Genomic DNA, 65,342 nt, shown 5'->3' on the forward strand with positions numbered 1-65,342 from the left:
TCATTTTTGAAGAACCAATCTTACCAGCTATAAAAGAAAAGGCCTATATGCCATTAAGTAAACACTATTAGTTACTGCTTACACTTGCTCCACCGGGTTAAGGCGACTTATTCGTAATAGTGCAATGTTTCAAGGACAGACTAAATTAAAAAGTTGTATTCCCCAGAAACATACCAATTGCCTTGTTTTTCTATTCTCTAAAAAGTGTGTCTGCAGTTACCAGTGTCCCAAATGGGCAATACAATACCATCATCAGGCTATATTATATATACACAGCTGCAGAATGAAACTCCACTCAAACGCTCTGATAAGATAGTTGAAACCTACTGAAACAAAGAGACGTTATGTCGGACCAAATTATATCCATTGATCCTGACAAATTTAAAACTGCTTGGCAACAAAACAAGGGCTTGTGCTTCTTTTTCTAACAGAGGAAAATCACATGTTGGCTAATATTAACTGAAAAGATTAGTAGATCAGTATAACTAGTTATTACACAGACAATTCATCTGAAACTATTTTTGATTCATCTATTTGATTAATTGTCAAAGTCAATACATGGCTTCTTAAATGTGAGGAATTGCTACTTTTGCTCCTATAATTGCAAATGAAATGCCAATACATCACCAAAAGCAATGGCCATTTTGCAATGTTTTGAGATTGTAATGAAGAAATCGTCAGATTAATACAACAAATAATAAGTAGTTGCAGTTTCGGCTGATATAACACCTTGCAGAAGTGTAAACCGCCTATTTAAAAACATAAGCATCACTATGAGATTATTAATCCTTCTAATTTACTGCAAGAGTGCTGAACATTACGTCTGAAAGCAACACATCTAATTCTGTTTATAGTCATTTTAGCTAACGTTAACTGTCTCTACAGCACTTTTTCTAACTGTTACAACACTTTCTCAGACTAATTGTTCACGGCTGCTGTAACATGTCAGGTTATCTGTTATAAGTGTTATGAAAGGTAGCCTGTGTGTGTGCGCGTGCGTGCGTGCGTGTGTGTGTGTGTGTGTGTGTGTGTGTGTGTGTGCGTGCGTGCGTGCGTGCGTGCGTGCGTGCGTGTGTGTGTTTTTATGACATTAGCTACAACAAAGGAGATTAGAAAGAGAAGCACTGAATGTTGTCGGAAGCTAAACATTACCTGAAGTTGCACTTTGTCAAGGCTCCATCGGTCGACGTGTCTGACACGCGCTCTATCATGTGGAAATAGTTCGGTATAAATCAAGCTGAACCGTTTTTAACCAAGGACAGGCCGATAATTAAGGTAGCGGCTCCCAAATTCAATCCCCACAGCCTTCTCCGAACTTTGCAACGTCTTCGCTCACCTGTCAGGGAAGCAGGTAATTGACAAACCCCGCCCACTACCAGGCACTCATAATGATACCGGAAGAAGAAACGCTCCTTTCCCTCCTTCTCTCAGTGAATGTTAATGTTTGTAGTATTAATTTACTAGAATACTATGCGGGAATTGGTCATTTAATTTAGAACATCTATTTAAAAATATGCACCATAAAAGTATGTTTTTTTTTAACATAACGGTATTCAAGCTTTGAGTAATGCAGTGACCCACCATCGTATCAGTTTATATTTTTGCTTAATAAGGTCAACCAATTAATTATTAAGCAATACAAACCAAATGCAACACAACAAACCTGGGGGTTCAGGGATGCAGAGTTTTGCATTAATGACAATAACATTTTTTTATATTTAAGTTTCTTTATAATTTAAGTTGAGTGCTGAAATATGACAGCTACAGTATTTGAGAGAGACTTTCTTTTTCCTTGATTTGCACTTCAAAGATGGAGATCATAGGATCAATAATTGTTAATTGATCCCAAATATTAGACAATTGCGTTAAAGACAGATTTTTAGGCAAATGTATTTAGACTATCATGTCCCAACCAACTACATAATTTAATTAGTATATTTAAAGAGACCAATGCATATTACAATGGCATTAAGTACAAATAACAATTATGAAATTAATTAATTTTCTATATTTAAAAGTCCATAGACCAGCTCATAAATTGCCATTGTCTTCTTAACAGAACTGTCTGTCTAAGACCTAACATAAGATTGATGTGGTTTAACTAGCAGCTCTATACTGTGTGTATGAATATGAAGTAGTAAATTAAAATCCTAACTAATGTTTAAAATAGCCCTCATATGATTCAGTTCAAGTGCAGTCATCTTACAGCTCATATATTTCTTGGAAAAATAAAACCAATTCAATTCGGGTGAATTTTTTAGTACTATTATTTTAACCTTAAGTGGGATGACCAGAGCCCTAATGTCCTTACAGTACATTTGGTCACAGATTTAAGACTGGAGTCAAAAAGACACCACACTATGGGTATGAAACCTAAAAGCCACTTTAGTGTTTTCAATTCAACTTATGATCGTAATTAGTGTAATTGATCTAATTATTAGTTAAAGTGCACATATTTAACATTTGTAAAAAATTTTAAAAGTGGATGATGAAGAGTACTCCAGGACACCTACATAAAACATGGGAGGCAAAGAGAGACTACAATGGAGCGTGTCCAATTAATCAAATAAGTGTAGCAATTAACTAAGTGAGTGTTTAAGGGCTGCAGAGAGGACAATTGATTTTATCTGAAAGTACTTACGGTCTCTCATTTCATTAGAACTAAAGAGTGAAGGTGGTTAAGAGTCTGAATTCAGATATACAGTGTACAATAAAAGTGCCTGCAGATTAATTAATAGCAAAGAGTAACTGTGGACAGAGAATAATGTTAAATATGATCAAAGGCATAGGAATAATACAAAACTAATTACAACTTGTAGACTTGGACTTGTTTGTGTCCAACATCAATTTATTTAGCAAAGAACAATGTCTTGAGTTGATGTGGCAGGGGGTTCAAATACAAGAAACACATCCAATCAGGACAGCCTTGGAAGCGGCTCTCCCTGCCTAGATTAGTTTTATTGAACAGATGGCGTTTCAATTTTGAACTTTTGCACTGGTGCAAAAAAAAGCTTGGAGAGTCAGGCTGTTTTCTCACATCACTGACAGAAGCTGCGCATCAGATGAAGGGGATGTGTGAAATAGCATTCCCAAGCATTTCTATCTCCATGCTCAGGACACAAACACTCAGATACAGAAACGGTGCGGAGGCTGGACCATGCTGCTCCATCAGATGTTAAAACAAACAAATATGAAAGGGTAGGAAATCAGCATGAGCTCACTGTTGAATGTACAGCTATTTTATGGTGATGAGTTGTATTATATACTGCATAATGATGTTGGTTTGTGTGTGGTTGCATGTGTGTGTGTGTGTGTGTGTGTGTGTGTGTGTGTGTAATTAAATAAACAAAGAGAGGCGAATCATGGGGGTCCTGTCATATCAGAAATAGAGTACCAGTCGGTTATTTAATGTCTCTCTGCCACCATCCACTCCTATTGCCCCACATTAGCAGCATCATGTTCTCAATTTCCCCCCAGTAGCATTGCTAGTGCTGGCAGCCAGCTCGCCCACGCCGGCATGAGTCGAGAGGACAACTGGAGAAAGATCACAGTTCAGGCTCAGTCAGACGGAAAATATGGAAATCAGGCGGTGAACGGACGGACCGCTGTGTGTTCCCCCTGTTTCAGCAAGCTGCCACAGTTTGACTGACAAACTGACTTTTTGAGGGGCCTGTGCCCATTCCAGTCAGAGTTTATTGAAGGTGATTTTGATCTCCTCCATGAGGCCACAGCAGTGGTGCTGCCATCTGTCACCTTGATTGCATGGCGGCCTCTCTAGGGGGAGCGCCATGGCTCCTGATCGTTTACAGATTGTGCTGCTTTCGCCTCCATAAGGGCCACATGCACAGGGCCAGATGGTGAGCATACACGCTTATTATGAGTCTTTATCTCTGTGCAGGAAGGAGTGGAACCATTAGGCCTCCCTCAGGATCTCCACTCCTCTCTGCAGCCATGCTGTTCCTCCACAAATACAGTCCTCTACTTCAGCTGTCACTGGCCTACGACAACACACACACACACACACACACACACATGCACACACACACACACACACACACACACACACACACACACACACACACACACACACACACACACACACACTTGTCAAAAAAACAAACACAGATCTACTCAGGGCATGTGATGGTTGTGTTAATGCATCTGCATACACACACAGACACACACTACCACCTGTTTCTAATCCTAAATAATGGGAAAATATGGCATGTGGCAAAACGTTAGGTGAGGATAGGGTTTGGTGAACACGCTGTCATGTTCTAGACATTGTGCTTTAATGTATGACATCTAGGATTATTGACATATGTCACACGTCACACCTTGACATCATATACTGACAGAATCCTGCAGGAGAATGGCAAAGGCCACCACATGGGCCTATTGATCAACACTAATAACTGCTTTTAAACTGGAATTGTCATAATAAAATAATCAGAGAATTATGCTGTGCAACAGAGTCTGTCTGCACAAATGTCCATTCATGCATGAGTCTGATTCTAACAGATTCAGCCTGGTATGAGACGTTGGCGGGAGGCTTTTGTCCCGAACACTGACATATGTACTGTATGACCAGGAGGGTGAAAAGTATGTTCAGGATTAAAAACTGACATGTGTAACGTCACCACAAATTGGTCATGCTCCTTTAGAGTCCTAAAGTTCATTCACTTTAAAGCCGCTCACTGTTTGGTAAACTGTGTGATTTTATAGGGAGGCAAAATGGAATTCATAATTATTCAGGCGTTTACGGTGTAATGCCTTAATGAGCATTTACTAAGCTCTTCATGAGAGGTAATATCCCACTTGATCAGAGATTAACAAAGAGCATTTCTGTGCACGCTTTAATGCAAAGCCTTAACTGCTTGAAGCATGGCTTCATTTCTCTCAATTACATCTAATCTAATGTTTGGATTCCCTCAGCAAAGATGCACTATTGATGCGCATAGCTGACCTAATGAGTGAAGAAACACTCGGTTGCATAAATAATCTCTCATAATCTCCACCGTAGCATATCCATTGAAAAATAAATTAACATAATTCCGTTTTGTGAGAATTATAAACAATCTAAATCGCTGCCTGTTTGTTGGCAGAGTGATTTGATACCGCATGCACTCGATTGTCCTTTGCTGTCCCTGATTTGTTGTCCTGCGGCGATACGGCAATGTGCTGCACTTTTAGGACAACAGCCGGTTACTGCGAGGGTGAGCCCCCTCCGAGTCTCCAGCACGGTGCACAAACTGACATACTCTACACTAGCCTGTGGTCACGTTTCAGCTCAGGGCAAAGAGAAAACGCTTCACGGCCGCATCACTCTGCTGCATCACTCTGCTGCATCACTCTTGGCAAATCGAGGGAAGGCAACCTGAAAAAACTATTGTAAATACATTAGAATATCCAATAATTTAGAAAGAAAATGTCATGTTCAACTAAAATATCTCTCACTTGTCTATAAAACCACATTAATACTCCTCAATCTACTTACATGTTGTAACACATATGGTTGCCTACCATTCCTACCACAAGTCCATCACACAGATCTAGTCAGAGTGTCTGACTAGATGACCACGCGGCACAGTAATGTCACCACACTTGACATGAAAATAATCGCTCATGAAAGAAGGTCAACGGGGCCTTGGGGGCAGGGGGGGGGGGGGGGGGGGGGGGGGATGTACTGGTCTGCACCTGAACTGGACCCAAGCACAGATCGGTGGGGTATCATGGAAAGTGCCACTAGCACCCAGCACTCGCAGACTGAAGGTGTCATCCAGACAACAGCAGTTGAATTAACCTCGGTGGGATCCAACCAAACATAGCCTGCAGCATGCCAGCACAGTCCAACCGAGCCCTTTTCATTCTCTGCCCGGTCCACTGAAATTGACGAAATTAGGGGAGACTGAAGTAAGTATGATACAATATCAATCAGGAAATATCTGAATTGATCACAATGAGGCCCGTCCTGCGGCCAAATGCATTTAAAAAAAGGGCTGTATAGAACTGATTAGCATTTGATCTTCTGTTTTCATATTAAGCACAGTTTATATCCCTATATAAGCGGCACATATTGGAGCACAAGTCGGTACTGTATTGTATTGCTCAATAGAATATACACAGGCTGCTGCAGGTCACCTTCCAATGGTGGTGCAGCCTTTCCAACCTCCAGGCCCTGAAGAGGTGTACATTCTGACAAAAAGAAAATCCAATAACAGCCAAAGTCAAATGAATGAAAATGATCAAATTGACATTCCTCACAATGCATCAACTATCTATTTTCGATGGGATTTGGTGACCAAACTTCCATATAATTGAAGAGGCTATGCCAGAGCCCACTGGAGACGTACCATAGGAGCACACCAGAGCTGAGTTACTTAGAGGAAGCTTCCTCTTGTTTGCCTTGGAATTAGCTCTGAGAGCACATACACACATACACACCCATTACAGCACACACATACACTCACTCAGCCTTTTTCACCCTTCTGCATCAATCTGTTCCCAAGCTGTTCCCACATTTTGGTGAATTTCCCAGGCTTATTCCTTGGCACAAGTGGATACTGGGGCTGATTACTTTAGCGTGAACCCATCAAGTCTGTCCAGTGCCTGTGAAGCGTGCACACTCAAAAACCGACTACCTTCCCCTTCTTGCAGGGAGTGAATCTAAATGTTGTGAGTGCAAGGCTGCAAGATACAATATTAACATTTGTTGAGTGAACATTTACATAAACTGCACACACACATAAGCGATAACGGTCTCTTCCCAGATGCACCAAGACACCACAGCATCGATCTTTGAGAAGAAACAACCAGCCGCAACAAATCCAAACCTCATTAAAGAATATAAATTCTAACTCTAGTCTGGCACTCAATCCAGTGCAGATTTGCTCCTTCTTTCTGTCTCATAAATTACAGTTCTGGTGCACTGTGCAAATATTACCAAGCTGTAAGACAGCTGTGCCCCATTAAAATGTGTTATGGTTGCTGATTTCCTACAGCACATGGTCATCTTGCCAAATCTATAGCTAGTAATTAGCGGAGATGAAATGTTTAATTGTGCCTTAATTTTGATAAAATTTATCTGTCACCCATCGTATAATCAGGCATTATGCTCACAAATCAACATCAGCAGATCTTAGGCAGGGAGACATCCACTAACCTGACAGATATGTTGAGATGCCACCGCCCTGCTCTGCCTGCATAGAGGCCCAGCAAACAGGACGATATGTTAACACTGATGAGAGCACTGAGAGGGGAAGACACAGGGCTTGATAGTACTGCACAGAATAGACATAATAGTCTGATTATGCATGTGTATGTGTGTGCAAATGTGTGACAGAGTGGTGATTTTCATTTCACTACTCGTGTAGCCAACACTGCCCGTGTGTGCAGTTTGTCTCCCTGTGAACGGGCAACAAGACGGGAGCATGTGGGTGATCTTGTCAGAATCACAGGACAACAGGAAGAAAGTGTTCTCCGGCAGATGGATGACAGGAGCGCAGGAGTGGGAGAAGGTCAATATGGGAGAGACACAAAGCCTTCCACCCTGACTGGGAACGAGTGTGCGATTTCTCAGGGTGCTCAACCATGTAGTCCTGCCAAAGCACGGCCCAGGCAAGCTGAGCGGGGCTGCTTGTGGCTCTCCTTGGGGATACCGAGACTTGAGATGAGGCAATGGAGAGGGCCACTTATTGGGTGTGACAGCAAGAGGACGACTGAGGCTGAGAGCACACACACATATCCACGCCCATTACAGCACGCACACGCACTTGGTAATGGTGATATTACTAATGGATTATTGGGTAAATGTTAAACTGTTCAACCAAGTAAACATTCTTATTTGCTTGAACATTGTTAAGTCTGTGCATCCTTGTGTGCAACGCTATGATTTCCAGTAATGCGAAATGTGTTACACTAAGTCTCATTTGGTGTCAATTAATCAACTTCTATGAATGACTATCTTTTCACATTATGTATTTTTTAACTATACAGTCTGAGCAACCTTGAACTGAAACAAAGCGTGTTGGTGAAATAGCATGCAGTTAGGACAGCAGCCGTTTTGCATATTTATGACTAATGTTGCCCTGAGAGAGGCCGCCCCCTCCCTGGGGGCATTATGGGTGATTATTGTCATCTCAGTGCAGCCAGTTATTCACCAACATGCACCGCATAAAACACATGATTGCAAAGGGCCTCGACAGGAAATGAGACTTGGGGCAGGGCTCCAGGAGCAGCCCTTTCTAATCACAATGGCCAACTGTCACGCTCTGCATCCGCTCGTCTGCCACAGCTTTAAGCAGTGTGGAAGGATTTCACTGCAAACTTTCAAGTGGATCTGCAGTGGTAGGACATCCTGCATAACATGTGGCACCCATGATAATTACGGCAGAATTAACACAGGCGGGTTTATGGCCCTTCTGCCGCCAGAAGATGGCTGCCAGATAGACACAGGCCTCGTGTTTGAGCAGCATACTTGGGCCCAGACGCCCACCCGTCTCCAACACTTCTCACTACAACAACTGTTCTGGAGGAGAGGACCACTTTCAGCAGAGCTGCCTGTCACAATCCCTCTCATTCTCACAGCAGAGTCTGAATAAATTGAGGACAGTTCTAGGGAACTGGCAAATTATAAACACAGAGTGGCCAAATGAGTATTGTTAGTGCTAGACTTATAGTCTACATTTCAACTCGATATTGAACAATTTCTGTGTTTTGTCACAGCGCCAAAGTGTAGAAAGAGACACGATTTAAAAGAAACAAAAAATTATCATACTTGATTTACAGATTTAATTTTGGACAAATTTGATGTAGAGATTAGACAGATGACTTTAGATTCTCTGTACAATGAACAGAGGGGTTTCTGATCCTTGTGTGTGTATATATGGTGACTGAACTTGATAACCCAGGCCATCAAAGCTTTTATGTTCCCCCATACAGAAACTCCATCTATGAAGCGCCACTACAAGGGAGGGGACATCAATAAAGGAAAGCCAGCCACCCTCGTGTCCTTGATTTCTTGGGTTTTTGTTCTTGGATTAAAGAACAACATTTGTGATTTGCATTTTAAAACATCATGATCAAAAACAATTACCTCCTCCTTCTGTATTTTTCTCACAGCAAATGAATCAGATTACAGGCCTTGGTGAGCACCGGCTTCTTATAGCCTTGTTGCTCTGACAATATTTGAAGTTTCCTGCAGTAACTTCATTAGGCATATTTTGTCCAGAATTAGTGGAGCGTGCTGAAAATTGCTAATGACAGATGTTTCTCCACACTGTCACACTCCTTGTATCATTTGATTTGGAAAGCAACATACGGTGTTCTGCTCCATCAGTATGTCACAGACTGTCTGCAAACAGCTGGTCATAACTCAGTTCAGTGAAAACCATTACTTTCCAATGAAGTGCTGGACACGATCCAAATTGGGTTTTGGCATGGCCTCAGCTGCACCCATGATGCAGTGCAGCTCAGTGTTGCAGGTACACATGGAGAGGAGGAGGAGGGGTGAGAGGAGCAGGTGAAGAGGTTGTCTATGAGCCCTCTGTCTCTCGCTCTCTAGCTGGGCAGAGCACTCTAATAGCATGATGATTAGTGGGAGAGCGGATACAAAGCATGAACAAAGAGTGGACTAAAGCCTAATTATAAGCTTAATGCTGTGAGGTTATGATATCATGTGCCTTCTTCTTCTCAAACAGCAATTGGTAAAACTCTTGCTGGCTAAATGAACATATGTGTGATTCAAATTAAAACAAATCCAAATAACTTGTGTCAGCGTAGCATAACGATTCGAAATAGGTTGAAACAGCTAGCTTGGCTCTGTCAAAAGATTATAAATAACTCCACCTACCAGCCCCTCTAAAGCTCACCAATTAACTCAATCCGTAGAAAAAAACTACGTTTAACAACCAATGTTGGTGGTTATGTGACGAACAATGTCTCCCATTCCTTATGAGCTGTATTTCAAAAAAAAAAGAGAGCAAAAAAGAATGAACAATTCAACCATCGTGTACAGAACTTTGATGCTAAAATCCAAATAATTTAGTTAGATATGATAAAACAAACATCCAGTCAGAACTGATAAAAAATGTATCACATGTAGACGATATGAGCATTGAATATTCCAGTAATTAAAAGGTAAAGATTTGGCTACAAAGCTCTGGCCAGGAAGGCTGTGCTGTGTGCCAGGACATCTCACAGCTCAGCTGCTGCCTGCATGCAGCAGAAGTGTCATTGACACCTCGCTTCATCGCTAAAGATAAGGCAGTAATGATGTTCTGTATTCCCGGGCCTGTCGAGTCTGAGTGTTAGTCACTATTTGGACCGAATGGTAAAGATCTCAACAGCAAAATAGCATGCTAACAACATATGCTAAATTAATCTAAACTCATTGCATTCAGACTCATCTTTCTGTCTATAAAATAAGACACAATTTGAAGGTCAAAATAGTCATGTTATGTCAAAGAAATACATAAACGTTGGTAACGCTTTGTGTTCCAAATTAATTCCTTCAGCGATCAATCAATTTGTGATTCATTACATTAAATGTCACTATCATCCCACTCTTAGTGTTAAAAGGGTCAAAAGCACCAGCGCCCGAGGGACCTTCTCAAAGAACAAGATGGCCAACCACATGAAGCACTCCTATTTACTGTATCCATTCTGTGACCTCTGGCAATATCTGGTGCTTTTATCTCTCCACTGACTGTATAACTGTGTAAGTGTTTGGTAGCAAAGCTGACAAAACAGAACAGAATTGGATTAACGAAGACAAATGTGTGAACTCGGTTGTATGAATGTGGCCTTTCCAGTCCCGTTGGATGGTGTTTTGTGCTCCAAAGGCCTGTTCTCTCAATCATTGCAATGAGGCTGATTCCAGTCAGAGCTTTGACAGCTCGGAGGCGTGGCGGCCCTCGTTCACGGTGCTCGGAGGAGACACAATGGACTGGACTAACAAACACATACGAATGAACCGCTAACTATACAAGCAGTTGTGTCTATTTAATTGAATCTCAGGTACAATGGAAACTCAAGAGACAACCACGAGCAGCAGCATCGATATTTTATTTGTGTTTGCATTACCTAGACGATGTGTTATGTCGGTGCATTGTGACGACTAGTGTGAACGTGTATTTCTGTATTGTCACCATGTAAACTGTGTGGACCCCAGAAAGAATAACTGCTGCGATGTAAAAGCTAATTTCATGAATCTGAATCTACTGATGAGGATCAAAATTGTGGGATTTTGTGCCTTGATGTATAAACGTTTAAATATTTTTGGGGGATAAAAAGTTAAACTAAATAAAGAAGAAAGACAGTTGTACTAGTGATGTGATAGAGAACATGTGTGTATTGTTGTCCTTCAGAATCACACATTGTTCATATAGTTTCAGGGATAAGAAGCGGCCCTGATGTACTCAGCAGTGTGATCTCATTATCTCCACTCACATTGTTATCAGACTGCAAGCAGTACAGTGGAAGTACACACAGAGCATATTTAAGGAATATTGTCTCATTAAGCTGCTCGGATATCTCCCACGAGGATAAAAACCTTTTATTTCTTGTATTAACATTGGCTTCTGCGGAGTGCAGTAATGTGTTGTTGTTTAGCCGCCGAAGAAGTGAAAAATGAATTCATGGTTGCATGAGCATTGAACACACTATCCACAGAGCATGTTACATCCCTGCTTTTAATGGGATGTTGTTTATTTGAATTGTAAGGAGACATGTCTAATTGAGCTTTACCTCACATTACACTGTGTGGTGCAGAGCTACAGTAGTTTCATTGTTTCATAGGTCCGATGTTAATTCAAAATTGACAGCATTAACATAACTAATTACCTTTAATAAACGGGATATTTTACCGTTTTAGTGTGCCGGTCCTCATCGCCTACTCTCTGACCCAAAACTGACAATTGTGTTAATTGGATCTGATGAGGTTAGTTGACACAAATTTACATTTAACTGCATTAAAGTGAGGAAGAAGACATTGCCCTCAGAGTCATCAACTCAATCAACGCTAATGACTCTAATGCTTCTTTGAATTTAATACTCATCACACACTTAATTGAGGCTCAGAGAAGGAAAGGTGAAGAAGCAGGCCTGGATGGGCATGTTTTATTCTGCCGTTTTTGTGTTGTTTTACATTTTTTTATTACAGTTTAAGAATAAAGTAGAGAAATATAAATAATGTAAGTAGTAAGTAAGCAATGGAGAAAGAAAATAGTGAGTTCATTATGAGTTTAGTAGAAAATGTCACCTTTCATTTCTTTTCTCTGCCTGTTTATCTCTTGACCTTCACATTGTCGCTGCTGTTGTCTCTCTTTTAGTGATCAGATTTCCATGTATAGTATCTCTCCAGTCAATCCAGCACGCTCTGAGGTTTTCCTCTGATTTCACCACAAGGATCCTCCGCAAAACAAAAAGTCACATTTATCTCTGTAATTGGCCCCCGTGTTTAAGTGGATAATGTGGTTATTACTGCATTCTTTGTTTCATTTCTTCCCCTCCACCGCTCCTTCCTTTCTTCCCCCATATTCTCTCTTATTTTTTCCTCTGATTTTTTATGAAACTGTTGAGCTGGTAAGTTCAATGCAGAGGCACGTATGCACTCTGGAAAGGTAATCTAGAAGCCAGTTGAGCCATGACAAATAGGGACAGCTGGCCTAATTGAATCATTTGAGCTAAGACAGCTCAACTTGGTTATCCCCTCTGCAGCCCGCACTGATATTAGTGCGGGAATCATTAGCCATGAAATCATGTCTGCTCTCTCTGACTGCATCCTTTATGACATGACAGCCAGCCCAGCCTGTCTCTTTCACTCTCACACCAAAAAGAGCCCTTCATCATAAACAGACAGAGGTGGAGGCAACCAGGACTGAGTGCATGTCTTTTACTGGATGCTTGTTCTTCATCAAATACCATGTACACAGTGGTGTGGTTACATGAAGGTGTTACTGTACTGCTAAATCACAAACATGTACAGTAGTTTCATCTTTTTCTGCTCCAGCAGATTTTTTATGCTGGTGCTCAAAATGGAGTTGTCACGTCTTTGTCTTTATATGTTCCCGTGGCTCAAGAATCGTTTGCTTTTGAAGATGTTTTTCTGTCCTTTTTTTGCTAAAAAACATTTAACAAAAAATTTCAGGCACGTCCTGTCACACTTCATAGCCCTTAATGAGACACAATTACATTCATTCCTGAAGACCATTTGCAAATGATGCAATCAGGTGGTCATGATGGGCTCCATCGGAGGATTACGGGGCGTCTTGGTGGAGGAAGAGCGGGGTGCCACATGTTGTGAGACCCCTTCTGCCTCGCAGCCTGTTTTCTGTGGTTCTTCTCCGCAGGACACCCCGACATGCCAGAAGGTGCCATGGGCATCGAAAAAGCCGAGAGACACTGAGACACTGATCAAGATATTGGTTTAGTATGGGAGGAAAAGATATTTAAGAATTGGTGCATGACTTTTCCAAAACATTTTATTTGCACAATGATTTGTGTTGTATTCGGTGTAAATGTGCGAAAGAAAAAACACGCCATGCATGGACCATAGACTCCTTATTCTCTTCTCTCGCTCCAGTGTATTGATGTTAGACATGAAGCGCAGTAACTACGAGCTAAATGGATGGTCTTTGTGCTCTGCGTAATAATGGACATCCATCCCAGAGTGAGGATGCCTAGCTTAATGGAGCTCAGACCGGGGATACTGTGCAATGTTCAGGCCCATTTCCTTTTGACTCACATTCCACTGGGGTGGCATGACCCCAATGAGACGCCTGCTTTCCCCAGGTGGCAGTGAGCGATGCTCCTCCACAGTGTCGGGGCAGGGGAGCGAGGAGACCCTTCTTTGCCCAATGGGCTGAGCTGAGAAAACAGACGCCCACACAGACTCTTACACATCTCTTACGCACACATACACTCAGTTGCACCCTACAAACCCTGAGGGTCCCCGGCCCCACTCTCAAGGAAATTTTGACATGAGCAATTATTGAGGGTTAGGGAGTGACAGGTCTATTCCAGGTTTCAACAGGCGCACATCAGAGAAGCGGACTGACAATTGTCTGGAATTACAGCTCGGGTTGAGGCGGTGTGCTGGACTAAGTGAGCTGCATGTCTGCCTGCCTCTCCTCTCTCCCCTCGGGGCTTTTCAGACAAGCGCTCTGCCTATCCCTGGATGTTTACACATCATTAAGGTTCCCCTGTCTCATCTCTGCTCTGTCCTTTCGAGAAAAGGGCTGCATTGGTCTGAGGTGGAAGAAAAGACAGTGTCTGTTCAAGCGTGAGAGGAAGAAAGCAGTGCTGCAAAGGAGGCAGCAGAATCCTACGGACAGTGAGAAAACACTTCAGTTCATGTCAAGAGGAGCTGTTTGTGGAGTTTTTACGAGAAACTCCATGCTCAAAACTTTCAAACAAACTTATTTTTGAGAATTTTTTTTTTTTTTGTGTGTGCAATACTATTATACAATCGGAACTTTAGTTTGGGCATCATTGTATCATACTGAATATATTTCTGGAGCATAAAATGAATCATACACTTTGCAGATTTGTCAAATGTGCATGTTAGACAGAATCAGACAGATATTATTGAAATGAAAATAATTACTGATTGTTTGCATCATCAGCGGGGCTTTTAAAAGGAACTTTAGAAAACTGACTTGTGAGAGAAAAAAGCAGGAGCAGGAAAGTCTGGTGTGTGGCAGACACGTTAGACAACACTGGTAATGAAGCATTGGCAGAAAGTGATAATTATTTTAATTAATGATAATGGTTTTAATGATTCAACATTTTGGCTAATTGATTATGATTGATTGCACATTACTAAACAAGGAAAGTGAATCAGGGAGGTAATCAGGGAGATGACAGCACAGGTCAACACTACAGCGTGACGGAACATACACTACACATGCTAATCAGACCCATAGAGACGGAGAGAGGGAGAGGCAGAGGGAGAGAGACGGCAGATGGAGTAAAAACTAGTGAACGTGGTCTCTAGTAAAGAAATGCAGGAGGAGAGAATAAAGAGAAGGAATATATTGTGCAGACAAAACTGGCACCAAAAAAAAGAGTCAGGCGTTGTCGAGACAGAACTGGAAAAGCGCAAAAAGAGGGGAAGGCGTGTTTGTAAAAAGTCTAAATATGCAAATTCAAGATGACTTTCAGCAAATAGCATGCATCTTATCCAGACAACTGTTTTGTTTGATGTGAATACGGGATGATATCTTAACAAGGCAATCATACTGACTGTCGTTGCAGAAGATTTCGCGTCCCAATAACAAGTTGGGTTTTTTTTATACACAGATTATGTTGTATCCTAAAATGTTTTGTATTTTAATCATATTTTTGTATTAGTTATAGAAACAGGCAGGTTTTATGGTCTCCCTGAAGAGAAAATATCTTGTTGGTTACGTTATTTCAAGTCCACTTCCTGTTGTATTGTTCATCATATGAAGATTTAAGGACTACATATTTTTTGTAAAATGTCTAACATTTATGATTAAAAAAATTTATGTTTTAGGAAAGGATATTTTCTCTGTGGCAGATTTTACTTTCGCTTTCAGAAACAATGCTTTTTGTGTCTTATAAATCCATGTGGGCTACATAGGCCTTTTATGACACAATAAATGATATAACTAGCTATGTCGTTTCTAGTTGCCTTTGTTCTCCTGGATTTTATCATATTAGTAAAATCTACAACCTATCTGCAGAGGCTGAGAAATTATATCAAATGTGGCCTATGGGGCTGCATTCTAGCCATGAACAAGCACACGTTTCCTTATCCAAGAGGTATCAATAACACTCTAGTTTCTCCTCAAAGCCACTTGAAGTGTGTTTGTGTATTGCACTTCCTGCATCCTCCTCACACCCTACAGTACCACCTGTGACTCTGCCAGTGATCCACAGTTAAGTCTTGCTTTCCTCCATCATGCAGACACTTGTCAGAAGGATTCCTCACTCCACCCCCGTCATCAGTTATTTTCTGAGCCTCGAGACATAGCCCCGCCCCATGCCCATGACATGCAAATCCATCCCCTTGATTTCACTTTGGAGAGACGGTGAGTGGAGTGGTGAAGTGTCCTGCCCTCTGCCACCCCCCACCCCCCTCCCCCCTTCCTTCATCCTAGTCCTCCTCGCTCTCCTGCTCTTATCACAGTGGATGGACTGGGTTCCAGTTTAATTAATGAAATGTATGATAATGTGATTTCTTTAATAGAATGACATAGTCTAATGGTGTTGTGTGATTATGATTAATATAGTACTTTGGTGGGAGAGAGCATCAGCCAAAGGCTAAATGAGGACCTTCTCTCCAGTTGCAGTCTGGGACACATTTCAGCTCTGCCTTGGACCTCTGTGTCTGTCTCTTAGCTTCGAGAGTCAGCATTCAATTCACTAAACAACATGGGTTTGACATTTAGAGAAATACGCTATATGTGCTATGTTGCAGAGAGTTGGATGATAATATCATACCACTCTTACTGGATGTATGAAGTTGCAGGTGGTAACAGTGAAAAGAAAAACATGTGTAAACAGCTCCCATTGTTATGTCCAAAGGCTACAGAATCTGCCTAGTGACCGACACGGTTTTGGGCCTCTTAGGGACAGCATAAATTGACATATTATCACCACAAACAGGTGTTTATTTACGCATTCAGCCGTTATGGAGCAACATTAGTATTCATTTGGAGTCATGTTTCTGGCCACTGAGCTAACATAAGTCCAATAGTAACTCCCATTGTATGTGTTGTTTGGACCATTTCTTGATAGAATGATGAGTTGATGAAGCTGATGGATCCGTGGAGACTGGGCGGAGATGGGGAGGTGGAGGGGTGTGTAACAGCAGCATAAAAGAACTGAAGGTAGAGAGACAGTCATGTTTAAATGAGACAGCAGCAGATGATTGGCTAGCCGTGTCATTGTTTCCGTGTGCTTATTGGATAGAGGGGATTAGCTGATCTGCGCAGCTGGTGTCATGATTGACGGTGCAGGACGATGACAGCAAGTAAACAATGCGTGAGCATGCGTGAGGAATGATTGGCAGGAATGTGAGGAATAGATGGCGGGCTGAGAAGTACGGTCTTCCTGTCTGAACTTGCGCTAGAGCTCCATTTGGTGCGAAGCAAATCTCCTTGTGAAAAACTCTTTCCCGTGTTCAGCTGCTGGCATCATCTAACTCTCAGCAAGATTACACACATTTGAAAGTATTCCTTTAAGTTATGAAGATGTAGCTCCTTCAACTTGATGAATCAACCTCCAAAAGCTGCTCCTATTTTATGATTTATTTGTGAACTCTAATGTCGACCTCTCACACTGATCACTCATGGTTCTATATCTTATCTTTGTAATGATCCCATGGGTCAAAGGTCGCTATTTCCTCTTTCAGATGTTGACTGAAGTGGCAGTCAAGCGTGAATCATATTATCCTGGAAGAGATTAATGTAGCTGACTGAATGAAGAGGGTAATGATGTGGATAAAGGCCACTTACTTTCCCTCCATAATGGGAGTAACTACTTTGATTTCTGTGAGGTGTTTTCTTCATTTTCCCAATGTTCGGCCTAATTTTACCATATGGCAAGAAAACTTTCCATTAGCCCTTGTTCTGTGTGGAAGCATGAAATGTCAAAACCCATCACATTATGGATTTGAGCTTCAGAAGTGAACATTTTTGGCAACCAGTGGAAGGTGATGAATCAAGGTGGATGCTTCTCCTTCAAAAACAAAGCCTTCCATCATATCCACCTGTCTGAAGGTTGCTTGAAGGACAGAAGTGAAACCATCGTCTGGAGAAACAGGAGGTTTGAGGGAAGTGCTTCTCCACAACCGTTTGTCACTCTGATATCTAGTAAATGTGATAATTAATACTGTAATTTAACTAAACCCACTCTGCAAGGTCTGTAATTAAAACTGATGTACCTACTTAGCACACCAAGCATCACAGGTGGGCCCAAATTAATCTGCAAATAGAGCTAAATTGCCTGTGCTTAGCGTTTTCGTCAACGTCACTCACTTTGGGGGGAAATATCTGTAATTAATTCTGATATAACAAAGTCATAAATTTGAGGTTAAACGCAGCCTTGACAACAGACGCGATGACAGCAAGAGACCTCATCTAGTCGTCCCAGATGGGATCCAAGACTCTGCTTTCTCCCGAGAACTTGGCTTAGACTTCCTCTGACAACAGTTTGCTGCCACAAAGACAAGAGGAGATATTCAGAGATAGACTCATCTTTTCATGCATATCCTCTGAGTCTTTTTCAAGTCTGAGTGAATAGAAATGAACTGGAGTGAGGCTGACTTCCATGCTACAGAACAGAAAATGAAGTGATTAGTTCTGGATGGAAGCCAAATGAATTAATGCATATTTGATTTTGAAGCTGGAGCCGCGCTACGATTTACAAGCTTGTATAGTCTGAGTTTTTGCTCTTCCCTATCATTTATCTGCTACTGGAGAGCCATAAAATAACAGTTTAGTATACGTTTTATATATTCAGCATGCTCTTTTAGCAGGTTAAATGAGCAGCTGCTGCTCATACAGTTTGGTAAATAGCAGCTTTTTCTTTCAAGAAAGATCTGTCAGCAGGGAATGTATTCCCAGATGTAGAGCATTTAAATGACCAGTATATTTAATTCACACCAGAATTGATTGTGAACTTTTTGTATTTTACACAATCAATGCATGAAAGATCATTCAGTTCACAATAAAACATCAACAAAAAAAAAAAACATCAAGACCTGTTGAAAGGGTTTCAAATCATCGAGAACCACAAAAGACGAGATTAATATATGGATAATGTAAAATAGAGGTGTATTGTATCGAAGAATCAGAAAATTAAAGGCCCTACTATGAATGCACAATATTGTTCATTGTCTCTCCTGGGTTTTTGTTTTGGTTGGTACACAGAGCACAAGCTGGCACGCCGCTATTGTTGAGCAAAAATAGTAAATTAAACTGAACGACATTCAAATCAAAGAAATTATCACATGTTTATGAATATTTAATATGGTCATGGCAAATAAGGCAAGTAATTAGGAGTTTCCATAAATTAGCAAATTGTTATTTTATGTTAATGAGAGATCTTCAGCTTTCTATCATGAATAATTTATGAATCAACAAAAAAAAAGTTTAGCAGGGAAGAAATGAGTGAAGTCAGACCGCCGTGTTGATCAGACACGTGCACATGTGCCGAGACGCACAAACACACAGCTTTCCTATTGTTTTGTTCAATTTGTGCCTCGATATTTATCAGGCTGGAGTTTTTTTTATCAGATGAATGTACAATGCAGCCGGGTGGGGAGTTGTTTTGGAAGGAGAGGTGATACTGGCATGGCAAGCTTACACACCACAAACACCAGTCCACTTTATTCACAAAACACTACAGTAGCTTCTGTCCCAGAGGTACAGAACAAAGGGATCTTGCAAAGGGGGGGGGGGGGTTGTAAGGGGGATATCAGCTGTTAGCAAAATGTAAAGGTTTTAAAAATCACAAGACAGAGGAGTTGTAGGCAGTACGGTGAAGACGCAGCACACTGCTGAGCAGAGAGGGCTCTCACTAAAGGGGTTGACGTGGAGGCGGAGGAGAGGAGTTGGTGGGGCAGGAAGGGCAGCGAGTCAGAAAACAAGAGCAAAACAAATCTGTGATCTGGAACTCAGAGAGCAGCCACTCAGGAGGGATTAATGAGAAGTAGGAGGCTGTGAAATTATGTGGCCTTTGAGTGGGGAGAATGGCCCTAGCAGAGCATGGCCCTGAAATGAGGTGAGACAAACTTCACCTGATCCACAATTAACGGCATCATGCGGATGGGTGACACGGGGTCACAGCAGGGGGGGGGGGGGTTGAAAAAAAAAATCACAATTCACTTTGTGGCAAATTATCACCTCTCCAAAAAGGGCAGCCATCAGAAAACCAGGACTCAATGAGGGGAGGAGAGGATTTTACACACCTGTCTTTTTAAAAAGGCAGCGACAGGGATGAGAGGAAAGCTTGTTAGAAAGATTTATGCTTAATAAGGACAGACAGTAGCAGGGGATGGAGACAATTATCTGTATGGGATAAACACCATAAATAAAGAGTGAAAGATTGAGAGACAGAGGAGGAAATGGGGTAGAGTTGATAGCACAGAGGGTGAGGAGCAATAACAGGAGCACAAATGATTAAGTGGTGTTAGGGACTAAGAACACTTGTTTGCAAGGACAATCTTTGTGTGCTTTTGTTGTCTGCCGGCCGCCTTTATCTTTGTTTAATTCTCCTTCTGATGAAATGTGTTTAAAGAGATGAATTGGGATCGGAGGAGCCGTCCTGACATGATTATGAGGGATTCATCTGCAGCCATCTGCCACCGTTATGAAAGGGGGGTGGTGGGGTGAGTGAGGGCTAGCAGAGAGATAGAGAGAGAGAAAGGGAGAGAGATGGAGGGAGGAAGGGAGGGAGGGAAGTGCAGACCTTCTGTTCAGCAACCCTGCCACACAAACCCACTATTACACAGGCCTCTGGCCTACAGTTTAACATAAAGGCTTGCTTCGCCCCCAGTATGTGAAGGTGAGCTTTGGGTCCAATTAAAGAAGCAGAATCGGGTCATGAAAACTGGCACTCCTTATTGTTTTACACGCGTCGAAACCCCATTAAAACAATATCTTAACGACGGAAAAGATTGCTTTGATGCTATATGCAGAGACATGAGAGCTGTTCCCCTCCGGACCACGTACCTTAATATGAAACTTAATCATCTTTTTGGAACATTTTCCAGGTACTGGTATTATATTCCGACTTGTAAATGGGCACCTACAGACTACATCATGTTCACACACCAGTTGGAGGAGAGGGCACAGCAGATGGGTCCATTGCTCATCACAACGTCCACTTGTTCTAAAGGGGAAAGCGGGGGCCTCCGACAGCATGTCTTAAGTTGCGTAATAGGCTTTTAGTGTCACAAATGAAAGTCACACGTTCATTTTCTTTTTCTCAGGTTGTTTGTTTTTTCGGAAAGATTTGTTCACACAGCTCAACATCACTGCGGATAAAAAAAGGAGTAAGTAGATTGTATAACATAAACCAACATGATCTGATATAGGAGAACAGAATGTAGGCAAAAACATTCAAATGCATCACTTTTGTTGATATTGATGAATGTTATTTCACTCTCTAATCTGTCAGCTGTTGCCATGGCAGCTGGCAAACTGTTTTTTTCCCAGTTATAAAATCATAGTCGGTGTTATTTGCCTCTATGGTTGAATTTTGCTTCGACATCTGTCTTCTTTTTATGAGCACTTTTTCTTTTTCTTTTTTTTCAACGTGTGAAAAATCCCCCAGTTCTCCTGTGTTTTAACAAAGCACCGATTTCATTCTGAGCCACGATGCGACTGAGCCATCACTTCATATTACAGGTCAACGTTACGGTGCTTAATTATGTGCCGGCTGCTTGGGGCTCCTAATAACCTGTCATTGAGGGGAATTTGAATGTCACACCATATTGTTGGGCCCTAATGGCAGCGGGCAGATCCACTGATGAGCCGTTTTGGGACAATTACAGCGGATATTCAAATCACAGGTCTAGGTGTGTGGGGAACGGCTCCGCACACAATCTGACAGGGATCTGACGTGCACGCACGCACGCACGCACACACTTGTTGTATCTTGACCCCGCAGCCCAACTCTCTTGACACATAAAGAAGATGCCTCCCCCACGCCGCTGCTGGAACAGTTTAACTGTAGCCTGATCGCTTTTATTATCCGCCTAATCCAGATATCAGCGATTTCATCAAGCCGGGAAGATATGCATATCATGAATTATTTTGACACCGGGACCTTTTAATTTTCGCCGGCAATATTTCATCCCACCAATCAGTGCCTGGAGTGGTTGTCGGACGTGGCGGTGTCAGAGGACGAGGCTCCCGCCGGCGGATCCAAATCATCCGGGGGAACAATAATGAGCTATGGCCACAATTATGAGCTGCCTGTGTGCGCATGCATCTCATCAAGGCCTCCATGCAAGCTGATGCTGCAGGAGGAGGCACACGGATACGTATACTGTATACAGACCTACACCGACGGTTTACCATTTATATTACAAAGTGTAAACAATCTGTAATACAGATCACCTTGCTTGAGAGATAAGTACTCGATTATTGTTTTTTGAAGTATTTGTATATTACTGCTGCTATATAGTTCACTTTTCAGAGGCAGATGTTACTGCACCTATACTGCAGTAAAATTACAGATTCAGTCAGTAGCCACATTTAGTGAAGTATAAACATACAAAAGCTATAATGTTCTTGCATGCCACATTATTGTAAAATCCCAGCACATTACTGGCCACCAGTAAACTACTGTACAATATACTGTATTTCTACAGTATCAAAAGACTACAACTTACTATAATCAAAGCATGCCATAACAGTTTCAATATAAATGTACTGTACAATGTATAGAATCCCAGTAATTCATCATAATCAAAATGTACAGTAATAGCAAGTGGTAAATGACTACAAAAAGAAACACTTGACCATTGGGATCATGGGAACAAGGGCAATAAGTCCCAGAATGCATTGCTTTCACAGCACTACAAGCATAATACAGTAGGTCACTGTTAGAATTTCACAGTAAATATACATCAGTGTTATATGGAATTGTTAGAATTAACTTCTTGTTAAGTTAGGTCGACAACATTTAACTGTTACATGTTAATGCATTATTCATAATCATTAAATATTACAATATATAATACATTGACAAAGGCCCTTCTTCTATATGATAAATAGTTTAACTTATAGTAAGTACATTTTCCTGATGCTTCTGTACACTTATTAAAATTGAATGCCTTTTACGTGGAATGTGTTTTTACATTGTCCTTTGTACATTACAACAATATTTCTTCAATCGCTGCAGATTAATATTGTACGTATAAGACAAATGATCATCTTACAAAATGTGATCCATTCTTATAGACTGTAAACAACAGTAACCTTAACCAGCTACATTATGCTCACATGAATCAGTAATAAACATTATAATATATAATAGCCTACTGACAGGAGTCATTATGGGTACTACTACAATTGAGTACTTACAGTAATAGCACAGAAGTTTTATTTAAAAAACATTCACCTACATAGAGGAATTATAGCTTGAAACTATGGCCTTATTTATTGTAAATAGATATTTTAGTTATGCTTTTTAGATTTGTTCTAACAACTTTTCTTCCTGATCAGTTGGACAATTTGCCCGCTTACCACTTATTCACAAATGCAGACTAGATGATTGATATGAGACTTATGGCCTGTTAGAACAAGAGGAACCAATGAGCATTCACTACAGGCCTAAAACTGATATACAAACACTTACTAACTATTGATAAATACATTAGTTACACCTCCTGAATTAGGAGTGCCTTAAAAGTGGTACCAATATCACCATGGAGACAAATATAAATGGTTTAGGGTAAAAATAGGTTCAGACTCAGCAACTATACATTACTTAACATGTCTGTTCCTTTACACTATGAACTCATGAAGATGCATTGTATCCCTCAGCACAGGGCGCCATGTCTGCCTGTGATATGTGGACTGTGTAACTTAATACGCTGTGTTTCTACTCCCTGTAGATCGGGTATTATGTGAGCAAATTGGATGCTCAAACAGTCAGTCCGTGACCTTCCCTCATCCCGGATGTTGACCCCCGTATAAAGAGAGACATTACATCTCGTTACACAACAACACGACTCCGGCGCTTCGCTGCAGATAAAGAGAAATGTCTCAATTAAATCTTCACCGCCCCCCCCTCTCCTCTCCTCACCCCCCCCCCCCCCCCCCCCCCCCCCGCCGAAGAGTTATCGCTGCCCCGGTAGCGCTGATCGCTACACTCACACATTCTCAAAAGTTATTTGACATAAATTGCCGGAGTCACATCATTTCCTGCCACACTCTGAGCGGGATTTACGGCTGATCCCATTGACTGGGAGCTGAACCTCCAATAAAATTCCTCAAGAGCCCATGGGGCCGCGAGACGCACCTATCTCCCCTCTATCAGACCCTCTCCCCCTGCACGCAGATTAACCATGCAAATACGCACAGGTGGGAGGATGATACCGACAACACATTTATGCACACATTATATGCAACTGGACTGATATGAGCACGAGGGGGATGAGGACTGTGCACAACACAGGCTGATTGTGTTTTATCTGATGGGGGTGTGAAACAGGGGAGAAGGTGGTTTCTCCAAAGAACTCAAGGAGCAAAAGTGAAATTATCTGTGGCATAAGGCATATTAACCCTTAAGGAAAATAATTTAAAACAGAAAATTGCGTTCTACATTAGTGTTCAGACATTGTGGAGAAAGGTGCACACTATATTAACTACTAAAAACAACCTTATGGCTGCATTGATATTACAGTCGGAGGTGAGCGAGGCATGTTAATGGTTGCAGTGTGTTAATGGTTATGATCAAGCACAAACCGACCAGATGGAAATGCTGTTTCAGCATGATTCCCGAGAGCAGTCGAAGCCTTAGGTCATCTAATTACAAACAAGTGTTTTTATGGGATGTTTTCAGATTATACACTGGATGCCACACTTCATCATTTATTTTCCTTGTCAGGCTTACTGTCTCTCTCTAGTGGTGAGAAGTGAGAAGTCTGAGGCCTTGCAGGCCTTTTCTTCTACTACAACACACACACACACACACACACACACACACACACACACACACACACACACACACACACACACACACACACACACACACACACACACACACACACACACACACACACACACACACACACACACACACACACACACACACACACACACACACACACACACACACTGTGAATGGTATTTGTGCGCTCTCTCTCTGGGACTGCAAGAGACAGAGTGATTCTGAAATGTAGAAGGTAACATTATCTACAGCTCCATCTTTAACTAAATGAGGCCAAATGTGAGATTGGATTTTTAAGCCACCGTGGATAAGATGTTGCTTAAGTCTAAGTCGTAAAATTACCTGATGAAAATCATGTTATATGATCAGAAAAGCTCCAGTTGTATTGTCAATAAAATATGAGATGGTTCCAGTGAACAAATTACATTTGTCTGTTTTACTTTGGCCTGCGCATTGAACGTACACCTGATTTACAAAAGTAAGCGTTCAAGTTAAATGATTTACAAGCTGTTCCAAGGCTGGACTTCTTCACCCATCATGTCCGCACTTCAAACACAACAGCTTTGCATGTGCTTCCAATATGCATGCACCTTAAGATATCTTTTGCATTTTACTTTGCAGAATCTTGATGTAGAAGAGTTCTCTCTGGTAATTTACATTTAAAATGGCTTGAGCATGTTGAAAATTGTTAACATTGCCATTCAACAAGCTCTCTAGCTACGTTCCATTCAGATAATACGGCAGAGCAGTGAAGGCCTCCCCTCCAGCTTGGCACAGCGTTTCATTGGAGACTCATCAGCAGCAGCAGCAGCAGCAGCAGCATCAGTGGCTCCAGGGCCTCCAGCTGCGGCTGGCTGCTGCTGCTGCTGCTCACCAGCACCGGGCTAGGGGAGGTGGTGGGCAGGCCACTGGATCGCCCTGGGGCACCTCACTTACGCCCCAGTAAAGAAAACTGAATTCCCCCTCCCTCTCTCTCGGCTAAGAATGGTTGCTGCCTTCAGCAGTGAAGTCTGGATCGCTGGTGTGACCACTGCACACGCCATGAAGAGTGTCATGAGGGTATAACACTGGGAAATGATAGGTCAAGACCATCTTATTAAATTCAGTAGAACCAGAGGAAAAAAGAAAAAAAGCACCATTTTGATTTGAAGTTTATCATGGTTTGCATTAACAGTCTATGGGAATCTACATGTTTAAGATCTGCATTACATTATTTTACATTTGAGGACAGACACATGAAGTCTGTACACATGAAGTTACATTTGAGGACTTGTTTGTTTGTCATCCTTACAGATTAATCTAGCAGTTGTGGGACATTTACACTTTGATCAATACGTAAGAACAGTTCTAAGAAACAATGTTCAAGTATTTCTTTGCAGTATGGAGGTGACATCAAAAGTTAAAAATCAAATTACCAGATGCAATTCCTTCAGTGCAAAATGGACAAATAAAGAAGAGATTTTAATACTGATAATCCTAACTTTTACCGAATGCCTTTCAGTCCAAAACATTATTTTGAAGGCCGATGTCAACAACTACATTTAATGCAAAACAATGTTATTGCTTTTGCAGAGGAGAACCCCCATCAATCCAGATTATTCAGGTCATTCTGTGCCATTCCACCATCCGCTTTGACCTCAACCAACTGTGACGTCTCCGCAACAAGGAAACAATAAAAGTCAGCATTGTATATAATAATTAGTCAGAGGAGATACTAATTAAACCTGGTGGGAGTCATGGGGTTGTAAGGGCTAAACGAAAGGAATAAACTCAGTGTTAGCTGTAAAGTCCTATTTTGTAACGTAAAATGCAAATCAGTCTTACAAAAAGAGAACAACATTTTCCTTCACATGTAAGGTTTGAGATTTTAGGGAACCAGGCAGCATTTACAAAATGTACATAACAACACCCGTGTTCCAGTATACCAATATCATCATTAGTGAGACCTTTGCATGTGTGTGTGAGCGTGCACCAACATGATCTTTGCTTTAAGGACACTGCTGGCTAAACTGAAAATGTAACTTAACAGTAGGGGCAACAATACTATAAAAATGTCAGCGGGAGTCCAGGTAACACAGGAAAGTGTTTGACAAGCAGGCAGTTAACAGGTTTGTCTACTACATGCTGAGCAAAGGATTTACTACAACTACAGAAGGCTATAATGTGGATGTGAGCTAGAGGGCTAAAATCAGAGGTAGCCTAAAGTCTGTGTAGTCAACACAAGGAGCTGTCATACAACCCACCACCACTGCATTCTGCATTATAGTATCAGTCCAGAGATGGGCTCCAGAGAGTCCAGCTAAAGACAGCGAGGGGTGCTATTTTAATTAGTTGTGCAGTGGGCTACAAACAAATGTATGTGAGCTGTGGTTGAATGGGCTGCGGCCTCTTGCTGGTGTCTCGTTTACCATAACTACTGAAGAGACGTCCCTCATGAGGCTAAAAGCTGGGGAGGCTGGCTGCTGTTGCTGCTAAGGGCCACCTCGGATGCACAAACATTAACTGCTTGGATTTTATTTTGAATGACTGATGAAAAAAATAACATAATTAATATGTTGAAAGTAAAACGTCAAAAAAGGCACACAAAAAAGTCACAGATCTAGGCAATCAGGCAAGATTGGCACAAAAGACTCTGCATGCTAATAAAACTGAAGGGGAAAGAAGGAAACAAATCGGCCTAATTAGGAAATTGAAAAAATATGAAAACAACTGTAAAAGGAGCGAAGACAACAATTGAGAATAGACACTGGAGGAAAGCAACCAAAACAAATCATGCACAAAAGAAAGGGAACTCCCAATTTTCAACGGATTCAAAATCAGCCTCGGAACATTTAAACACACCTGCCACATGTCCACTCTGCCAACGCAGCGATACACATTTCCAGAATGCTATTTGGTTTTGGCCGATTTGAAGTCCTCTGGCTAAGTCTTGTGAGAAACATATCAGCCGCTAGTGTATAGTTGTGCAGATACAGCCGGTAGTGGGATTGGTAGCTTAATATGTACACAAGTTAATGTTATTGCAGGTTCCACTTGGCAGTCCGGCCGGGTTCTGTGTGCTTAGCAGAGGGAAGTCTAGACTAGAGTATGGCCGTGAGGCGGGGCTTAGTTCCGGGACAAGGCCGAGAGATGCTAAGGCTTTAGCCGGATGACAAAACGGGGAGCAGAAAGAGAAACACAGGAAGTGGTCACCAGTAAAAGGAGCGTGTCAGGAAGTTGGCGGCCGTGTTGACCCAGCCCATGCCGTCTGTGATGGAGCCAACACGTGTGACAGCTTTGTCCTGCTCCTGAGATGGACTCTCCTCCTCTGGCAGATAGTCTGGGATGTCTGTGTTCTCCTCTACCAGCACATCTGAGTCATCCTGGAATGGCAAGATCAGCTACAGCAAAGAAAATAAATTGGGTTTTTATTATCTCAAAGTATGCGTCATCATCAAAGCCCTAATTACAGGATTAATGTAAAACAAACTACAGAGCCAAATAATCATCACTTGAAGTCAGATTACATGATTGAGTCAGGTCTGACCCCTGCTGGCCACATGTATTCATGACTATTAACGCATCCTTTGACAAATGTTTCTTATAAATTGAGCAATAATTATCAGAACGCTTTAAAGATTATTGAAAAACAAACACTTTGGCATCTTATATGTTGTTAGCAGTTTCAAATACAGCCTCATTAAATTTGAGCTCCAAATCTGTAACCCTGCTGTGAAAAGGTGCAACTGGGACTGGTCATGTGTTTGGCAAAAAGAAACGAGCCCACAGGCTGAGGCAGAGATGTGACTAGCTAATCACGTCAGTGTGAATAAGTCTCAGCCGCAGGCAAGGGCGGCTACACTCCCAGTACAGAGATACACACATACAACATACAGTGGGCACGCTGATCCATCAACGGAAAAGGGGTCTCATGTGCAGAAATTTAAGGTAAACGATACGGATCCTCGAGTTTGTTTGTTTGTTGTTCTAACAGATTTGCATCTCAGCTGTCCTTACCTCTTCTCCGCCCTGTGTCTTCACCACCTGCTGAGCTATCATTACTTTGGTGGAGTTGATTGCTGTGCCCAACGCCTGTGAAGGAAAGAAAGAGAGCACTTTTGTCAATAAGCCAGTGTCTCTTAACTAAAGCTTTTGAACAGCTATAGTTACAGACTCTCTCTTTACCTCCCTACACCTGTATTTTACATCAACCAAATACATAAACTGCACAGATGGTGAAATAAGCAAATGGTATAGACAAATAATATTACAACTGAAAATCATTTGTTAAATGGAGTGATTTTCGGAGGCCGGACACACCCTTACCTCAGCTTTAAGGTCAGAGCGGATCCTGACAACACATCTCTTGACAGCCATCTGGAAGGTGAAGCTGATGACCCCTCGAAGCTTCAGCAACGCCTCCTCACAAAGGCTCCGTCGAGCCTGACAACCGACAGGAATCAGGCGAAAGGTATGAGTAGATGTGCGAAACAACAAGGGAAACATGTTATGGCATGAGTACATACAAACCAATTATAAAACATGATATTGCTACATACAACTGGAAATACAGTTTCCAAGGCTATGGCTTCTAGCTGCCACAGTGTTGTGTGTTTCTGATGTGGATAGCGAGGCAGCCCAGCAGAGGCCGTCTGTCGGCTGTAATGTAATCTGGCTAGGTGCAAGCGTCCTGCTGAGCAGCATTCAGGTTAAATCTCAACGTCCTGCTGTTCAATGGCTGACATTTATAACCCGACGCCTCCACCCCTCCCAAACCTGTGCCAGATAGACACCGCTAAGCTGCTCTGACAATCTCAAACACCGATAATCGGCACAGCAAACACGATAGCCCAAAAAAGAGATTTTTGTGCATCAACAGACATTCGGTCGAGTCCGAGCTGAGCGTGACAGAAGCGCGTCAGTGCCGAACACTCACAGAGTCATCCAGTCCATCAATGTGCAGCACCACCGTTTTGGCCCTCTTGTTGTTGGAGCCCAGGAAGAACTGGGCTTTACGCTGGCAGGAGGCAGCAGCTGCCTCGGCCTGTTCTGCCTCTTCTTTACCGGCTAACTGCAAAATCTCATAGATCTCAGAGGCCAGCAGTTTGGTCTCCCCAGGTGACGTACTCCTATAAAATATATATATATATATATATATATTAAAAAGAAAGAGAGAAAAGAGAAGAAAAAAGAAGTAAATCATTAAATCAGAGGCCAGCAGTTTGGTCTCCCCAGGTGACGTACTCCTATAAAATACATATACACATATATATATATATACACATATATATATATATATATATATATATATATATATACACACATATATATATATATATATATATATATATATATATATAATATATATATATATATATATATATATATTAAAAAGAAAGAGAGAAAAGAGAAGTAAATCATTAAATAAATTACTTACGCTGCTGTATTTGTCAAATGTGGTTTATGTACACACAAGTGTTCAGTGGTGTATTTGTAAGTACATGTGTAACAATGCTACAGGTGCATTGCAGATGAATGCTGATGTAATAATTAATGTCAAGAATAGATCAATTGAATCTTGTGCACTTTTAAAACGGCCTTATTACTGTGCCATGATATATTTCTATTGAAAGGAAAGACAGAAATACCGATGCAAAAGCAGACGAATCCTGTACGGGCCTGTATGAGTGTGAATTATGCCTACATTTGAAATTCATTGATTAAGCTCCCATTTTGAAAGCCCAAATCTGACACTGGAGATGTAGAACTCAACAGTGACAACCATTTTACCACCTAGCCTCTCAATACATTTTGAAATACAGTCACTCTTTAAATTAGTAAAGACAGTGTTGCTACCTTGCACACAACATCCAAACTCTAATTAAGCCCATTATGCCCTTCAGTCGGGGTTTCACTGCCCGTTTAGCAAAGAAAACACTGCAGAGCAAAATATTCAAGCGGGCAGTATCTTGCCTTGAAGAAGCCCCATAAGGTCAGTTGCAGTTGCTGATATTTTGAGAGGGATCCTGAGATAAACCTGCGGGCTATACTGCTTTATATGTTATCAAGTCATCACTCCTTCTATAGTAACCACACATGACATCAGCTGTCTGGCACGGCTGCCCTATGGGAGCCCCGGTGCTCCCAGGCGCTGCACAACACATCCCTGCTCCACTGCTCAAACACCCTCCTCGATTGACGTACTCATCTACTCTTCACGTTTACGCATCGGGAAAGAGGCAACGTCTTCCTGAGCTTCAGATCGTAATGTGTTGAAAGAATAAAAATGGTATTCACACCTGTTCGGTGCAACCATACTGGATGCTCCCCCTCAGCCATGTGTTCCCACTCTGTCCAGCTATGATCGACCTCTACCCAAAGTCAGATTGACTGGACTGCGAGCAGGGAAAGCTGCTGCCGTTACTGCAGGGCTCCTCTTGATGCCGTGCCCGACTAGCTGAAGTGACTGGCTAACTCCAGGGCAGGCGAGAGCTTTGCCGCAGGAAGAGAAGGGGGAGGTGAAAGCATAATCATACAAGCTACAGCCGGCCACTTGAGCATAGGTCTATTCCTATCAGGGTGCTGATGAGGACCAGCAGTCACTTAGCAAAACTGCCAAAGACCCTCGGGTGAGACCAGCTATGTGGAGCACAACACCTCCTCAAACCAGAATTGCCGACGAGATTAGTCACCAGTGTGTTCATCGTGCTCTTATAGAAGGTTGTGCAATGCATTGTGTACAGTGCTTCCAGAAAAGTCTACAAATGATACAACACTAGAAACAAGCACCACAGAAATATCATTAATATACCACGTGAGCACAATGAGCCACCTCTGCAGAATAAACCGAGAGCAAATATAAGCTCACATCAGTAAAAGTGCACTCATCAAGAAATTGAGAGGTGGCGAGATGCATTAAAATCTATAAGATGCAGAAACAGCAGTCCAACTGTTTAGCACCCTGCTCTAAATCAACTTTAATCACGTTCATCCTGACATGGCGCACGGAAGGGCATCATCCTGTCTGGAAAATCTGCAGACTGGCACACATTGTCCGTGCAAAACAAAAGAAATCCTAGGTTATGGTTTTACATAAAGAAAGTGCACAGTGAGCATGTGTGTGTGTTTGTGTGTGTGTGTGTGTGTGTGTGTGTGTGATGTGGTGGTGACAGGGACTTGCTTCTGCATGACGTTCTGCAAACTCAGCATCATGCCCAGCTCGCCCTTCATCTTCTCCCTGTTGGCTCGACATTCTGCCAGGTAGCGCACGCCCTGCAAAGACAAGGGCAACTGTTATCTATCCAGCGCAAAAAAATCTGACACGCTTTGTGATATCATAAGAGAGAGAGAGAGAGAGAGAGAGAGAGAGAGAGAGAGAGAGAGAGAGAGAGAGAGAGAGAGAGAGAGAGAACTTTAAAAAAAAGTGTGGAATGGTAAAATATTACATAACCAAAATAAATACACACGCACAGACCCCGTGTTTACACTTCACTGGTTACTGCCAAGGAGCAATCGTTACATAAAGCCACTTAGATGTGTTCTCGCAATACAAGTCATGTGCTGTACAAAAGGGTGTTGGTGGGTAGAGGTTGCTAAATCAAGACTTTGTATTGTAGTGTCACCGCAAAACAGACAGCAGATGTCCCCATTGGACAGTGATGTTAAATATGTAGCCCACCATGCATCAGCCTGTGACTGGGGCCCAATCCCAATGCCCCCTCCCCCTAAGGCCATTAACCCTGAACCCTCAGGGACTTACTGACGTCACCTGTTAGACCGTAAGTGCTTGGAATGGTGTAAATATGGGACATATCTCGTTATCATGACAATGTCATATAATGTTATGTACAATTGTGGGTATTTTTACTCCCTTAATTTTAACATCCATCGGGCTGAACGTTATGTTAAATAATCTATTTTCATGTTTTTTCAAAACAGCTTTAATAACAAAATGAAAATAAACCGGCTGTGTAATGTAATGTAATGTAATGTAGTGTGTGTGTGTGTGTGTATATATATATATATATATATATATATATATATATAGTGTCTTTGCTTGCATTTCTATGCTGTCATGTGTTTTTATGTTCCATCTTTAATCCTTAATGTTTCTGTTCAAAAATAATATGCCAGGCTGAACACCCATGTGCGGTCCTCTTTGTTTTCCTTACGTCTCCGGCTTCCGCTGGTAACCCCCATGATTACCGTCACATTGCTTTGAATTGTGGGTAAATCTCTTGGGCAGAGCCTACAGAAATGCGGACTCACGGAAAGTGTTCATAAAGGGCTGAAAATGTCTCAAGAGAGCCCTCAAACACTCGACAATTTAACAGTGGGAGAGCCCTAAACCCTCACAGACTTTGCGGGAACGTGCGGAAAAGTCTGTGAGTCCATGAGCGTGGAGGTTGGGGATCGGGCCTTTGCCTTTCAGTGGTGGGAGAAATGGCCTTCAGGGTCACTAAAACCTGCTCTGACACTGCTGGACAGCAGGGGGGGACAAAATATACCATGAGCAGAAAACAAACTACATTACAGAAACCAGCAGGTGAACACAACCGATTGTTCAACAGACTAAATTCATTAAAACAGAATATTTCCACTAGCATGTTTAGATAATTAATTTCCATCTTTGTTTGACGGTATTGAATAATCCACCCTGTGTAGTCAAACCTTATAGTGATGCAACAGTAGCTATCTGTGATGTAAAAAGTCTAAAAAAGGAATATGGATGATGCTTACCAATAGTGCAGAGTAGACGACCTGTGGATTGGGGTGGTCCAAAAAAAGGATGAGACCTGGCAGACAGCCTTGGTCTTCTACTATGGCTCTTCGGTTCAGGGGGTCTGCAGCAAGATCTCGCAGCTGGTTCACCACAGTCAATGCATCCAGCTCCGCACTCATGGTGCCTCTTGTCTTGATGCCACGCACATCAAACCAACCTCTTCACTCTACTGGGGAAAAAGACAATGTAAATCAGGGAGCTCACAACAATAATTATTAGACTTGTAGATTCTCTGTTCATTATTAAGACTACAAAATGTCAGAAAATGGGTGAAATTGCGCCTTAAAGTCTCCAAATGTCTTCTTTTTTTTTTTTTTTTAAACCAAAATATATTTCCAAAGATATAAAATGTGTAATCATAGAGGAAAGATTAAAAAACAAACAAGCGGCAAATATTCCCATTTGAGAGGCTGGAACCTGAATCTAGAACATTTGGCCTTTCATCTTCATTAAAGCAAACATTAATTGAGTGGCAAAAATGCTGGCAAATGTTTTTATGTCAATCAACTAATCAATGAATCAACCAAGTGTTGCAACACTGATACAACTACGGGTCATGTGTATGTGTATACAACAGATCTTCGGTGCAGAACAATGATACACCTTTCAAAATGAAGTATTAAACTTAACAATCCCATTGCCTTGGACCACGTTTGACTGATTTGTTGGAAGCTTCATATCAGCAACAACCTCTGAAATGTGGTCCTCCACAAGCTGACTGATTAGTGACGTATGTAAATACTCTGTATTCAGTGATATGCATCGATAAGGCTGTCGTTGTCACGGGAAAGTACACACACAGCGTAGCATGCTTTGGAAGGCACATTTTTAAGTGGTGTGGTTTAATCACTTGCTTTACTTCCAACACAATCGTTTAATTTTTTTAAACAAAATATAAAATACTCGTTTTTTGCCAAAGACACTTTCTACGACCCCCAACCTCACCTCAAAACACGCCCTGTCGTACAGAGGCGACTCAGCAGCTAAGCTAGGCTAGCGAATGTGACTTGACAATCATAGCATACCTTTTTGACAGTATTCAGTAAAATCATGAGACAACCCCAGCTGACTTCAGTAACAAAACATTCAAAAACGGCGTAACAAAAAGTTCCGATGCCCCCTTAAAAAACTACTGTAACAAAATAATGTTCCTAACGCTAGGCCTGCGCCTCTTCCTTTAGTATGCTTCTTTGGCTAGCAGCTGTGACCAGTGTTTGGGTTTTTGTTGCACATCAGCGGGTATAGCTGTTTTGAGAACGAGGACATCCCAGTTTTCCACATTAATCCTAGCAGATCACACCTATCACCTCCCCGCCGGGAAATATAGGTGAATATAACGAACACACACACGCGTTCTGGTATGTGATTGGACGGAATGATTTGACCGATTGACCAACGAACCAATGATCAGATCGTTCTCTTTTATGGACCAGAGGCAGTTGGTGACTTTGTCTGTCAATCAACGGAAATGACCAATGGAGGCATTCCATGGCCACAACCTACATGTTGTAATCCGTATAATAAAATTGGCTCCTCCCACATAGTAACCACTTTAGAGGTCCGTCGGTTAACAAGGTGGAAAAACGAAAGAAAAGTTGACTTCTAGCGTCATTTTTGGTAAGTTCGTGTCAAAGTCACACACCGGTCGTGAATATGAATGTAACGTTGACGTGTGACGGGTGATCTAAGTGTGCTTGTCTAATAAATGTCCTAATAAATGTGGTTATGAATGTGCTATCATCGTTAGCATTATGTGTCGTCAGTCACTCTGCCCTCAAAAGTTCATATGTACCCGTTTGAGTGACCTTTTCTACGACTTTAGTCAGGCACGTGCATGATCTACAGTTAAGTTAACATCTGAACAAAACTACCACTGATTCACTTGTACATGTTTCTTGGGGTCATTATTTAGGTTCTGAACTTTCACAATGTACAAACGGCGCTAAAGAGAAACCTGTAAACGTTAGTAAGCTAGATTTATAACTCTTTTGTTCATGTATTTTTAGTTAATGTAACATTAACGCTTTCATTTTTTAAATGTTATACATGTGAATATAATAACTTGTATATTTAGTAGTTTTATTTCACTCATGCGTATTTGTGTTGTACAGGAGCATCATAGCAGATGCATAACGCTCATCAAGAAGTCATTGTTGGTTTTAAAGTTGTGTGTTTGAGGTGATTCAACCTGAATTTCTGCTTCTTGCTCTGTGTTTCCTTTAGATGACTGTTTGGTGATGACGCGCTTGGATTTGGGGCATGTGTCCGTCTGCCCTTGTGAAACGCAACAGAAATGAGTAAAGACAACCCACCGATCGAAATGGACTTGGTATGTGACAATCCATGTCCAAATCAGTGTCTGCTAAAATCTATATTTCCAAACATGCAATAAACATTTGATTTCGAAGTCTAACATGTCTTGTCTGGCTCTCTTCTGAAAGCCCATTGTTGAGGTCTCTCATGTTCAACATCTAAGAAAAACCTTGGACAAGTGAATGTTTCCACTAGAATGCAGCTTGTGTTGACTCCATGTAGTATATTAATAAAGTAATAGTAATTGACCGAATGTGGCATATCGTTTTTTCTTCTTCTAACATTTGCGTTTCATCTTTTTGTTTTGCAGGCTTTTGGATCAGCCAAGTCCTATGGGTCTTCTAGAAGCATTGTGAGGAGAATAGCTTCTAGTCTTCCTTTTAATCCCTGTCCTCGGGTTCATTTTCAGGTGAGGGAAGGTTACCGTGATCATAATGTTGATCCTGTTGTGTCATTTGATAGACAGACCAGTCTGTATATGTATAGCTAGTATTTAAAGATGATAGCAGGGTTTTGTCCTATTTATTAGAATCCTGTCCCCTCTGCTGGCTTTCTGCCAGTCTCTCCTGACTGTACACACACTCTCGTCCAACTTTAGTTTACCTCAGGTTGTTTTCATTGTATAAACCATCAACAAAGTGGATGAAGTCATTAGAACAAAGATGTGTCCACAAGTTATTTTTTAACAGTTAACAAGTCAACTTCTGAGTTTTTTTTCTGTGGCAATGTAATACATTTTTTAAAAAAAAACTGAATTGCTTCTCTTTACTTTTCTGTCTCTTTCAACACTGTGCTTTCTCTTTTCTTCTTATCCTTTTCCCCCAGCTACCTTCCCTAGCTTTGAGGAATGCAGTATGTCTGCTTTAGGTCAGTGTGTTCGGCAACCTTCAGTAACTTTGAGTGGATTGAATACCTCCTGAGACCTTCTAACCTACCTGAACATTTCATTAACATCGTATAGATTCCCTCCATCCATCCTACGTCGGAATTGCCCTTATTTCCTATGTATACTGAATTAATCCCTTTATTAGTGGTTGAAATGCGGTGGCATAGCGTGCCCTGGCGTGTGCTCTTTTTTTTTGGTCCAAATTTTGATTGTGGCTCTCCCTGACAGCTTTATCCGTACAGTGAAGACGCTGGTGTCCTAATTGCCGCCAGAAGGCAGAACGGTTTGGTGGCATCTCTGGCTGATGTCGGCTGGATCGACAGGGATGACGACGAAGACGAAGACTCCTTTGGCAGACCCAGGTGAGAGTGGGCTAGTGATCTCTCGGCTTATGTCTTCTCGAGGATAATTGCAGTTTTATGTGTAAGAGTTAATATTTTCCTGTGAGTAGCCTCTAGTAAAAGGTGATTTTACCCTATTGACGCAGGTCAGTGATCCCACAGGGACTTGTGTTTCGAGCCCGCGAGCCTCATCCTCAGAGACAACCCTTAAACCGCCAGAGGTCACTACCAAGCCTGCATCAAGGGACTCCGGACCCCCAGGGGCCTACAACTGCCAACGATGAGGCCATTCAGAAGATCGGTGCACTGGAGACGGAACTTGCCAAACTCCGATCTCAGATAGCACAAATCGTATTGGCTCAGGAAAAGAACTCACAGTCAGGTAACTCATCCACCGCCCTCAGAAACATAGACTAATCTCTTTCTGTGCGCATAAATGCACTGAGTGATTTGTTTTCCTCGGTTTACTCCACTGCAGTAATACAGAATCCCCTCTAGAAGGCAGCAGAGTTTCACATGACGCACAGCTTTAAGATTTTTCTTTCCTTTGTTTCCCCTCAGCTGCTACCACAGGGACACCTCCACCTCCCCCTCCACCCTGTGGCACCCTGCCTCCCCCTCCCCCACCTCCTCCTCCTCCTCCTCCACCACCACTTCCTCCACCCTTAAGTCTTCAGCGGACATTTTCTGCCATTGACTTGATAAAGGAGCGCAGGGGGATGAAGACAGACAGCCAGACAATTTTGGATTCAAAGTCAGCAGAAATTCCCAGCATGCTTGATGTCCTGAAAGACATGAGCAAAGTCAAATTGCGATCAGTCAAAAGGTACTTAAATAGAGAATCAATAAGAATACGTTCAGATACACGCGGAAATGAAGATAATCAATATGTATTTATTTTATGGTATTGTTTCTGTACATTACTGCAATGAAGTGTATACAGATTCAACCCAAGCTGAGACATCTTTGCTTCGTTTACAGCTTATCATATCTGAACGCATCTTTAGATCAACCCTTCTATCGTCTTGAGCAGCTGCTATAGACATGTCTTGTACAACACAAATACTTAAATCCTAGTCATATGTAATTGTTCTTGTTAACTGTCCCAAAGTCGGCCAGTGGACGGTGAAGCCAAAGGAAAACCCAGCGAGCCTCTAGATGCTGCAACTCTCATCGCCGAGGCCCTGAAACGCAAGTTTGCCCATCGCTATCGACATGACAGTGAACAAGGAGACCAGGAGGATTTCAAACTTCCCGTTCCGGAAGTGAAACCTCAAACTAAAACCCCTTTGGTGAGAGATGTTTCTGTATTCATCGCTGTTATGCCTCCACAAAGTCGGCCCCTTAATGAATCCTTGGTGGACCAACGGAAAATATATTGTTTCTAGAAAACTATGTAATCGGTCTTCTGTCTGTGTTCACAGTTTGGGCAGCACATGTTGAAATCGACTGGAAAAAAGAAGTTGCTCTGATCAGCTGATTCTGATCTTGAGGTCCAGATGTGCTGCGGAGACTTTGAAGTGCCTCTACCGCCCTCTAAATGTGAGCTGTTTCTGTGGAAGAACAAGGGATTCTGCCTGAAGTAGTTGACAGTCATCTCATAGTGTTGCTTCCAAGTCATCTACACCATCTGTTGTTTTGCACTTTTCTAAATTATATTAGCTTTCACTTTTAAAAACAAGATTATTTTTGTTCAACTGAACATCTTTTTGTTTTTGAGTTGAATAGTTAAAACACTACAGAATTGATGAACGCTATTATTTTTATTGCTCAATCATAATTAGGCTTTTGGTCAACTTGTTGCACATCGCATATTTGGTCATGTGTGCGTTCCCATTTTAAGGGCTCTGTGAAAGCTGAAGAGTTCCTCGACCAACGAAGAAAGGGAGCACTTAGTTCCTTGAGGAATATTGTGCTGTATTGTTTATACATGTATGATAGACTAATTTAAGATTGGGATTATTCTATTTATGTTGCGGTTTAAGTGAGAATTAAGATTTTAACACGTCATAGATTTGTCCGTTAATATTTCCAAGTGGCTTTTAGACTGTTGTACCTCTCTGTTGAGCCTGTGAGTCGTGTCCCCGTTGCCAGTCTTGTGTGTCTTCACCCAGTTTTAGTTGACTTTACTGTTCTCTTTAGTACGATCTGTTTCAGCCAAAAGCATTCCAGTGATGATCTGCCAGATTCTGCCTTTCACTGCCAAATATCTTTTCTTTTCTCACTCCCATTTAAGATGCATAAATAGGGAGGAAACCCTGATACTGTAACTGAAGCAAAGTTCATATTTCTTTAGTTTATTGATGGTACAGGGGCATATGCAATGTTTTGTTGCTTCATCTTTTAAAGACTCACAGTTCAACATAATCAGTAAAGAAAAACTAGTTTCTATATGAAACATATTTTATTACAAAGGTATAACGTTATGCTTTTGTAATCACACTTTCATGCCTCAGTTTGGGCTTTGAGGGTTTTTAGTCATTTCTTTCTGTATGCTCATTGTTTCCAGTTCTGTTCATCATGCCAGTGTAGTTGCTGCTTCAAGTCAACTTTACTAGTATTATCTTTATATTAAGGAACGTGGACTGGGTGTGTCAACGTATTTTTGTAGAAAAATCATTCATTTTAATTGTCAAATCCCTAAATAAAAGTTTATATTCTGTCCCAACTTGCTCTGGTGTCAATCTGTTATTGAGTTTCACTCTGATAGTCACCTTCCCCCATATATATTTGTTTCTAAAGAGTACGTCAGTCAAGAGATCAAAGCGTGCCGATAAACGCCCACAGCATTATTGATTTATCATTTACATATTTCTGCTAATGTTGACAGTGTTAAGACTACATACTTTAACTGTGTCCAAGTCAATGAAACAATGTTCAACAACAGGTTTTATTATTCAAATTGAAACTGCAACAGGCATGTATCAAAAAGGTCAATACAGCAAAGCCTTTACAAAATCTGTCTCGACACTGAAGTCTTCCCAAAAATGGCTGTCGCAACAAATTGTAAACAGTTTTATGAACAGTCTTACAGCACTTACAGCAAAAATACAAATCAGCTAAAGTAAGAAAAGCACCTGTTAGCTCTCAAAATGTTTAAACACAAAACACAATTTGTGCCACTATTGAATCAAAGTAGACAAACCAAACAAATAAATGGAATGTTCAAAGTCACTCGACCATTTAGTTTTTCCAGTACAAAAAAAAAAAAAAAAAAAAGGACAGCTGGAGTTGTTCCTCACAACAAAAGGCAAAGGGATTGGACAGTGCATTCAAAGACAAGCACACATGCACTTGATGGGAACAGGCGCTGGTTTGGTCACTTAGCATAGTTTGTGCATAGTTATAAGGCATCAATCGAGCAGTCCTTTAGGTTGCATGTGGCTTTGAGAGACATTCTGCAGAGAGGGAGAGTCTCCTTCAGTAGATCCTAGGCAGGAGGGAAAAAAACAACAACCCTGCATGTCTGCAGTCACCTCCTCCCCATCCCCCCGCCCTCCCCCTCTTGATAAGAGACTGGCAAAACCCTGAGCGAGTCAAGTTGCGTGGAGTGGAGTTCCAGGTGAGATGCATGTGCAGCGAGTAACTGATCTCCAGTCTGGGAGGGAAGCTACCCCGAGTTCAACCAGCACTGGAAGATTCGGAAACATCACCAGAAAGAGTTTACAATATCTTCGCGGGGTCTCGTGGAGATGTCATGGAGACGAAGCTCCACATACAACACTGTCGTTATTTGAGAGTGCAAGAACACATTGTAGCACAGGTGGAGTAACTCATGGCATCTGGTGTGTTTGAATAAGGTACTGCTCATGGCTTCAACAGTGGGATGACAATTCAAACGAGTGGTTCTTCACATCTGTGCGTCGAAGGCAAACCGTGGAGCCGACATGATTCACTTCAGTTCAAGGGAAAGAAACAACAAACAAGGAAATGCGTAAACAGTCTTGGTAGAGGCAGCAAAAGGACTGGGCTTGTCACATCTTTTTGTTTTACATGAGGAAGAATCTTCAATACAACTGCAACATGGCGTTAAGTCTTAGGAGGGTCTCGTGTCTGAATACTCCTGTTGTCTCAGAGTTCAGATCAGTCTTCAAACTTTGTTTTCAAATGGCACTTCAAAATACCAGAAAAGTGTCTTCTTCAGCTCTTATACTGCTTTCCCCTTAAGGTTCACCAACGGAAAAAAAGTGGTGTGTTCAGTCAGTAATGCCAAAACTATAGTGGACAAATAAATAAAACAAAAGCAAAGAAAAGAAAATACAGCAGTAGCCAAATGAGGTATCTATGTATTGCTCTATGCCAAAAAAGAGGAATTAAAAATTAAATAAATTAAATAAAATCAGTGGTTTATCAAGATGGGAGGCACAAGCAACAAAACATAAACAGGGGGTCAGGATCAGGCGGGGCAGCATCATGTCCCACCGGGTCCCCAGTGTGGTGAGGCCCCAAAGCCGGGGTCAGGAGGTTGAGATGAAAGGGCACAAGGAGTGTCAGGATTCTTTGCTTCCCTGAGGTATTTCTTTGGAGCTGGTTCCTCCTGCGGCTTGAGCGGTGATGCTGTCCCTTCGAGCGGCGGCGGTGGCGGTGGCGGTGGTGGTGGCGGCAGAGCCTTCTGTGTCGCCGCCGGCAGAGCCCAGCTCCGCCTCCTTGGAGACGGAGGTTTGTTCCTGCTGGAGGCCGCTCCAGCTGGCCTTGTTTAGCCCCATGTAGCCCAGCATGGTCTGGGATAGACGTGTGTCAGAGAAACGGGTCCACTCGGCAAACAGCGGCTCGGCCACGTGTGTCATGAAGCCTGAAGGAAGAGAAGAGGTGGAAGGAACATATTAGGGCCAAATATTAAGTGAGGGGAAAGCTGAATACAACAAATACACAACACAGCTACTTACCTATTTGAATGTTACCAACAGTGTTGATCTCTCTGTCATAAAGTGGGCTGACTTCAAGTTTGTGCTTCTTCTCAATGTCTCCTAAAAGAGCATCACAAAATAGAATCAATACCCATTATATGACCTTGTATGCTCTGCTATTATAGACAGACTTTGTTGCAGAGAATAAACAAAGGAAGGAGATGTGCTTGGATTAACTTAAATAAATAACTTAAGGGATATGACAAACAGTGAAACGTCATGCAGTAGAACAGCTAATAACCTTGTTGGAAGAACTCCTCAGTCACTTTCTCGCTCCACCGTTTGCTCAGCTCCCAGGGTCTGCAGGGGTTACAGATGTCTGCACACTTCAGAGCCATCTGGACAGGGCGGGAACAAAAACACATTAAAAAGACAGTTTTCTGAGATGAAGAGGTGCTGACGGACATTAATATTCCAGAATTCCAACAACTACCCAACATGTGTTTTAAATAGTCATTTAATAGCCATTTAAACAGTTCAAGAGTTCTGTGTGTATTTCATTAAAAGAAGTCAGCTGAATTAACTCTTTACAGACAAACAGCCTTTCTATTGTTAATTAAATAAAGACATTAGGATATGTATCTCTGCATTCTAAGCTCATCAAATTAAATAATAATAATAATAATAATAATAATAATAATAAGCTGGTCGGTCCAAATCAGCATTTGTCAAATTCAAAATAGTGCTTTTTGGGCTGTACATCATAACATATGCTGACAGGCATTCAAAGCTTCATTTGAAAACCCAAATCAAAGCTTTGAATGTAATAAATGGCGGCCCATCTAAAACGTTAACTAGGCTACCCTTATGGAGCGCAGAGCTCAGTTTTGGTGAGCAGACGTGTGGAGATGCGGCGTGTCGGATGCATGGAAAAGAGACAACAAACTGGTTTGTAATTAAGGATTTAAAATGTATTTGTCACTGATTAACGGGCTAAGTAGGTGGAAATGCCACCAGAATCATCTCTAAATGCACAGTAGGGCTTCTAGAGTAGTCGGAGTAGTAAAAAAGAATCGGTGTTCATCCCTTCAAATTGACACAACCCTTGGTCATACAATATTAGGCTACATGAAATTATTGAATTTACTTATTTATCCGCCATATTTCTCATAATTTCATCTGCCAGACAACCACACAGGATAACGGCACAAAGCAGGAATGTGCCAGCTAAAGTAAACCCGGTTGTGTGTCTGTGACAGGAGGAAACGGACCTGCAGAATGAAGTGACGGTGGCTGGCATTGCTCAAGCACAGGTTCTCCTGGTCCAGGTGCCTGCGAAACCTGGACAGGTAGTCATTCTGTCTGCTGATGTCGGTGGCCAGGATCAAGGAGCCCAACTCCCTCTCCATGTTCAGGCTGAGGGGACAAGATGACCAGATTAGCTCTATGAACTCAGCAGAGAAGTCTTTTAAAATAACTTGACATTCTGAACTAATATGTAGAACCTTTCAATGGGGGCCAGCTACTGTTGTGTGTAGCCCACTTAGCATCATTTCAGACTGACCTGTCTTCTGCAGGCAGATGGGAAAACAGCCCAGTCTCTCTGAGCAGGCCCACTGCTGACTTCCAGTGGTGGTTTTCCAGAACTGAGGTATTCTGCACATCAAAAAGGAAAAACACATTCATTCAATAAGTCAAATGATGTCGTCCACTTCAATTCATCCCTAAGATGGTTCTGCCAGGCTTACCCTATAGAGTGTAGCGAGATAGTGGTCAGTCTTGATGAGGAAAGGCTGGTTGACCCCTGGATGGTCCAGGTCATGTGTGGCTGCTGCCAGGAGTCCCAGAAGGATGTCACAAGAGGTCAGAGATTTGGCAAGCTGCAATGACAACAACCCAAGTGTGCGAAGATTATGATTGGTCATTAACATAGAATGTCTCCTTCCCAGAAAAACCTTCATTATATACCAATTATATAACATCATTGGTGCAACTTTGTATGTCTCACCATGGGTTCCCGCATGTAGCAGTACATGGCCTGTGTGACATCCGCGGCGTGGATAGCGTTGTGGTAGGGGTTGTCGCTGTGATAGTCCTCCTGGACCATGACCAGGAACCTCCAGAGTTTGACCATGTCCAGCTGGAATAGCTCCACCAGGCCGTACTGGTTCAGCAGGTGGAAGGTCAGGGTGATCAGACTGTTTCCTGGACAAGAGGAATATCAGAGTGAGCATTCTGCTTTCACCTGATTAGAGTCATCTCTTTTCACTTATCCGTTATGCTCACAATTAATTGTATTTGTGCATTCACTTTCTCTAAACCACTACCCCTTCTTCACTTCCCATAGTTACTTATTTTTGTAATTTCTCACTAGAAGAGCACTATGCATTTCAGCGTTTACGCATCTCTTGCTTTTGAGTTACACAGTATACATCAAGACAGATGTGGCGAGAACAAAAAAGAACCAAAAACACTCGTCTCTGCCTGGTCATGTGTGGAGTCATATTACAACATATCTTGTTCTTATGTTCTGAGGCTCCCGTCATTGAATTAACTAAAACATATATTTCTGCATTATGTTCCCTAGAAGACTAAATGAAGAGTCTATTGAGTTTCTCTTTGAAGCCAGTTGCCAAACTCCATTACAGCTGCACGGGAAAATAAACAAAATATTGTATCGTACAGCAGAGTTGTATAAATGTAGGCGCTTTGTTATTTTGTGGAAGAATGAGGGTTAAAATAGTAACATGATTCAATATTTTTCATATATCAATCCATCGCTGGCTGAGGCCCTTTGAGTCGGGGGCCCCAGTCCCAGGTTGCTTACCAGTGAAGTCTGCTCCAGACTGTAGGTCTGTTTCTACGGTGTGTATGACCGGGAGTTGCTCTGTCATAGCAGGTGTATATTAATATTTCTTGAGAACGCTGCAAGCGACAACACCACAGGCCGAGGATTTGGCCTCACAGGCATGTTTTGAACGGGCTCTAGTAAATCCTCTGTGTCGTCCCACATCCAATAGATGGCACCATTGGTAATACATTGAATGTGAGGCTGGTCGAGTGCTGGATTATCAGTGCTCCATTACATTACAGTGTCATGACTTTTATAACAACTTCTGAACAGTATTTCCCATCATATTTCACATACCGTTCGTCAACCTATCGAAGAGGAAAATGTCAAAATTCCAGTTCCCGACTTTTTCCAGCATGCACTGCAAGCGAGGGAAAAGGGAAGCACACAATTAGTGATGAGCAAAAAGCGACTTATTGTGGTATCGTTACATAGAGGTGGGTGTCTTACTCTGGCCTGTCCAGTGTAGTCTTCATCCAGGATGTGGAGGGGGATCTGCTGGGGGACTCCCCGCAGCAGACGGGATGAGTGCAGGTACCTCTGGAAGCTGAGCAGTCTGTGGACCCTCCTTTCAGGAGCAGTGCTCGTGGACTCATAGTCCAGCCGTGCTGCACACAAGGACACAGACGCATCGATTAGCAAAAGATGTAATGTGTAAAATATGTAACAATCTTTTTGTTAAATGTTTATTTTATAAGCTCATTAGGCTCCGAGAATCATTTGGGTTGCACAAACTCGGTGGGGATCTGACACCAACACAGAGATATACGAACAGTCGCTGCTGACACAGCCGCCCACTCATAAGCCTTTCGTCTGGGATCACACAGCAGACATGCTTTGTCAGTGGACACACACACGCACACACACACACACACAGTGTGTCTGAATAAACCCCGGCTGCAATCCGGAAACACGTCAGCAAGAAGTAGGATTACTTTTGGGTCACACACACACACACACACTTTATAAAAAGGTTCCATCTAGTTTTAAAGTGGTTATTTTATCACTCCCCCCATTCACAAAGCTTTGATAAAAAGTAATTTACACAAAGACACACCTTGGTCTTTATCATCATGTGAATAACTGCATGAAAGCAGCGCACAAACATCTGCCAATCTTGCTGGAGAGGAACAAACTGTGAGCAGTTTGACATCGTCTCTCGTTATCGAAGGTGATCGGCCGGCTGTGGTTCATACTCACTGTGAAGGGTTCGGAAGTCGATGCACAGGTACGGGTGGGAGATTCTTCCTTCCGGTTCAAATCCAACCTGACTTCTCACTCTCACATCTCCTAGAAGAAATCAGCACTTATTTCCTCAAGATTCATGCTGCTTAAAAAGAAATGTCTGAATGTGCGAGGCCAAGTAGTATTTACAAATATTTCTGATTATATACTGGATTTGATCTTGCTTTAAGTGCCACAAGGGGCTTTACCACAGATCAATGAACAGAGCACAACAATAAGACAATTACAAATGTATGTGAAACTATCAACACAGCTGAAATCCTGCCTCTGTTCTGCCAACCACAGTCAGACAGTATATGTTCAGTCCTAAAAAGATCAAACGGATCATAAGATAAATTAGAATTTACAACTCACTAATATTCCCCTGACTTTTATAATTAACTATATTAACTTACTAACTATTTGTGATTATGTTATTTCTGTTTTAGAAATTGGATTTGGTTGCTTTTGTATTTGTGTGAGAGTTTGATATTTTGTGTGAAATGATTCAATGGGAAAATGTTTTGTAACATGTAAAGTGTTATATGAATAATTATTCAAAAGTACTTTGTCGTTTTGAAGACAAAATAGATTATTTCAACAGCAAATAACCAGCCATGTTTATTTTGTTTCTCCATTATATGGTGTCAATTTCTTCTTGGCAATATGGTAGTGGATGTGCATTTACTGACAGAAAGCCTCTTGATTTTTCAGCTTTTCATATCAAATGGAGGAAATATTTAGTCTCAGCATTGAAAGTGAAACAGGACTTCAACTCTCTATTGTCAACAAGTGGTAAAAACCATCATTCTGGTACTCCAAGCAAACTAAAACAAGAAAAATATGTAATTTTGTAAATACTATTTCACCCTAGTCTGGTGTATGATGCACAGTTACGCACAAACACACTCCCGCGCCTCAGAAGAGAAAATTCAATGGAAAGAAAAGTCAACCAATCAACAGCGGTGAGAGTGTAGTGAGGGGACAGGATGGTGCCATGACACTGATGCAGTAAAATGCTTGTGTTCAAGGCAACACTATATGCAGCAAGACTCAATATGGCAGCAGCATCATCATCATCGTCAAGATGCGAAACAGTGCAATGGTACGTTTCCAGCATGGCACTTCTGACTGTTTCGTATGTGCATTAGAATTCAAATCAAAGCAGTCACACAGGTGTGTTCCCCAACCAGCATGTTACTTACTTGCAAACAGCTGTTTGAATAATACACAAGCTCCTAGCAAAATATAAAAAACTAAGAATTAAAATTCAAGGCGTAACGATGCTCAACATGACGTTGAAAAGGCTGTTTGTTAAGTCGTTTGTATGAATGTGGAGACTGAAACCATATGTGTGTGTGTATATGTGTGTGTTTATATACATCTGTCACATCAATCTGTGCGTGTGGTTTTTTCAGCGTCGCAGGGTGCATGTTTCTCCTGCGGTGCATTAGTGCTGGAGCTCTGGGGTGGATGTAGGTCATGTCATTATAACTGATGCGGCGAAAGCTCTGAGTCCTGCTATTTGAAAGCACATCAACTTTAACTTGGCAGACTGAACCCTGGCCCAGACAAACACCAGTCTGCATTAGCGTGCCTCTCCTCACACTTCATTTCATATGAAATCTACAGACACGGATGCTTTATGCCGGTGACATACGAGACCGCCATCATACTTAGCCAAGTAAAATGATTAAAAAAGCTAAAGCTCCTTCAGTGAGCTCGATAAATTGCTGTAACTGAGTAGACACACGTGGCAGCAGTGAAGACACAGTCATTATCAAACTGGAGAGAGCAATATTATGTGAAAGCTACAGATCCCTTGCTGTTCAATGCTCCCTGCCTTCACAGCAGCAATCAGATATCTATGAACGGCACTGCCAGGATAACTGTGAGCAATAATACTTTATTTATTTCTTGCTGCTCACTACCAGCCAAACGACATATGATTGATGAATAAAAGGTTGCAGGAGTTGCACGCGAGGGCACATCTGTGTGGGGCAGACTGATGTCAGGGGTCCACCCAGACTCTAATCGCACCAATATCCTCGATAGCCTTATTGATTAGGAAGCCAAGACTGCTCTGGCTGCTTTCTCGATGCATTTGACTCCATCTGCCTGGCAGAGCTATGAGTCTTCAGTCCTCTCATCCATTCTCTAAACTGCTTATCCTGTTTAGGGTTGCCGAGGGCAGCAATGGGCAAATAAACACACCCACAATGAACCCTTAGTCTCTAAGACACTCAACACTACAGATACACAAATTGTATGTCTATTGTGAGAGAGATTACCAGAGGCCAGGGATTGAGTGGACATGCACTCTAGTGTGTCCCCATCTCTTCATAATCACTACATCCATCCATTTTCAATCTCACTGCTGTTTAAGCCATTGTGTATTAAGAAATGAACACGATTATGGAGGAGATAAACCTACTGACTGTGTGTGTGTGTGTGTGTGTGTGTGTCCAGTGAGCATGCATGCATGTGTGTATGTACGGACATTGAAGGGGAAACACTTACCTAGCATACGAATGTACAGCGCAGTCTGGTCAGAGCTGTCATAGGAGATGGCCCCTCGTCTCTAAAAAAAACAAAAAGAAACATCATAAACAACTGTCCAAGGTTCATACCAATAAAATGTTGCAACTATTTTATGACAAGAACGTAATAAGTAACAGAATTGATGTGGGCGGGATCACAATTACAGCCCCACCAAACACACACCTCAAAAACACAAAATAACATAAAACAGAGTTTGATAAGTGGAGGGTGGTGTAATGTTGCTACTGTTTGTTCTAATCTGCCGTGTGTGTGTACATAACATGTGTGTTTCTCACATGACTGATAGCACTGGTGTAAGTGATGTATCAGGCCGATGATATGAAGCTGGAACATATTTATCGGTGTTGCCAGTTGTACGCGCGTGCGTGCGTATGTGCACAAATGGTTTGTTTGAACCAGTATTACACAGTTCCCAAGCATGTTAAGGCTGATGCATGTTAAAACACAAAACACATAAACACACACAGACCTTGGGGATCATCTGACATTTTGACTTCCTTTAAAGTCTGCCTCAAAATACAGTTGAAAATGCACACACACACATTAAAAAAAAGTATGTTAATTATGACTTCCCTGATCTGACGTCAGCAGGTGACAGCAATTTGAATGAATTTGAATTTGATTTGGATCGACTTTTGTGAAACTAATAAAGAGGACAGATGTGGCCCGCCAACCCTTGACAAGTCAATGGCATGAATATTGAAACAATCTATCCATGAAAACATTTCCAGCTAATATCTTCAGGTTTTTTTTCTTCCTCGCTAAATCAGTCTCAATTTCTAAACTCAACACTTCGGGCAGCTGCATCACAAGAAGACTTTAAGAAGCAGCTACAGTTGAATTGTCCACCAAGTTAAGAAGCCATCATAAACTAATTTAGAGTTTTTTTTCCTCCACACTGTGCGAAAAAAACAACAAAGAACTGTCTGACTGGAAAAAGCTGGGCCAGCGTGCCTTGTCCATCATGGAGAGTGAATGGGAGAGGTTTATAGTTGCAAGAAAATTCTTGGCACCATCACCTCAAGTAACATTGTGAACCATTTAAACTACTTCATAAAGAGTGCCCTTATGCCTTCCAAAACTCCCTTTTGTTATCAGGGAATGCTTGTCGAAGTATGAGGAGAGGCCCAGACACCTGTGATTTTACACCAGGTGGTCGTCATCTTTACCCCAAACTGTTCTCGTGCTACTGAAATACATCTACGTTACAGGTTGGGATTAGTTATCTAAAAAATTAAACAACAAATAGGGTCGGAATTTGCCAAAAATTATTATAGTGCAATCCATCTAAACGGTGTATAATGTATACGGTCACCGAGCACGACTCTACCACCATGTATACGAATGGGGACCGCTATTCTGAAAACACTGCAACTGTTTGAATAAAAAAAACACTCTTGGATTAAAGACACTGGAAACATCACCAGACATGCTGGTTTTCAAGTCAATTACCAAAAGTTTCCTTCTCTGACACGAGTTGCAAACATGGTTTTGGAGTAAAAACACTGCAGTGGTAGTTGTAGTGGAAAAGACAGTGGTAACTACATATTTGCTCTGTCGACAGACAGCTGCACTGAGGTGTTGGCTCACCTCTTTATGCACTCCACAAACCCAAGCTCCACTCCAGCCAGCTCCCCACTCTCCCTTCTGAGGCTACCCTGGTCTAGGGTTACCCATTCTACAGGGGACCGCATGACTGGCCATTTCATGACATGCAAACACGCTTATATATCAATTACTTCATATCCTTAGGATTACTGTGAATCTTCTTCACACAGTCCTCTAAGCTCATGACAGTCGCCAATCCAAAGCTAATATTTTACGGTCTAGCAAACAGCTTGACTCTGGGTGGGTGATCTGCAAAGCTGTATTTTAGTGTCAACAGGCCTCTGTTTACACACAGCACTAGTGGTTAGTGTGAATATTATAGATTGTGTGTATAGATGCATGGGCGGATAGTGTGTGTGTGTCAGCTTTAACATGCTTGGGAACTGTGCAATACTGGTTCTAGGGCTGTGAATGGAAGAGTGACCAGCCCTGCCAACATTTGCCCACGCAAACCTTTTGACACACACACACACACACACACACACACACACACACACACACACACACACACACACACACACACACACACACACACACACACACACACACACACACACACACACACACACACACACACACACACACACACACACACACACACACACACACACACACACACACACACACACACACACACACACACACACACACACACACACACACACACACACACACACACACACACACACACACACACACACACACACACACACACACACACACACACACAGTGTCCCATTCCCACTGTGAAGGGGGGCACGTTTTACCCTTGAAAAAGGGCCATCTCACAACACACACCCCTTGTAGTGCCAAGACGCACAAAACCATACACCCATGATCCAGTTATGGTGCAAAATGAACTTGAGCCCCAGCTCTGTTTGTTTGGCATTTCTGCTTCACAGTTGCAGGTGATGGGAAATAAGGGGGGGGGGGGAGAAGGCAGGACTTGAACTTAATGTTATAGATGGGAAATTAATGTATTAAAGTTTGGGTTGGTAATCTTCTTCAAAGACATTTTTGTTGAAATTCTGTTCACACTTCGACAGAAATCAATTAATCAATTGACTAAACAAATCCGGTATCTGTGGCTGATGATTGGACGGGCTACCAGACTCTCTACCTACCTGTCTTTACGTGTATTGCTCTTCACTGGAATCTTCCACAAGCTGCTAACTTTACAGCTGTGACTACCAACAATAGCCATGTTGGTCATTCTCATTTATAATGATAGTTTTGGGGTAGAGACTTCGGAGGTGGAACCTGCGGGTACTGACTGCCAGTGTTGCAGACTTAGCAACTGGACTTGTTGAGCTTGTGCTGTCAGCTACTTTAATTATAAAAGAGTTGGCAACACTCGGCTGGGTACTCTTGCTAGTTTCTCAAGATCACTTTCCCTCGCTTTAATTGGTCTGATTTGTGTCCTTTGCAACACTTATCCAGCAGTGAAGTGAAGTAAAAAAACTTTTGAGACATCATTAATATGTTAATGTTTGGATTTGGGTTTACCTCCCGGGCTTCAGAGTGCGACCATAACATCTATGAAGGTGCAACTAAACCTTTTCATTAGTTGCACCGGTGCGCCTGAAATTTAGCAGGTTTGTCTCGGAGTTTGTTTGTGCAAAACCGTGCCCCGAAACCTGACTAAGGCAACATCACAACCACAAAACATCACACGGCAATTAGAAATGAAGACAAATTACTGATTAAGGAAAACAGACCACACCCAACATCATCGAAGGAGGTAACCATTCCACTGTCTCACCTGAAAGATTCCTCGTCCAATGCAGAGGCGCCAGATTCATTTCAGAAGTGAGTAGGGTAAAAGGTGTGTGAGACACCGGTGGCCACATTTAGGCCACATTTACACATAGCCGGGTATTTACAGAAACGAATATTTCTGCCCCTCCGTTTTCAAAAATAACGTTGTACACACAAGGTCGTTTTCAAAAAAGTTTCTGTTTATATGAACCCGCATAAATACGCCCCCGGGCGCCATCATAACTATGCCAAACCTGTAGTCGGCAGTGTAACGAGAAGGATAAAGACATGACAACCAATCAGAATTCTCAAAACCAACAACAACTACGAAAAACACGATCAACTTCCTTTTCGTTGGCGGGCAATGTACCTACGTCTTGGGAGTATAGAAAGCTGAAGAAGGACTGCTGACCTCCGTGCCTCTGCTCCTCGATGTAAAAAATCAGTTGTGTTTGTAAATGCAAATAGGCCAAAAGGGTTTGCATTAACGCACAAATGAGCACTACCTTGACACCATCCATGATCAGTAGCCTAAGTAAACTAACTGTAAACAGGACGCTCACATGACGTGAAGCATTTTTAGTCGCTTACTGTGACGTTTGACAACCTAAAACTCTGTTTGACCTAGTTCACACGCAAACACAAAAACTGAGTTTTCAGAAATCTCCACTTTGGCCAGAGTTTTTAGAAATGATCGTTTTCCATGATAAAACCGCCGTTTTTGTGTAAATGAAAGGCCAAAACGCATGAAAATATATGCGTTTTCCCATCGTGTAAACGGGGTCTTAATAACAAGACAACTTTTTCCTGCTCCAAAGATAGTTAAACAGCTGATCTGCAATGAGCGCATCTCTCTCTCACAGAACTGACCCTTTGGACTCCCTACATCAAGCGCCTTTTTGATTCCACATCTTCAGTGGAAATGTATCTGCAACTTCATCCCGGTTTACAATCAATTACATAATGCGTTAAGGGATTACTGATGCGTGAAAGAACTGACAAAAAAGCTAGCGCTTAAAAATGTATTATTGCAGGGGCAAAGGACCCAGCGAAAATAGTTTGGTGCACCTAAATTATTAGGAATTGCATTAACATAGCATTTTTGAAGATAGAAACACAACTTTAATATGGAATTGGCTTCTCGTGGCCATTAGAGAAAAGCTTTAGAGACATTTATGGCATTTCTTTTTCATTTCAGGCTCATGCAAAACTTGTGTGTGAAGGGAGAAATGTGACTCACTGGGCTATAAAAGAATGAAGTCATCCTCTATCCATCTCTGGTGAATCCTGGACAGTAATAACTTGAGACATCCAGAAATGCCAGAAAACCATTTGAAAAACACTCTTCTTATAAATGTAGATCTATAACGCTAACCCAACATGAATGCTGGATACAACTGTACCCTTCCCCACGTCCCTGCAGTCAACGATCACGGACGGATAGCCCGCACAGAACCCGTGCCACTCTGCTATTGCAACTCAATTTGTGTAGGTTTTTGCCGCACAAACACAATAACACGGATGACGTTGCCACCGCCAATATTTGCCCGGCAACTCGTGCTCCTTCTGTGTGGGCCCCGCTGGCTAGCTGATGGCTGCTGCTTGGCACCGCACTCACACTGTTGTTACGTTAGCGCTGATGACGCAGTCACGACCCATTATGTCCAGCCGCCCTTCAATCCGCTGTCAGCACCGTTTGTGCCGTTAGCTTCCAGCTGCCGACTCGAGCGTCGCCATGTTGACAGCCACGTGTGGAGGCCATCCCCCGGCTGACGCCAAATGAATCATAGACATGCCCTGAACCTCATTTATATGACAGTCTAATTATTAATAGTGAAACAATACAGTACAATACATTCAAATATCAGACAAATTCCAAGTGAAGAGTGAGAAAGAGGCATCATCAGCACAATGCTTTTAGATTTACTTAACAAGCTTATTAATATTGTATAATGGTGGATAACAATACATCATATTTAAATAAATATAGATTTTGTGAGTAAAATCTGAATCTGCAATATAACCAGTAACATCTCTCGGTCAGGCAAATGTGCAATGTTTTCCTCTTAAGTAAAAGTACACAGTAAGGAGTATACATTTGATTTGTGTTCTTTTAAAATTGGGCTTTTGTAAGTTAATGTGGGGTACAATGACTTAGAATAGTTACATAATGTAAACATTTTATGTAAACATTTTATGTAAACATAATATATCTATAGTGGGGGTCCTTTTAGTTGGGGACTCAAGGCAAAAGCCATTTTGTATTACTTTTCATGCTTTCTCTAACTGTGAATTTTGTTATTGGCAGAAGTAGAAGAACTTACTTCTTAAAGTAAAATGATCAACTATTAAAGTAGAAGTATAATACCTACATATCGCACAATAAAAGTCATGCATTCAATTTGTTTTACTTCAAATGAAGAGTGCAAGAGAGGCATTATCAAGCTACTTAACGTATGTTCAAGGTTGGAGCTTTCAATTCAAATATATTGCTGGATAGTTTATCGTCTAATTATATTTGAATATCTATATTTTCTGAATCTGCAACATAAACTCTTTTCTCTGTCAAGAAAATATAGTTTTCTTTGATGTTGAGGGAGGTACCCAGTCAGTAGTATACAGTTGAGTTGAATATCATGGTGTGCTCTGGGGGCCATTAGTTAGTATTTTGATGAATAATGAGTTAGAATATTGGCATGATTCAATACTTTTTAACATCATAATAAATCTATAGCTGTTCAGGGGGCCTTTTAGTTGGGACACAAGGCCCAGAGCCTACTTTGCTTAATGGTAAAGTCTGGCCCTGGTATTTTTCCTGAGAGTCAGAGGAAAGGCCTATTTCATCGGTGTTTCTGCTCATAAGTTGCAGCAACTTGGGTATGTGACGCAACTCTGTCATGGCCAGTGTATTGCTCAGGACCCATGAAAGTGCAATGTTGAGTGTGAAGTTTGTATGAGCGGTTCATGAAAAAGCTGCAAGCAGCAACACCACAGGCCAAGCAGTCGGTTTATTCTAAACAAGCTTATTTTGAAAAGTCACTATACTCGTATAGTCAAATCAAGCCGCAGGTGTAACTCATTGGCACACAGATAAATGCTTACACAACTACGAGCTTATTCTGCAACCTGGATTTTGTAAACGTGCTTGTGTGGGTGAGCAATTAACTGTTTAACAATGTCCCAAATTGGTTACAGGCCACATTACTTCCGTTCACTTCTATAAAGCTTTACAAAGGCTAATCTTATTTTTGGGAAACATACTACGGGTGCCTTAAATGAAACACCTGGAGCCAGTTGGAGTTTGCTCACCGTAGTCTGAGAGCCACTCTGTTTTGTTTGTTGTTTGGTGTGCTAGCCCAACAGTCTGCTCATTGTGCTCCCTGTAATTCCACTAAAGCTTGTTTACATACAGCTCTGTTTCTTATCTCAGCTTAGTCTCGCTGCCTGGGGTCATGGCATTCAGGTTTCTGAGGTCAGGGGGGTCACGTGATGTCAAAATGTCCGACTGTGTGAGTAAGGCCAGGTCTTCAATGTGTGTCATTTTCTGACTCCTCCGGTTAAACAGATGCTGAGAACATGTTGATGTTTGCTCAAAGCAGATCGATTAAGATATCGTGTGCGTTTCAATTGAAAAAGGCACTGGCTGAGTTGCAAGAACAACAATTCAGAATAGCATTTTCAAACATGCTTCCTTGTCATCATTGCATTACGATGTCAGTAAGTCAGCTGGGGGAAAGCAAATAAGGAAGCCAGCAGTATTCCTATAAGCCGACATATCAGAAACAAAGCTGTGCACGTGCACCAAACACACACACACACACACACACACGTAAATACCCAAGTAGAAAGCAGCTGGACTTAGCACAGTTCCATAAACTAAAAGCTTCCCTCTGAGTTATGACCTCTTGCAGCACTCTGCTGTGTGGAACGGCACATTCCAGTAACTGAGTGCTAGGCCGTAAATGCGGATAAGTCTGGAGTGAGTAAGTACATGTGTGTGTGTGTTTGTGTATCAGCCATTGCATACACAAAGCCCTAGATGGAGTCTACCTGTTGCAAGTGTTTTAGGAGATCACCGTCCACTCTAACACACTCCAGCTGCCGTGAGTTTTTGAGAGAGGGCTGCTGGATTGAGGGCAGGCCTGGGGTGAATTGGCCCGATGCCTTTGCCGGCGAAAGACAGAATGGTATTGACGTCAAAGAACAAAGCAGCGTGCTTGTCTAGCCGTAACATATCTGGAACCAATGATGTTGTTTTTTGCTGGCGGGTAAAGTGTCAATGTTAAAATTATTCAAGCCTTCTTTACACAGAGAGCTTTAAGGGGCCTTGTATAAATGTGCTTAGAGCAGTGTGCTATGACACAAGTAGAGTTAAGGGGTGGGGGAAGAGAGAACCTCGCTTCATATTCTCCCAAGCCATCTACCCCGCACAGGAATTTCATTCATCTAAAACATCATCCCCAGGCTCTAATTGCTTCTCTGGGCCAGCTTAATGTTCCCCCATTGCACATCTTAGCCTTCTGAGGAGAGCAAACAAAACCCAAGTTGTGCACTTGGACAACTATCATAGGTCTATAGGACCACAGTAAATATAATTAATATTCAGCCAGAGCAGCTGGCCCCTGATATTGTGTCCGTTAGTGTGTTGACCACAATCTCACGGCCGATTGCACTCGACACTGCAACACAAAAACAGAATGGTCATGTGATAAGAGGGGCCCCTTACAGAGAGCGACAGACCGGCAGAGAAAAACAGAGAGGAACTATGCATAAATGAAGACAGGATGTAAGATTTGATTCCCGTTTATTCACCAAATAGGCTAAAACACCTCGCTTAGCAAAGAGTACCATGCATTTCAGACCATTCGCGCAAATCTTGAAGAAAAACAAACTTTGGCAGGGAGAGAGTTAAAGATTTTGAGAACTGTTGTGAAACACTTCTTAGTGTCTGAACAGCTCCTTCAGCATTCTTACCACATCCTCAAACTACGTCAATCCGATGGCAATGTTCAGAAAATAAATGCTTATCGGTTCAGTTAAAAATCAACAAAGTAACTCCCTCAGAAAAAAAGCAGTATAAAGTGTTATCTTATCATAGCCTGCGCAGAAACCTCCATAGTGTGGATGAACCAAGTCGAGCTATCTCCCACCCTTACGCACATGCTTATCATCCTCTCCTGTCCCTAAACATCTCAAATCAGAAGCAGTCGATCTAGGTTCAGTGGCCAACACACTCTTGATGATATCTCGGTCTCTGATATGATGGACTGAGCTGAAAGCAGATCAGTGTTCACAGTCCAAGTTGCTGTCCTCCCATTATCACCACAAGCCATGTGGCTGATATCAATATTGTGCGTCCGTTTATTGATTCTTGCATCTCTGCTGGAATTTTTTTGTTTTGTTCAAAACCATGCAACTGTGCACAAGTGTGATATAGTACCAAGTCATGACAGCCAGACAAATGGCATAGGAGCTTAGTTATAGGGCTGCCATGTGGAGCGCCTATGAAATGAGTGCAGCAAAGCATAACTAACTTGTATGTACCAATACATGTGTGTTTTGTAGTTTAGATGGGAACCACATGACTTTGGTGTGTCCTTTCATTCTGGACCAAACTAATCTCAGTCCTGTGTTTACCCTTCACTCAGGGGGGACCAGCATGCATCACCATATACAAGGACAATTCAAATCATCTTCCATCTCACTTTTAGGAATGAATAAAAAAGCAACCAGCATGCATTGTAATAAAAACAATTAAAAGGCATTGTATGAGATAAATGAGCCCATTTATTTAATGCCTTTGCAGTTTGACGCCTCTTCAGCAGCATATTTACACCCAACCATAAGCATTCCACGACCACAGTGACATATTCTTCTAAGATTCTACTGTCGTGTCTTCAACTCTACTCTTTTGTCCTCTGTTTACAAGAGGAAATGTCTTCATCTGCGAGGGGAGGGGAGGGGTGGGGGGTGTAGAGGAGAAAGAGGGGGAGCTTGTGAGTGAGTGGAACAAGATAGCCAGAGAATGAAAAGAGACTGAGACTCTGGCCATCTGTGAGTCTGGCAGCCAGCCAAACCACTGCCCACAGAGCCCAGGCACATGCCTAACTGCCTCTTGGCAGTGGCAATGGTAGTCCAGAACTGCTTCCACCAACAACAGGCCTGTAGAAGCACACACAAAAACACAGCCGCCACCAAGGACAAATGCACCCTTATGGTCAAAGTTAGGGCCCGAAACACAATATTTGTAGAAGTGTAATTGCTGTCTGACAAAAGGCTGAGTGACACTGTGTGAGTGTAGGCATCACCCAATTCTGCCACTGTTCAGGATGTAAGCAGGCCTTTATGTTGCAGTCTTGTTCTAGCAACAACAACAAAATGGTGCAAACCTTGTAGAATTTAACAATGCGTCCACAAAAAATGACGTAGATCATTCCCGTTTCATGGGAAACTCACTTACTACAAAGTGCACTGCTTGTTGCAAATGACCCCTTTTTTTACACAACAAAAAGGAGCACGATAACAGCACACCTCACGATTGAAAATGAACTCTGGCCCAGTTGAGAAATCTACTGGTGAACCCGGCCAAGAGACACAATAGCTTTACACTTGCGTTTTGTATGCAGAGGACGAGCAATCTAGCATTATGCTGAGCTGGGTTTTTACAAGTCTTCCAAACTAAGGAGGGCATTGTGATGGAGCAGTAGTATAATGACTTCAAGAAAGAAGTGAATTCACAGAAGGATCAATGGATGGACAGAAAAATCTTGTCCAAGCAACATTGAGGGCCTTTGATAGCCATGGCTATGCATTAGTCTTTGAGGGAGCTGCCGGTGATGGTGTGGTAGGTTCAAAGCGGACACACATGGCTGGTTATCTGGAGCAACATCTTGCACAAAGCACTAATGGAAGGCCCATTGAAGAGGATGCTCACACGGTCACAGACAGTGACTTAATGCTTAGTTAATGTGTTGGGAGATGCCCTGCTACGCTGTGGGAGCTTTTGTGCCAAGCTACTGAAGCAATAGTAAGGATGTTTTACCATTTTAAAAAACTGTAACACAAGTTACTGCAACTTTTCTCTGAGCAGAGGTCGCAGGCACATGTGTGTTACAGTTCGTGAAGCAAGTGTACTGGACAAAGGCCTAATGTGTGGTACATCATCTGAGACACATGCTCACACACACACACACACACACAATGCTTGGCTAATGCATTGGGGATACACTATTCAGCTGTGCCAGAGTCAAGCAAAACGTGACTCCACAACATGAAGACTGTTGTTGTGACCTACCTTTTTTTTTCTTCCTTTCACTGCAGGGCAGAAATATAGAGGCAGTCTTGCCAGAGACACATTTTCAAGAGTTCGAGACTGGGAAAGTAGGAAGTTCAAGTATGACTCAAAGATATTTCTGTCAATGTGTCAAGGGATGTTAATATAAATAACACTATGGGACGTTCCTTCTGACCAATGTAGCAAGTCGCAGGAGTAAACCGGTATACTTTAGGTACCACGCTGTCAATGTTGGCATAAGTGTAAGCCAAGGGGGCCTTTATCTATGGGCAACAGGCACGAATGCAAAGTAGTTTCAGTTTAGGTCCAAGAGATAAGAAAAGGTTGTGAGCGTCTTTGCAAGTGAGTGTTCACTATGTGTGTTGGGGCCTAGATATCCAACAACCACCTGCAAGATTCCTGTGGATTATTCATATTTGTGTTTTGTTAAATGTGCTGGTTTAAGGGACGTGTGATTCCCATAGCCGTCTCCACTGTGTTCAAATGGATAAAAAAAAATTTAAAAAGCAAGAGAATAAGGATTTTGTATTTATTTACCTGTGACAGCTGTCTCGGATCAGGAGCCCCGAAGAGAGAAGAGCTGGAGCTGAAACTAATGGCTCCCCTCCGGCTGAGGACATGCTTTGGAACCAGCCTGTCCAGAGGCAAAACCGGCAGCTGATAACATACTTCCATTGAATAGTCAGGGCTGGTTCCGGATCGAAAGTATAAAAAAAAATATATATATATATAATAATAATAATAATAATAATAATCAAAAAAAGACAATGAAAAAGATAACAAATGCAACGCGAAAATAGATGGTGAATTGGAAAATCCCTCAAAAGCCGAACAATATTTTAATATTGTGGAAACGATCTGCTGTCGAGCTGCAAAGTATTTCTGTTCATTAAGAGCGACTCCAAACTTGTCCAGATCGCCTTCATTGATGCTGCGTCTTATCTACCGCCGCCGTTGTGCCTCCTTTGGTGTCATTCTGTTGGGAGGAAAAAATCATGCTGCTGTTGCGTTCGCTCCTTTCCTTCTCATTTTACTCAAATCCGGGCCCACGGACGACGAGACCTTCTTGCCATTTTCTGGGTCTTTATGAAAATGCTTCCTCATTTTCAAAGCAGAAAAAAACCTCGGCTCGTTTGCTTGGCGTGGCGTTCACGGATCCGCATATCGCATATCCCGAAATGAAAACAAAAAAAAGGCACCACCACTTCCAACAAGAAAAAATATATATATATCATCAACATATCATGTTGTCTGCAACGCGGCGGATGAGCTTGAGGCGGCTCCAGGATGTGAGAGCTCGGCGGCCGGGAGGTGTCCCTCTCATTCAGACTCACACCGGTGGCGAATCATAATCAACATGTAGGGCTTTTCCGTCTCGTTTCAGAGGCTGCACGATGAAGGAGCAGTTGTCTTATTCACCGCTGACCGTGGAGCACAAAGTGCCTGGGCTCAAAAGAGGGAAATCCCGACGTTCATCCCGTCCGCCGAGATCCCGGTGAGTTTAAAGGAAACGTAACGGCACGTAACGCAACACTATCAACCCAAAGACGACAAATGAACACGCCAAGCGGTGTTTATTTCCCTATAAATGTCGAGCTGTCGTCCTAAACATTCGCCTACTGTATGGTTTTAAAGCACACTCCACCTGCCAGAGATGGTGCTGTTGAAGCAAGCAAAAAAGACGCCCTTGTCTAGAATAAGCCAATGGCGTCATGGCTGGTACTATAACCTCCTCGCTGATTGGACGAAGCGGCTTGAGCCGTATAAACCGACTTATGTGATTGGCTCTCCGGTCAGGGCGATCCCAAGAACTACATGAGCAGTCTTTTGCAGACGGCGTGGACTTTCTCAAGGGTATTCCTCCACAACGGGGCTTGCCCTGCAGCGGTCCACATCATTGCCTATGATTACCTTCCTCTCATGACTCATACTCTTGGGAGCTGAGACACACCGGGAGTTTGCAATACAGCCAAGGAAATACAGCAACATGTAGCAGCTTAGTAAGGCTGAAGCAATTTGCTCCATATGACCGCGTGTGGTGGTGACTCAACTCAAGACATACTGATTGCATTTGTATAGCCGGCTCTAAGTCACTCATTCTGACTGCATGCCTTATTTAGGTTTAGCTGTCTGGACCCAATGCCCGTTAGATAATGGACCGTTGTTTTGTTTGTTTTATTGTGTTATTATTTGTCCATGGTACGGTGTTGCTGACCCCATCTACTGTACCCAAATAATTCCACAAGAAAAACCCCACAGCTCCAACGGACCATAACATGTACATTTTCACTGGAGGTTTCTGTGACATGTCCATGTGCTGGGGGACAATGGATGTGCCATGGCAACAGGCAGGCCCAGTGCCAATGGAGGCGTAATCCCCTCCTCATTTCCATGGGTCTGAAAGCAGTCCGTCCGTCCCCCCCCCCCCCATGAAGAGGGCCTGCATCTTTTACAGGCAACTAAGGCAACACTGCAAAACACAACATCAAATGTGTCGGAGACAGTAGCAGGAGTGCAAAGAGTAATAGAATAATCAACTTAAGTAGAGGTACGCTGTGATTTGACCCCAGTTGTATTTAAAGTGAGATACCTGAAGCTAATGAGTATTAATGACAGTTAACAGTGGCAGTTACACAGCTATGTGGTCACTAGAAGGCAAATGTCCTAATCTGGCTATATATAAAGCTTCTCAACAGCTACTTCTAATTAATTACTCTCCACTCTGGATGGTGTAACACCTTGTGGCTGAGAATATGCAATAAAAACCCTTAATTTGATCGTAACTGCTACTTTTCCTCACGTGTTGGTGTAAATGACTAACAAGTCACACCTTGATTGTTATAGGCATTTGCAGGAAACAGAGTACAGAAGGTCAACCACACATGGGTGGTTCTGATTTTGCATTCAGTTTACAAACCTGTTGTTGCCACACAGCTCTGAAACCTTTTGATGTGGCATATGACGATGTCAATGACGCACAGGAAATAGTTTACACTCATTCCTCTGAGTGTATGTGGGGAAAAAGATTTTCTCAATTAATCTCTTCCGCAGAGCTTTTTTATTGCCACATTCACACATAAACTAAACTAACTAAAACACATCATGCACATACATGCACACACCTTTGTAGCATACTGGTGTGTTTAACTACTGTAGCATCAGCCTCAGGAGCTTTAACAGCTAAACTGCATACCTGCTGATTCCCCTTGAGGTTACAGGTACGGCATGTGCTTGTGAGCCAAAGCTTCATTTCCCCTGACTATTTCAGCTGAGGCCTCTCTGGAGATTGATTGCCATCTGCCATGCTGCCCCTAATTGATTTACCTGTTACCCTCTGACAACACTGTGGGTGCCACAGGAGTAATTATTTATCACTTAAATGCCCACACAGCAGTTTTGTAAGCCTATAGTGCTCGATGACATATCTATATGTGCATACACATACTTTACCTACTGTGAAAATGTCTAATTTGACGTAACTGCACATCTCCTTCTAACGACTGTCCAATTAAAACCAATTAATTCTATTTCATTTTCATCCCAATTCACTATTGTATAGTTGAATACTAAGAAACCAACAGCATTTTTTAGACTGTATATTAGATGCCATTACAAACGTCTCAAAAACTTTTGTGTGTATTTAGAGCCACCTTGTGGTGAAAAAGAGCACCTACAAGGACGGTGTGCTTGTAGGATCAAAATGAATTAAAGAAACATTGAGGTTAATTAGGGTATATCTCAACTATATTTTAAATACGTAGGTTTCTTGGTTTAATCAGAGTATTAATGGTGTTTATATTCTCCAATATAAATATAAACTACTCTATAATACCTGCCAAATAAAGTGTGTGTGTGTGTGTGTGTGTGTGTGTATATATATGTATATGCGTCCTAGATAACAGTGACGAGCTTCATTTGTTATTCATGTTTTACTAAAGTAAGACATCTCTTGTTCCATCCACAAAAAAAATGAAAGGAGAATGAATCATAACAACTAACCACAAGTGCAATGTAAGCCCCAGTGGGATGTGAGCCAAATAAACAAGAGAGATGTTTGTATTTTGTCCTCCTAGACGTTGAAATCTGGGCTGTGCTACTTTTTTTACTTTTTTGGGGGGGGGTTGAGCACTCCACCGTGGATCCCAATGTTGAAGCACAACCTCCTTTTCCAGGCGACGAGTGCAGCAATGTCAATATGCAGTAGTGCACCTACTGGACATAGTCTGCCCTCTTCCTACCACTAGATAGCACTCTTACTGCATTAAGGGCCAGTGGTCACAGCTCCTCAGCACAAACTACAGTATAATTCACATTTTTATCAGCATCCACATTCAGATTGTTTTATGTTTGGCATTGTTTATTGGAACATAATATGGATGGAAAAATGAAATGACACAGTGATAGCAGCAACAACAACCTAATCTAAACTCTCAAAGGTGATGGACTGAGATGTTGAAGCTCACAAGCTGGCACTAGTTGGATGTCCGATCGTGCACTGGGACAATCTTATACAATTGCCAAACACATTTTTGACGCTACAGTTTAGGTTTCTTTGGTGAAAATCGATCATTTCATTTTGCTTCCAAGATACGAATGTTGTTGAGACATCCAGATTGAAACGGTGAGTAATCCCAGAGGGTGGATGCTTTGTCAGATTATTTATCGTATACCCAATTTACAGAACCACAACAACTGTACACATTACATTACATTACATGTCATTTAGCTGCCGCTTTTATCCAAAGCGACTTATAATAAGTGCATTAAACCATGAGTCCAAACTCAGAAAAACAAGAATCAAGCAAGTACAATTTCTTCAATAACGTCAAACTACAGAGTACTATTCATAAGTGCCATTTAAGTGCTACTAAAGTGCCAAACTACAAAGTGCTATCGGTAAGGGACATTTAAGTGTTACTAGAGTGCTACTACGGCTCTACATTTCTTGATAGATTCACACTATCTTTGTACAAAAGAAAGAAGAAAAAAAAACTTGATGATGACTTTGCACTACACCCTTCTAAATCTCTCTATAACTTCTCCTCTTCGGGTCTCAGCAACAAGCTAAAAGAAGTGATCAAGTTGCACAATGTCTCAAAAGTCACTTCAGAGAGTAAATGTGCATGGGTTCATAATAGTGTCAGCATTCTGCATGTGTGATGTACCCTCAGTGTAACCTCTTTCATGCAGACAGGCTCTTGCTGTGTAAACACACAGCTGCTGGATGTTGTCAAATCACCCTGGTTCACTTCCCTTTGAATGTTGGGGTGAGACGATGTGGACTCCTTGTGGTGCAGAGGGTGTGAGGTTAAAGCCAAGCGGAGGGAAGCACTTGAATGGTGAGCGCACATGAGCCCACGAGCTGCAGTGGGGACTGTTAAAACCGGCTGACGTCATTGTATGGGAGAGGGTGTTACATAAAACCCCAAGTGGAAATCAGGCTGTTTGATTTCGTCTTTCTTATTGTCGAGTGACTCCATGACAGAAAGGCCATTTCCAAAACTGAAGGTTCCCATTTCATGTATCGTGCATATTCACTGTCTGTAACCATACTTATACTTTCACCGGCTTATCCATAGTAAAACACCTCATGACCACTGTGAGTATAACTACTAGTTACTCAAGAAGAATGTGTCCTAATGTCCTAAAAATGTTTGGAATAAAGTGTAAGACATGGTAGAAGCTCACAGTCTAAAAATAAAATGGATACGAAAGCATTTCTATTTCCCACATTATTAAACATTCTGTACACTCGACTTGCCTTTGTCAAAACGTATGAAGTGTTTACAGAAAACCAGCTCTGTTATTCATTTGTAGTTTGTCCATTTGAAATGAGTGCAACAAAAACAACCAAGGGATTACTAACTACATTTACCTATGTTGCTGTAAAAGAAGATGAGTTATGTATTTGTACCTAATAAACAAAGTCATTTCATTTGTAGTCCAGATTGATTTTGCATGCGTTTGCTACATTTTAAATCACATTTATTACAGATATATATATGTAAACTGTCCTTAATCATTGCAAACTATTTCACCCATGAATTAGTACTTTACTTTTTCAATATAATGAATTATAAAATATTATGTGAAATACCAATCAAGATAATAACAGTGTTGTTTGCTTACATTGAATTTAGACACTTTTTACCATTATTTATATATTTGTGATAATCCCAAAAACATTAAATTACTGATCATTTACAATGGTTAGTAGTTTTCTACTAGTCATTTTAAACAGGA

General features: G+C 41.9%; 3 protein-coding genes across 6 annotated transcripts; 1 reads left to right on the plus strand and 2 right to left on the minus strand.

Moving 5' to 3' along the window:
* Positions 1 to 25,792: 25,792 nt before the first annotated feature.
* armc1 (armadillo repeat containing 1) lies at positions 25,793 to 34,647 on the minus strand. Of its 2 annotated transcripts, none has more exons than XM_034559858.1 (7): positions 34,441 to 34,647; positions 33,373 to 33,581; positions 31,814 to 31,905; positions 29,570 to 29,762; positions 28,960 to 29,076; positions 28,651 to 28,725; positions 25,793 to 28,034 (listed from the first exon to the last, which is right to left on the minus strand). In XM_034559858.1, exons 2-7 carry the CDS (start codon positions 33,532 to 33,534, stop codon positions 27,843 to 27,845), a joined length of 831 nt encoding a protein of 276 aa, XP_034415749.1. In that variant the 5' UTR covers positions 33,535 to 33,581; positions 34,441 to 34,647; the 3' UTR covers positions 25,793 to 27,842. The 2 variants fall into 2 exon arrangements, with proteins under 2 accessions (XP_034415749.1, XP_034415748.1); XM_034559857.1 differs by having other exon boundaries at positions 33,373 to 33,584.
* Positions 34,648 to 34,930: 283 nt separating this feature from the next.
* On the plus strand, positions 34,931 to 39,627 carry mtfr1 (mitochondrial fission regulator 1). The gene is made up of 8 exons (XM_034559859.1): positions 34,931 to 35,032; positions 35,639 to 35,744; positions 36,039 to 36,137; positions 36,843 to 36,976; positions 37,102 to 37,337; positions 37,517 to 37,781; positions 38,067 to 38,247; positions 38,380 to 39,627. The coding sequence occupies exons 2-8, from the start codon at positions 35,709 to 35,711 to the stop codon at positions 38,425 to 38,427; spliced, it is 999 nt and encodes a 332-aa protein (XP_034415750.1). The 5' UTR covers positions 34,931 to 35,032; positions 35,639 to 35,708; the 3' UTR covers positions 38,428 to 39,627.
* Positions 39,628 to 39,826: 199 nt separating this feature from the next.
* pde7a (phosphodiesterase 7A) lies at positions 39,827 to 60,742 on the minus strand. Of its 3 annotated transcripts, XM_034559653.1 has the most exons (13): positions 59,842 to 60,742; positions 59,637 to 59,810; positions 48,398 to 48,458; positions 45,854 to 45,943; positions 45,104 to 45,261; positions 44,951 to 45,014; positions 43,811 to 44,007; positions 43,551 to 43,682; positions 43,367 to 43,458; positions 43,074 to 43,218; positions 42,104 to 42,200; positions 41,842 to 41,922; positions 39,827 to 41,747 (listed from the first exon to the last, which is right to left on the minus strand). In XM_034559653.1, exons 2-13 carry the CDS (start codon positions 59,772 to 59,774, stop codon positions 41,446 to 41,448), a joined length of 1,557 nt encoding a protein of 518 aa, XP_034415544.1. In that variant the 5' UTR covers positions 59,775 to 59,810; positions 59,842 to 60,742; the 3' UTR covers positions 39,827 to 41,445. The 3 variants fall into 3 exon arrangements, with proteins under 3 accessions (XP_034415544.1, XP_034415545.1, XP_034415543.1); XM_034559654.1 differs by having other exon boundaries at positions 45,854 to 45,940; positions 59,637 to 60,742; XM_034559652.1 differs by having other exon boundaries at positions 59,637 to 60,742.
* Between the last annotated feature and the right edge of the window lie 4,600 nt (positions 60,743 to 65,342).

Source organism: Cyclopterus lumpus, chromosome 20 (assembly GCF_009769545.1).
Source record: "Cyclopterus lumpus isolate fCycLum1 chromosome 20, fCycLum1.pri, whole genome shotgun sequence".
Classification (NCBI taxonomy): Eukaryota; Metazoa; Chordata; class Actinopteri; order Perciformes; family Cyclopteridae; genus Cyclopterus; species Cyclopterus lumpus.

Coding starts and splice junctions, on each gene's coding strand:
- armc1 (XM_034559858.1), bottom strand. CDS start 33,534: ATGAGTGCGGAGCTGGATGCATTGACTGTGGTGAACCAGCTGCGAGAT. Junction 29,763..31,813: donor TTGCAGAACGTCATGCAGAA/GCAAGTCCCTGT, acceptor TATATTTTATAG/GAGTACGTCACCTGGGGAGA. Junction 28,726..28,959: donor GCTCTGACCTTAAAGCTGAG/GTAAGGGTGTGT, acceptor TTTCCTTCACAG/GCGTTGGGCACAGCAATCAA.
- mtfr1 (XM_034559859.1), top strand. CDS start 35,709: ATGAGTAAAGACAACCCACCGATCGAAATGGACTTG. Junction 37,338..37,516: donor GGAAAAGAACTCACAGTCAG/GTAACTCATCCA, acceptor GTTTCCCCTCAG/CTGCTACCACAGGGACACCT. Junction 38,248..38,379: donor CTCAAACTAAAACCCCTTTG/GTGAGAGATGTT, acceptor CTGTGTTCACAG/TTTGGGCAGCACATGTTGAA.
- pde7a (XM_034559653.1), bottom strand. CDS start 59,774: ATGGAAGTATGTTATCAGCTGCCGGTTTTGCCTCTGGACAGGCTGGTT. Junction 41,923..42,103: donor TGAGGAGTTCTTCCAACAAG/GTTATTAGCTGT, acceptor ATGCTCTTTTAG/GAGACATTGAGAAGAAGCAC. Junction 41,748..41,841: donor TGTTGGTAACATTCAAATAG/GTAAGTAGCTGT, acceptor CTCTTCCTTCAG/GCTTCATGACACACGTGGCC.